Source organism: Melanerpes formicivorus, unplaced genomic scaffold (genome assembly GCF_026170545.1).
Source record: "Melanerpes formicivorus ecotype bairdi unplaced genomic scaffold, bMelFor1.0.p_v2 SCAF_19, whole genome shotgun sequence".
NCBI classification, from domain to species: Eukaryota; Metazoa; Chordata; class Aves; order Piciformes; family Picidae; genus Melanerpes; species Melanerpes formicivorus.
Genome location: NW_027142371.1, coordinates 12947286 through 13018567, shown reverse-complemented (window position 1 = coordinate 13018567; position 71282 = coordinate 12947286). Strand labels below are relative to the sequence as shown.

Sequence of the window (71282 nt, the reverse complement as noted above, 5' to 3'; positions counted from 1 at the left end):
TGGACACAGGACTCAAGGTGTGGCCTAACCAGTGCTGAGCACAGGGCAGAATGACCTCCCTGCTCCTGCTGGCCACACTATTTCTGATCCAGGCCAGGATGCTATTTGCCTTCTTGGCCACCTGGGCACACTACTGGCTCATGGTCAGCTGCTGTCAATCAGTACCCCTAGGTCCCTTTCTGCCTGGCTGTTCTCTAACCACTCTGTCCCCAGCCTGTAGCACTGTATAGCATGCACTGCATAGCATACCCTTTTGTGCCTTCTGTGCACAGAGAGGACCTCCAGGTCAGGTGGAGCTCCCAGCCTTCCCCTGGCAGAGCTTGAGACTTTGCCCTCTTGTTCTGGTGCTGGTTGCCTGGGAGAAGAGGCCAACCCCCACCTGTCTATGACCTCCCTTCAGGTAGGTGTAGAGAGCAATAAGGTCCCACCTTCAACGATAACATCAAAGCACAAGGCTAAAATATAGTGATCACCTTGCAGAATTAGTGAGCAGGATTCAGGCTTCATGTCTTTGATCAGGAAATCAGAGTACAAGCAGCAAATGGTGTTTAAAGAAGTGCTCAGGTGTGAAGACAGAAGCCCACTCTAATGAGGAGTTACTGCAAGGAGAATGGCTATTAGTTGTTAAGAGGGTTTTAAATCCTTGTGTTGATGAGTTGAACACACAGAGGAAGTGCATAAGAAGGTATTTATTCTTGGTATTAATTCTTAAGCTGAATCAATGTATTGCAAAACAACCTAGTTGCTGTTACACACTCGAATGTTCTGCTGAACAAACTGAGCTCCAGCTTGGCTCCCCTTGCTCACCAGCAACGCCATGCTGCTTGGGGCAGGCAAAGAGTGAAATCAGGAAACCTTCAGTCAGCTTCTTCCAGCAAAGAGGACACCCAGCTGCACCACTGCAAGGTGGAGAGGGGCTGGGGGCCGGATGGCAGGGAGAGGCTGGAGCATATGGGTTTGCTGTCACACTGATGATGTGCACAGCACATGCTCCTTTTGTTGAGAGCAAGAAGTGTCCCACTGGAAAGCAGCAGCATTCCTGTCACTAAAGGTTTTTGCTCCTGATACTTACTTCATCCACAACTTCCTGAAGGGTGGTTGTAGCCAGGTGGGGGTTGGTCTCTTCTCCCAGGCAACCAGCACCAGAGCAAGAGGACACAGTCTCAAGCTGCACCAGGGGAAGTTTAGGCTTGAGGTGAGGAGACAGTTCTTCACTGAGAGAGTTGTTAGCCATTGGAATGTGCTGCCCAGGGAGGTGGTGGAGTCACAATCCCTGGAGGTGTTCAAGAGGGGATTGGATGTGGCACTTTGTGCCATGGTTTAGTCCTGAGGTCTGTGGTGACAGGTTGGACTTGATGATCTTTGAGGTCTCTTCCAACCTTGGTGATTCTGTGATCATTCATCTGAGAGGTGTCCAAGAGGGGACTGGATGTGGCACTTGGAGCCATGGTTTAGTTAGTCATGAGGTGTTAGGTAATGGGTTGGACTTGATGAGCTCTGAGGTCTTTTCCAACCTTATTGCTTCTATGATTTCATCAGGGTCCTGACAGGAGCTATTGGGACTACTCCAGGTTTGTTATTTCAGATGGATCTCAAACCCAACCTCTTTTCATTTGTTTTATTTTGCCATAAAGTCACAGGCTTCACCCTGCCAGAAAAAGCTGCTGGTAATGAGGTGTGGGCTGCATCACTGAGTCTGTGGTGGCCTGGTCATCCTGACCTGGGCACCAGGACCTGGGTTGTCCAAGTGCCATAGCACTAATGGAGCATTTTGGAGCTACTCCATTCCTACCCTCAGAGCAGATTTTTCAAGGCAGTCTCCAAAAGGTATCTACTCATGTAATTAATGTGTGGTAATAGCCTCAACTGAGAGGCTCTCATTTCCCCTTAGTGTAACCACATGATGAAAGTCTATTGTGACTGAGCCACTTGTAGGAAACCCTCATCCTTTTTTAAAGCTTTGCTTCTTTCCAGACAGACAGATCCAGAAGATGCATTTGCCCTTCTACAACTGAGCCCTTGCTGTAAACAGCCTTTCCCAAGTGTTATTGGACACAAAACCCACAAAGTCTTTCTGAGGCAAAGGAGAAAACCACCCAACAAGCAAAGAATCATCGAATCACCTGGTTGGAAAAGATCTTATTGCTCTTTATAACTACCTGAAGGGAGGTTGTAGCCAGGTGGGGGTTGGTCTCTTCTCCCAGGCAACCAGCACCAGAACAAGAGGGCAAAGTCTCAAGCTGTGCCAGGGGAAGTTTAGACTTGAGGTGAGGAGAAAGTTCTTCCCAGAAAGAGAGATTTGTCATTGGGATGTTCTGCCCAGGGAGATGGTGGAGTCACCGTCCCTGGAGGCATTAAAAAAAGGCTTGGATGTGGCACTTGGAGCCATGGTTTAGTTGTCAGGAAGTGTTAGGTGATAGGTTGGACTTGATGATCTCTGAGGTGTTTTCCAACCTTGTTGATTCTATGATGCTGTAATTCTATGAATTTCAAGGAAAGGCTGAGAGTCCTGGGGCCGTTTAGCCTGCAGAAGAGCAACCTCTCAATGCTGGTTGATAGCTAAAGGGTGGGGAGCAAGAGGGTGGGGCCAGACTCTTTTCACTGGTAAGAGAGCATGGAGAACAAACTGGAATCTAGGAGGTTCCACCTAACCCTAAGGAAAAACTTTCACTCTGAGGGTGTCAGGGACCTGAAGCAGGGTGCCCAGAGAGGTTGTGGAGTCTCCTTCTGTGGGGAGATGCCAAACCCTCCCTGGACACTGTGAGGCTGGGCAATCTGCTGTGGGTGACCCTGCTTTAGCCGTGGGATTGCACTAGGTGATCCACACAGGTCCTTTCCAACTCCCACCATGCTGGGATTTTGGGATTGTGTCCTTAATCTGTCTCTGCCTCAGTTTCCCCTCTCCAAAACGGTGATGCTTCCTTTCTCTCCTGTTGAACCTCTTTGTCTTCTTCAGACTACAGCCTGGTGAGAGGCAGGGAGCGTTTGTTGTCCGAACACACGGTGCTCTGCCTAGCAGACGCCTGATCTTGCCAAGCACCTCCAACTGCTGCTTTTTTTGGAGCTAAGTAAGGAAGAACTTCAGGCTGAAAGATACTGGAGAGGCAGAAAAAAAAAATCAAGTAAAGCCATGGAGAGATTTCCAAGAAGGAACTTTATCAACTGAGTCCCTTAAATCTCACCAGGAAGAGCATGCTGTAAAGGATAACCTTGAACTGGTGGGAGATGAAGTCATCTTCCAATGTGTTTTGAGCAGCAGTCGTTAGGTGTTCAGGGTGCTAGTAAGTTACAAGGACTGGTGAGATGAGTTCTCTGCCAAGAAGCCACCTGCGAAGAAATAGCAATTTGAAAACCCCTGGATAGCCTTGTGAATATCAAATGAAGCTAGAAACAAGGTTGTGCATCATTTCTGGCCTTTGCAAGGTCTCATTCAGGAGGAGGGAATGAAACTGTGCATATGTTGAAAGCTGTTCTAATAATATTTATCAGAAGGGGGGAGGGGGGGGGGAAGCCTCGCAGGGGAAGGTGCCAGGGCTGACTCCGAACGCGTCGACATCCTACTGCCGACCGTCTCCATCAGGCCTAAAAGATTTGGCAAGAAATTTGGATCAGAGCAATTACCTTGTGGCTATTTGTTAGGGGTTGTCTCAAACACAGCACTCAGAGAAATTGAACTGTCAGAAGCTAATACAGGAATAATAAGAGGCCATTTCATCTCCATTGGACGCCGAGATGAATAGCAGGTAAGTTTGAAGGGGGGGGGAGGGGAAGAGAAGGAATAAATGGAATATGCATTTGGCTTTAGTTTTTGTTAAAGGACTATAACATGAATAATGAATATTTTAAGGGGAGAAGACTGGGCCTTCAATTCCTTTCAATAATGTTAGTGTTGTATGTACTGGTTTGAATAAAATCCATTTCATAAAACACCTACGCAGAGCTCTGCAATGCATTATGGATGGCCCCTCTTGAGAGATCCCTACATTGCTTTCAATTTTGACACACTGATATAGTAATAATAGAAAATGCAGGCATAATATTCTGACTGCATCTTTCTTCCCCCTGCTTCTTCATTGTTTTGAGCCACGCTGGCTGAGCACGGATGTTCCCGAGGCTTCCTCAGGCAGCCCGCAGAGCGCTGTGGTACCTGCAGGAGGTGGTACACGAGGAGGTTGTGGCCTCCTGCATTGTGGGGGGCTGAGCATGGAGGGGAGGGTGGGCCAGGGCTTTTCACCAAAAGGTTCCCAAAGGACAGATCACAGAATCACCAAGGTTGGAGGAAACCTCAAAGATCATCAAGTCCAACCTGCCCACAGACCTCATGACTAAACCATGGCACCAAGTGCCACGTTCAATCCCCTCTTGAATACCTCCAAGGATGGGGACTCCACCACCTCCCTAGGCAGCACATTCCAATGGCTAATGACTCTGTGAAGAGCTTTCTCCTCACCTCCAGCCTAAACTTCCCCTGGCACAGCTTGAGACTGTGTCCTCTTGTTCTGGTGCTGGTTGCCTAGGAGAAGAGACCAACCCCATCCTGGCTACAACCTCCCTTCAGGTAGTGGTAGACAGCAATGAGGTCTCCTCTGAGCCTCCTCTTCTCCAGGCTAAACAACCCCAGCTCCCTCAGCCTCTCCTCACAGGGCTTGTGCTCGAGGCCTCTCCCCAGCCTCATTGCCTTTCTCTGGACACATTCAAGTGTCTCAATGTCCTTCTTAGACTGAGGGGCCCAGAACTGGACACACAGAAAAAGGCTGCTAGAGCTGGAGGAGCTGCCACCAAAACTCACACAAATCATGCAGCCCAAGACATGTCCCTTGGGAGTGATGGAGAAAACTTGAGTGCTTGGACATCAGCTGAAGGAGCTCTTTGTGTGTGGAAGCACAGCAGTAAGAAGGCAGCACAGAGAAAGCCATCAAAGTGCTAAACATAGTGTTGGAAGAGGTTTTTCAATGCTGTGCAAAAGGAACCAGTTAGTGGTGGTGCAAAGTGGTCTGGCAATAACATGGTTCAAGAAAACTCCAGCTTGTTTTACCACAAAATCATAAGATGCATTGGTTTGGAAGGGACTCTTGAAGTTCATCTTGTCCAACCCCCCCCCCCCCCCTATAGTGAGCAGGACATCTTTAACTAGGTCAGGTTGATAAAGGCCCCATCAAGTTTGACCTTGGATGTCTCCAGGGGTGGAGCCTCTAGCATTTCTAGTTTGACTAAAGGCCAACATGAACCTCCACAGTATCTTTACCCTATAACCTGGTCTGCCCATTGCTTCTAGACCCACTAAATCTTCCACAGAGCCCCATGCTGCAGAAAGAAGCTGGTTACCAGGCCAGAAATCAGTTACCTGGCCAGGTGGGGGGGTGCTGAGTACAGGGAGGCATTCACTTCCCTGGTCCTACTGGCCATAGTGTTCCTGATCCAGGCCAGGTTTCTGTTGGCATCTTGGCCACTTGGGCACACACTGGCTCATCTTCAGTTGCTGTCAGCCAGTATCCCCAGGTCTTTCTCTAGTGGGCAGCTTTCCAGCCACTCTGCCCCAAGCCTGGAGCATTCATCAGGTTGTTGTGACCCAAGTGCAGGACCCAGCACTCAGCTTTGTTTAACCTCATGCAGCTGGTCTTGGCCCATCAATCCAGCCTGTCCAGGCCCCTCTGTAGAGCCTTCCTACCCTCAAGAAGACCAACACTCCCTCCCAACTTGGTGGTGCCTGCAAACTGGCTGAGGCTGCATCCAATCCCTTCCTTCAGATCATTGATAAAGCTATCAAAGATACTAATCTCTAAGCACATAGTAGATCATAAATATTCCAAAGGAAAAAAAAGGCTACATACAGTCTGGCAGATCAAAACAGCAAAGATAAGAACCAAAACCAAGTCTGCTTTGTAAATAGGGAATGAAAAACATCCTGGCCACAGCTCCTAAGAGCCACAACACAGAAATCAGGAACAAAATGCACCCACAGCCCCACAGCCCCAGGTGAAGCCCAACCTTCCCCAGAACAATTAGCAATCACAACATCGTGTTCCTTCCCCTTGCACTGCTGTGCCTGAGCCACCCACCAGGCTAAATTGCAGGGTTAAGCTCAGAAGTGAGCATCAGCTGATTAGCTGAGAGCACCCTGAGAGCTGTGCTGCACAGTGGGGAGGCAAGGCTTGAACACAGAGCAGAGAGCACAGCAGCCCTTGGGGCAGAGCTGCTGGCACACTTGTGCACGTACACTCACCCAGAGCCTCGGGGGCACAGCGCTGCTGAAAGAAGCAGGCAGAAAGCCAGTCCAGAGGATGGCCTGGGGAAGCAAAGGTGCTGTCAAATGGAAGAGACCCAGAATCCTCACAGGTTCTACTGGGCAATGCTCAAACAGAATGCAGTTTCCAGTTTAGCAGGAGGGTGAGGTAGGAGCCTGTGCTGGTACCCTTTGCTCAGCCTGCAGTTGTGGTGCCCCTGCTCCAAGCCCTTTTCAACACTAACCCAGCTGTGCTCTGAGCAGAAGGCTGCTGGGCAGCGGAAGCAGAATTAATGCTCTAGGGCAGAACAGTTTAATAAAGTCAAATAGAGCTCCTGGAAGTCCTCCCCCTGTGTAGGACAGAAGTTTTTCCAAGGAAATGGAGCAGTTCTGTAGCATTTGTGAAAGTTATCTCGTGAGGAAAATGCCATTGTCCAGTCAGCTTTCTGCTGAACATCTCTGCCTGGCAGCTGCTGTCTGTCAACTTCTGCTAACATCTCCTCCTCTCCAGGTCTGGGATAGCTTTTGCTGCCTGCCTGCAGTTCACAAGAACTGTCCAACTAGATCTTAGCAGTGCCTCATCCTGTCTCAATGGTCACTAAAGCAAAATGCCTTGGAGGGCTGCCTCTGATCTCTATTTCCTTATTCCTTTCTAACCAGCTTTTCTCCTCTCCCATGTCTTTCAGGGTCTTATGCCTCTCTCTGCTGTGTTGTTCCCCTTTACTGTCATCTCAACCCCCATTTTCAAACCCTTCCATCTCACAGTCCCCCTTGGTATCAATAACTGTATCTATTTCTGCACTGATACTATGGGGAGCTCTGTAGGATTCACAGTATCACAGAATGAATTGGGTTGTAAGGGATCTTAAAGATCATCTAGTTCCAATCCCCTGCCATGGACAGGGACACCTCCCACTAGCCCAGGTTGCTCAAGACCTCATCCAACCTGGTCTTCAACACCACCAGGAAGGGGACATCCACAACTTCCCTGGGCAACCTGTTCCAGTGTCTGTTCCAGTCACCACCTTCACTGGAAAGAACTTCTTCCTACTATCCAGTCTAAATCACAGAATCACCAAGGTTGGAAGAGATCTCAAAGATCATCAAGTCTAACCTGTCACCACAGACCTCAGGACTAAACCATGGCCCCAAGTGCCACATCCAATCCCTTCTTGAACACCTCCAGGGATGGTGACTCCACCACCTCCCTGGGCAGCACATTCCAATGGCTAACAACTCACTCAGTGAAGAACTTTCTCCTCACCTCCAGCCTCTTCCAGCTTAAAGCTACTCTCCCCATATCCTTCTCCAACTTCTGCCTGTAGCACAGGTTTCTGGTGAGAGCAACATGCAGGGACCAGTCAAAAATGGGAAACAAGTTTCATTTCAGGTCTGCACAAGGACACTTCAGAGCCAGCACTGCTTGCCATAATTGCTTGAAGTCCCCATAGAAAGCCCAAGGACTGTGGAGGCCACGGAGGCTTCAGAGCAACGTGACTCATTTTGATGATGAATGCCTTAGTTGCACAGTAACAAACATAATCCTTGAGATATTGTAGGTCTAACCTGCCTTATGCAATGCATTAATAGACCTGTGGCTGCAAGAGACTTTCCTTCCTTTCTTTTCTTTCTGGAGTTGTTGCTGTTGTTAAAGAGCAGAGACTAAATGCAGAGCCAGTCTTTCGATTTGCTGTTTTGCCAGACACTGCTGAAGCTTAATGAATAAATAAGTACAAAATTAAAGTCTCATTACCCACCCCAAAAAGTCCCTGCCATTTGTTAAACCTTTCAGAGGAAGCCAGGCATGGGGGAGGAGTGCCCATTAGAAGGATAAACATATCACAGCTCTGAATGTCAAATCAAATTGAGCAAAAATTAATTAACTGCCTGAGCATTAGAAGGGAGAGCCTGGTTCAGCAGAGACTCTGCTTACCTGTTTGTATTTCCTGGGCTCGGGGGGAAGGCACCAGAGGCTGTGCAGGAATTGCTGTGTGCCAGGTGCAATCCTCACAGCTCACTTCAGTGGAAGAAAACTCTTCCTCATTTCGGAAACCATTTTGCTTCCACCCTGAAGAAATTGCCTGGAAATGGACTGTTCCCTGGTGCCAGGTGCTCTGAGAGCTCGCACACCTTTCAGGCTGGGGGACTTATTAACCCAAAGCTGTCCCTGCAACTCTCGGCCAGATCATTTGAGGGAGTTTTTGGACCAGGCCCCCAGTGCCAGCCGGTTTATGGCTACAGCTCAGCTTACAAATGATGCCCTGAAACTGAACTATCTGTGGCTGAGAGTTAATCCTCTTCAAATCAATAATTCCTGATCCCTGAAGCTGTTGTTTCCATGATGGATGGCTGGCGAGTCGCAGCCAACTTTCCCTTTTCCTCCCCTTTCTGAAACAAGCTTGCTTTTATTTTTCTTTCATTTAACTTTTATTTCCCCATTATTACAGCAGCTGATAAAACAAATGTAATCAACTCCTTTCTGCTCCATAAAATACTTACTGCTAATTACTAGTTATTGGGCATAAGCTTCCCAGCATCTCTGGAAGCTTTGTGGTGACTGGGAATGAACAGCAGTCATTGCTTGTGGGAGAGCCACAATTGACTTGCAAGGGGTTACATATGGCACAGCAAAGAGTTTTCAACTGATATAAGCCAAAGAAACCGATTGAAAGGGCTGCTGCTGATTTCTCAGATATTAATACCCACACACACACACACTTTAACATGTGTTTGAGTATGCAGCTATTCACTGCAGATTGAAATTCAAGCCACTGCAGCCACTAGATGCTTACTGGCCTTTTGCACACAAACCCACTTGATTTGTGTAGACAATCACAGTAATTGCATGGACAAAGAGCTGCTGCCTTGTGCTTTCCTCACAGAAAAGTTGTTTCTGGGCATTGGCAAGTGCTAGCAAGCACTCATTCAAAGTTATGCCTGTGAGGTGTTTCCTGTCTTTCCCCACCCGGATGTCAGCGTTTCTGGAGAGAGGAATTAATGAAGATCAATTAAAAGTGACCCAACTGCAGAACAATCTCATCTTCCTGACTAGGAAAACTCACTCTCTAGTCTTTGTCTAATAGCTACTGTCAGCTGCAGAGGGGGAAGCCAGCCAAGCGGATACTGACACACCAGAAAGTCCTGTCCAAGCAGTGGAAAGCACATTGGTGCATCAGCCCCACCACACAAGTGCAGCACAAGCTCCTGTCTTCTGGGCAGGGCAGGTAACAGTGGGGGTGGCACAGCAGGTCTGTGTCAGGTCTCTGAGCAATCTGCTCTGGTTGCAGATGTCCCTGCTGACTGCAGAGGAGGTGGCTTAGGTGGCCATTGAAGGTCCCTTCCGACCCAAACTATTCTATGAGTCACAGAATCACAGAAACATTGAGGTTGGAAAAGACCCTCAGGATCACCAACTCCAACCCAGAACCCTGATCTGCAAGGTTCACCCCTAAACCATGTCCCCAAGCACCACATCCAAATGACCTTTAAATACATCCAGGGTTAGGGACTCCATCCCTGGGCAGCACATTCCAATTGTTAATGACTCTCTCTATGAGGAATTTTCTCCTCACCTCCAGCCTAAACATCCCCTGCCACAGCTTGAGACTGTGTCCTCTTGTTCTGGTGCTGCTTGCCTGGGAGAAGAGGCCAACCCCCACCTGGCTACAACCTTCTTTCAGGTAGTTGTAGACAGCAATGAGGTCTCCCCTGAGCCTCCTCTTCTCCAGGCTAAGCAACCCCAGATCCCTCAGCCTCTCCTCATAGGGCTTGTGCTTGAGACCCTTCCCCAGCCTCGTTGCCCTTCTCTGGACACATTCAAGAGTCTCAATGTCCTTAAATTGAGGAGCAAAGAACTGGACACAGGACTCAAGGTGTGGCCTAACTAGTGCTGAGTACAGGGGCAGAATGACTTCCCTGATTCCTCCCCACACACACACACACTTCACTCATACAAAGGGTGCTGTGATAGTTCCTTCATTTCATTTCATTTCCCTCTTGACTGTTCCTGTCTTCACACTCAGCTATTCATCCTTTCCTTTTCCATCCAGCCTTTCCTTCCACTCTTTACACAAACCCCTCTGAAAGCAAGCCCTTTTCTTTCCATACCTGTATCAAGTTGTGTGCGGCACTCTTTATTTTTCCTCCTTTTGAAAACACAGTAAATAAACCAGCATCTTAAACAAGACTCAACAGAGCCTGAAAGCACTCTGAGCGTTGGCTGGGAGGGTTTTTTTCCCCCCCCTCTCTTCATTGCATCTATAAAATAATATGTGATATTAACCAAGGTGCAAGTAACCCACTTCAAAAATGTGCTGTGTTTTATAGACTTGCAGCCCCATTAATTCTACTACATAATTCCCCTGAAGGGGAAGCAGAAAATGTTCATTACAAGTAGAACAGAGGAAAATCCATTGCTTTTGATTTGTGGGAACCAACATAAACTGTAGGCAAGTTTTAACTACAGGAAGTGGGTGAGCTATAGAAGAGAGCTGAATCCATGAGGAAGGACATTTACTCCTATTTAACCATGTAGTTCCTGGCCAAAGAGACCTGCAGCTCCTTTGTTGGGATTTGCCTGGAGAAGAGAAGGCTCCAAGGAGACCTAATTGTGGCTTTACAGTATCTGAAGGGGGCTACAAGAAAGCTGGGGAGGGACTTTGTAGGGTGTCAGGGAGTGATAGGACTGGGGGGATGGAACAAAACTAGAAGTGAGTAGATTCAGATTGGATGGTAGGAAGAAGTTCTTCCCCATGAGGGTGGTGAGAGCCTGGCACAGGTTGCCCAGGGAGGTGGTGGAAGCCTCATCCCTGGAGGTTTTGAAGGCCAGGCTGGATGTGGCTGTGTGCAGCCTGCTGTAGTGAGAGGTGCCAGTCTCAAGCTGCACCTGGGGAAGTTCAGGTTCGAGGTGAGGAGAAAGTTCTTCACAGAGAGAGTTGTTAGCCATTGGAATGTGCTGCCCAGGGAGGTGGTGGAGTCCCCATCCCTGGAGGTGTTCAAGAGGGGATTGGATGTGACACTTGGTGCCATGGTTTAGTCCTGAGGTCTGTGGTGACAGGTTGGACTTGATGATCTTTGGGGTCTCTTCCAACCTTGGTGATTCTCTGATTCTCTGTCACTGCCCATGGCAAGGGGTTGGAACTGGCTGATCCTTGAGGTCCCTTCCAACCCTAACAATTCTGTGCTTCTATGTGAAGAAGTGACAGCCCAAGGTCAAGTTTGACTCAAACTCTCTCTTCCTGTGTTTTTTTCCTTCTTCAATAATTGGGTTAATTTTTCTCTGTAGTAATTTTGGTAGGGGAATGGAGCTCCAGGAGGAAGCTCTCCATGTGCTGGGTTATTTTTATTTTCATCTCATTTGGCAAACAGGGTGGTTGTTTTTTTTTTCCCCCCCCTGTAGAAGTGGGAAAGCATTTTTAAAAAGGTCTTTGGGTTTTGTTCCAAATGGCTTATTTATTTATTTATTTATTTATTTAGTTTTTTTCTTGGACTCCTAAAAATAAAACTGGCACAGCTCTTGCAAAGTTTCAAAGGCTTAAATAGGGAAGCAATGCAAACCACGCTTCAGGATCTAAGTTTGGTTAATTGCTGTGGTGGTTTTAGGCTGCACCTTTCGACCTACCACAAGTGCTCTCAGGCAGCCAGAAGCAGTTGCAATTCAGGCTTTGTTTTCTGGTTTGCCACTGGAAAACCAGTTAGCTTCCTTAACCCTTTCTTTCCTTACCCCTGCAAAATATCACAGGATCAAAGGGTTGGAAGGCACCTACAAAGGTCATCAAGTCCAACCTCCCCTGCCAGAGGAGGAGCATGGAATCCAGCACAGGTCACACAGGAATGCATCCAGATGGGTCTTGAAAGTCTCCAGAGAAGGAGACTCCACAACCTCTCTGGGCAGCCTGTTCCAGTGCTCTGTGACCCTCACAGTGAAGAAGTTCCTCATCATGTTGAGGTGGAACCTCCTGTGCTGGAGTTTATACTCATTGCTCCTTGTCCTGTCACAGGATAGAATTAGAATAGAATTAACCAGGTTGGAAGAGACCTTTGAGATCATTGAGTCCAACCTACCATCCAACACCATCTAATCAACTAAACCATGGCACCAAGCACCCCATCCAGTCTCCTCCAGTGATGGTGACTCTGCCACCTCTCTGGGCAGCACATTCCAATGGCCAATCTCTCTTTCTGGGAAGAATTTCTTCCTGACATCCAGCCTAAACCTCCCCTGGTGCAGCTTGAGACTGTGTCCTCTTGTTCTGGTGCTGGTTGTCTGGGAGAAGAGACCAACTCCCACCTGGCTACAACCTCCCTTCAGGGAGTTGTAGACAGCAATGAGGTGTGCCCTGAGCCTCCTGAGCAGAGCCTGTCCTCTCCCTCCTGACCTCCAGCCCTCAGATATTTATAACCATTTATTAAATCCCCTCTCAGTCCTCTCTTCTCCAGACTAAAAAGCCCCAGAACCTTAAACTATATTCTACTCTACTTTGACCTGAATAATTTTTGCCCCATGCTCTTTTTCTCTTTTGCCTATGGCCAATCTCTTATTTTGCCTCTTGGCCACCTCATGACAAAGCCTACAGATTATGAAGACCTCCTTTGGAAGTGCAGATGAACTTTACCTCATTTGAAGAGCGAGCCCAGGATTACCAAGGTCTTAGGTCCAATTTGCAGGCACCAGGTTCTATCCAGAGCTGAAACTCTCTCTTGAGTCCATCTTAAGTCTGACTCATGCCAAAACTTCAGCTGGAAACTGCAGTCCAAAACCTCCCTACAGCTCCAAACACAAGTCAGCCATCAATCTGTGTTGTCTTTATTGTTTCTTATCTGTTCCAGCTTGAGAGAGGCTGTAGAACTTGTGGAGGTGAGGCCAATGAGCAGAGATAGTCCTCAGATTTGCTCCTGTGGGACACTACAGCCTCAGCCAGCATTTCATTTCCTTGTGACTGTCAGCTGAGAGGATGTGTTGGCAGGCAAGAGCTCCCCATGGTTTGAGCTAAAAGATTTCTGTGGTCTGTGAAAACACCTCAAATAGGTGAGGATGTCTGCCCCAAGCTGATTGCTCTTCCCAGGCACTACAGGAGGTAGCTGAGGAGATCTCAGCTGGCAAATCCAATCTGACCAGCTGTCTTTCTCTCCTGCTCTTCACACCAGTTGTCTCAGGCAAGTCCCAATGATGAGGTAGAGCCCAAATCTGGAACTTCTGTTTTTTAAAGAAATCCTTTTCTTTCAGACTTTTCACAAGTTGAACCTCACAGGCTGCCAAAGAGTAGTTAATCACAACAGTTGGGAGTGCCCCTTCTGAGCTCCTGAGTGTTGCACAGACAAGGAATGATCACCTAGTATTTATAACCCATCCTGGGGCTCATAAATCACAACACAATAAATCCTGAGTTAAGAGGACCACAAAAATGTCCAGGAGTTAAGCAACCAAATAATCATCATGAAAATTAATAATGATCTGGTGTAAAGCACTCTTTTGTCACCAGTGGCTTTCCAAGTGCTTGACAAGGCATGTCATTGGAGACTGCAACGTGCTGGAAGGTGTCCAGAGAAGGGCCACAAGGATGAGCAGAGGGCTGGAGCACCTCTCCTATGAGGACAGACTGAAGGAGTTGGGGCTGTTCAGTCTGGAGAAGAGAAGGCTCCAAGGTGACCTCATTGTGGTCTTCCAGGATCTGAAGGGGGCTACAAGAAGGCTGGGGAGGGACTGCTCAGGATCTCAGGTCGTGATAGGACTAGGGGGAATGGAATGAAGCTGGAGGTGGGGAGATTCAGGCTGGATGTGAGGAGGAAATTCTTCACCATGAGAGTGGTGAATCCCTGGAATGGGTTGTCCAGGGAGGTGGTTGAGGCCCCATCCCTGGAGGTGTTTAAGCCCAGGCTGGATGAGGCTCTGGCCAGGCTGATCTAGTGTGGGGTGTCCCTGCCCATGGCAGGGGGGTTAGAACTGGCTGATCCTTGTGGTCCCTTCCAACCCTGACTGATACTATGAGACTATGATACTTGGTCAGCCTCATTTCATCTGAACTGCTTTCCGTGGGGAAACGATGCCTCAATAGACCTGAAAGCTCCCATCCTGTGTTGCCCCTTCTTTTGGTGCCACTAACATGTGGGGAAGTGTCATGCACAAACTAGACTGATTTAAAAATACCTTTGTTTTTCATCCCAGCCATAAGCTGTGTTTGGCATGAAATTCAAATGAAGTGAAATGAGGGGAGGGGGAAGCAGAGAGGAGTTTGTTGTTTGCAACAGGTCTGGCAAATAACTGAGCATTGTTCCAAGCCTGAAGAGAATCCTTCTTAAAGCATTCTTGCCACAAAGTTCTGGAATCAATTCTGTTGGAAAAGATTTTTGAGATCCTCCAGTCCAGCCACCCTTTAACTCTACCCAGTCTGGTGCTCACCCATGTCCCTCAGCACCACATCTCTGGGTCATTGAAACTGCTGCAGGGATAGAGATTCCACTGCCTCTCTGAGGAGCCTGTTCCAGTGTGTGAGAATTTTCATCAGCCAACCATTTCAGCATTCCTTGTCAAAACAGGGCCAGATCAGGGGGAAAAAAAAAAAGTCAACATCTCTGGCATGTCTTTGACCTCCCAGAGACCTTGAATCATCTCAGCTCACTCAAACTGATGCCCTCATGGTGTGTTTGCACCTGAAGGTGTCTAGCAGAAGGGCTGCCCTTTGCCAACTTCCCTTTGCATGCTCCCAATTCTGTTTTGCAAAGGCCAAAGAGATATTGGTGCCTGTTAAGGAAATCAAAGACTCTTAGAAGCCCTTTGTGCCCCAGGGTTATGAATTTATACTTGACAGGCCTTTTGCTGCACGTTCAGTCCTTCCTTGCAGGAACCAGTCCTCTGCTGCCTGCTGCTGCATGTGCAGGGCACAGATAGCTTTTTCTTCCTTCCTTTAAAGACAGTTGTTAATCAGTTGGTGCAACCAGTTGCAGAATACTTTGAGCCAACTGGATTAAAGTGATTATGGGATTATTAAATGGATTAAGCTCTATTGATAACTGGTTGTCAGCCAGAAGAGCTAAAGGCCTAATCAGCTAGAGGGGGGGGAAAAAAGCCCATGCCAGCCATTTACATTGGTGCTTCACCTTGAACTTAGCTGGAACTTCTTCCTGTTTCAGTCCTGTTTCTATAGCAACCAAGGTAATTGACATTAATTAGCATACCTTGTCTGTGGTTATTTTGTGCTAATTTCCTTTTTTAATTGCTTTGGATGATAGTGTGAGGCCACAGGAACAGTTTTGCCCTCTGTTTATCATAAGCTATTGGGGGCATCAGGAGGTATTCCCTCTTCCTCCCAATATAAACATGTGAGGTCCCACATACGTAAATGGGGCCCAGGGTTTGTTCAAGTGGGACTGGAGAAGGCTTCAGGGGATACAGGAGCATCCCTTCACCCTCTAGCTATGAGGAGGTCATTGAGAAGGTAAGCTACACACTTCACAGCAGCTAATGGTGGGAGGACAAGAGCCACAAAGGGTGTGAACTGAAGCAGTAGGTCACAAGGGATATAAAGAGAAAACTTCTCCCTGTGAGGACAGTCAAACATTGGAGCAACTTTCCCAGACAGGTTGTGCAGTCTCAGTCCTTGGAAGTTTTCAAGACCCAGCAGGAAAAAAGCCTGGCCTACCTTTTCTGGCCTCATAGCTGACCTTGCTTTGGGCAGGAGGTTGGATGGGAGACCTCCCGTGGCCTCTTCTCACCTTAATTATTCTGTGGCCTTATGCTCCTGTGGTCCCACAGTTCTTCATTTCTTTCATCAGTTTTGGTAGAACCATAACAACGATCAATGCACAGCGTCTCATTGGGTGTAGCAAGAATCATACCCTGCCTGAAGAACTTCTGCTCTTCAGTGTCCTCAGTGAGCTCACAGGGTGCTCAGAGGAGCTGTGGTTACTTTTGCTACTGCTTTCAGATCTTTCTCCTGTGAATGTGTTCTTGCAGCCCTTCACAAGACATTTGCAACATTCTGGTAGAGATATGGGAAGATGGGAGGTGCTTGGAGCTCAGGCCTATTGCTATAGCTTCAGAGAGAGCATTAGCTCTGCTTGTAAGTCTTCACAAGTATTTCCAGAGCCTGACTTCTCTGCTTACCCTTGTAATTCCATGGATCTTCTTGAAGTGGTTCCTCTGATTCACAACACACACACCTCAGAAACCAGGAGGGAAAGGAGGGCAGAGTAAACAAGAGGTCTCCCAGCCTATTCTCAGTGTCCTGGAGTCATTTCCTTACCTTCAGCCTTGCTTGCAGCTTGCTCTTTACTGTCCACTTCATGCTGCAGAAGAGGCAACACACCCTTAAACTGGACTGCAGGACGATGCCTCCAAAGGAACACCAACCCTGGCTGTAAAACCAGATAGCAGCAATGAATGGATTAGACCTGGCTGATGGGAAGCAGGAGAGAGCAGTGTAAGTTGGGATAATGGGCTGTGCAAAGCTCCTGAACATCTCTTAATGAACAAACCTGAGCATTAAAAAGGATACATTTTGTAATAACAGTTCAGCACCACAGTCAGATTCCCAGTGCCTGAGTGATGGTTTATTAACTCAGACATTGCTGCATGGAGAGCACTTGCAGTCTTTGGCCTCACACTTAATAACTCACTAAGCATGAACGGGTTCAGTAATTCATTCCTTGTCTTGTGTGCAGCTCAAAAACCTCATTGGGTTGAAATTTATGGCTGCTTCTCTCAAGGCTAAGAGCACCTCCTGCAGGCCTGTGACAGCTCTGTGCTTCTGCTGATTTGAGAATAGAATAGAATAGAATAGAATAGAATAGAATAGAATAGAATAGAATAGAATAGAATAGAATAGAATAGACCAGACCAGGTTAGAAGAGACCTTTGAGATCATCGAGTCCAACCTATCATCCGACACCATCTAATCAACTAAACCATGGCACCAAGCACCCCATCCAGTCTCTTCCTAAACACCTCCAGTGATGGTGACTCCACCACCTCCCTGGGAAGGCCAATCTCTCTTTCTATGAAGAACTTCTTCCTAACATCCAGCCTAAACCTCCCCTGGCACAGCCCTGCCCTCCATGGGGGGGACAGCGGTGGCATAGAGAGGAGGATCAACTCAGCTCCTCAGCACCTGCAGCTAAACCCCAGTCTTCTCCTGGTGAATCATATAGCCCATGAGAAGCTGCCTGAGGCAGAAGAAGGAGAACCACAAAGCAGTAAACAGTCATCAGGTTCTGCCTAGAGATGCTGGTGCATTGTGTGTTCAGTGCTGTCACTCGGCACAGGGACACCACAGCCCCAGCTATGAACAGATGTGGGCAGACGAGCAGTGACTCTTGAGAGGGAAATGGAGATCCTCCACTATAAACAGAAGGCAATTAACTCTCCCTGTGATTTTTCATTATTATCATTAATTATTTTTGTGCTGTCCCCTTTCCTCTTTATTAATGATGGGAATGTCAAGTTGAGTGAGAAACTCTTCCCTCCTGCTCCAGATCCTACTGCTGTTTCCTTGCAGTAATCTCCAAAATTGGTGTTTTCAAAGAGACTAAGGAAGTGAGAGTCCCAGAAGGGACATAAACATCCAGTCCCCTTGGGAAAGCCCAGACTAGACTATCTTTGAACATGAAAGCATGGAGTCTCACAAACCTGTGAGGCAGAGATGTACTGGATGGCCAGAAACACAGAGGGAGGGATGTGATTTATTCAAGGTCGTTTGCAAGGTCAGGAGCAGAGCTGGGAAACAGCAGAGGTATCATCCACCTCCCTGTTAGGATTTCAATCACTGAAATATCCTTCCTCTCCCTCACAGGCACAGAGATTCTGATTCTTCACTCATCCAAGCTTGAGAAATGCCAAGAAAGTCCCCAGTGTTGCTTCATGAATGAGAGGAGACTTGAGCACTGTCTACTGCTTAGATTCACCAGGGAGTTCAGTGGGAGATGGATGCCTAAATGCCTTTGTGAATTGAGGCTTGAGTGTCTTCGTTCATTAGTGAAGCAAAGGGGGAAAAAAGAAGCTGTAATTAGAGCAAAAAGAATGCCAGGAAGGCGCTGCATGACTTGTCTCTCATCTTGAAAAAGATTGGCTTCAAGCTCTCTTGGTGCTCAGGGGCATCTGCGAGAGTTTTGTGCATTGCTGTGTGCAGCAGCACCTCTGAGAATGAGGACCAACAGCCCTGCAGCCCTTTGGAGGGTGAATGGTTCAAACTGGAGACCCCATGGGTGAACACATGCATGATAGTGTCCACTGCAAGGTTGACCATTCCATGGCAGGGAATAGGGGACTCCAACCACCAGGTGTGACTGACCCTCAGCTTCTGAAGTCCAGATGTGAAGGACACACATTCAGCCCACAAGATGATACTAATGTGCAAGGGAAGGGTCTGCATAAGGCTGAGCAGCCACGGAATCATAGAATCAATAAGGTTGGAAAAGATTTCAGAGATCATCAAGTGCAACCTGTCACTCAACACCTCCTGACTAACTAAACCACGGCACCAAGTGCCACGTCCAACCCCTTTTTGAACACCTCCAGGGACAGGGACTCCACCACCTCCCTGGGCAGCACATTCCAGTGGCCAACAACTCACTCTGGGAAGAACTTTCTCCTCACCTCAAGCCTAAACTTCCCCTGGCTCAGTTGAAGACTGTATCCTCTTGTTCTGGTGCTGTTTGCCTGGGAGAAGAGACCAACCCCCACCTGGCTACAACCTCCCTTCAGGCAGTTGTGGAGATCAATGAATAAGTGGTCTCTTGTGAGCAGTCTATGGGTGGGAGGAAAGGATACTTTGACTGGAATGGCTCATGATGAGTTCCTCACTTGGTCTATTCTATGGTGACCACTGTCCCTGCTCCACCAGGGACAAATGTAAGCTCAAAGCAACTCCTGCAGGTCCCCATGTCTGTGGCTGGAGCCTAGCTTCATTTCAAGCAAAAAAGTCTTCAAGAGACCCCAGGAGCAGTTCTTTGATGCTCAGTGGGCAGGTCTGGGCTGAGAATGGCTTTCCTCTGAACCTCTGCCATGGTGCAAAAGCCAACCAAACTTTCCAAATCCCAGCCCTGCTTTGCACCAGGAAGGGCACAATGGTAAAAGAGGCACAGGAACAATTCCTCTAAATTTAACTTAATTACTTCATTTGCTCACTGGAACTAATAATACCGAAAGCTAATTCTGCTTCCTGTTACCTTCTGAATAGAACCTGTGAAGTTCTGAGGGAATTTGAATCTGGCTGGTGAGATCTAAATTTAGCTCAAGTACCAAGTGCCAGCCCCTCCCTCTCCAATCCCACTCTCCTCTGACAGCTAACCCTGGTGTTTGTGCACAAATTAGCACCTTCTGCTGTACTCCCTCCTGCCAAGGCAGGTGGGAGTGTTTGGGCACTCAGGGGTTCTCCAGGTACAAGTACAATTCGTGGATGAAACAGATCATTTCATAAATGTTCACCAGGAAAGCATCTGTTTTATAAACTTGTCACCAGGAAAGCCTCTGCAGAGCTTGGAGCCATGGGCTGAGGAATCAGAACAGTGCCTCCGTGTGCCTCCTTGCATTAGCTGGGATTTGTGGACTTCACCATCAAAGACAAATGACTTCACAGACACAGAAGGCTCTGTAGGTGGAGTACACACAGCAAGGCAGATGGGCACTTTCAACTGTCTTCTGGATCCAGTTCTTGCTGCCTCACACCGAGCCAGCGTCTCTCCAGATGAAGCACCGGCAACTTCTCCCATGGAGCCAGCCCATGGCCAGCACCTGGGACTCAGCACAGGCCACATCTCACAGAATCACAGAGTCAGCCAGGTTGGACAAGACCTCCAAGATCATCAAATCCAACCCATTACCTAACCCTATCTAATCACCTAGACCATGGCACTAAATGCCTCATCCAGGCTTTTCTTAAACACTTTTAGGGACACTGAGCCCATCACCTCCCTGGGCAGCCCATTCCAATGGGCACTAACTCTTTCTGTGAAGAACTTTTCTAAGATCAAGCCTAAACCTCCCCTGGCACAGCTTGAGACTGTGTCCTCTTGTTCTGGTGCTGGTTGCCTGGGAGAAGAGACCAACCCCCACCTGGCTGCAAGCACCCTTCAAATAGCTGTGGGCAGCAATAAGGTCTCCCCTGAGCCTCCTCTTCTCCAGGTTAAACAACCCCAGCTCCCTCAGCCTCTCCTCATAGGGCTGTGCTCCAGACCCCTCACCAGCTTGGTTGCCCTTCTCTGGACACATTCAATCATCTCAACATCTTTCTTGAATGGAGGGGCCCAGAACTGGACTGCAGTGCTGTGTGTGAACAGCTAGCATGACAAACCATGGTGAGCCAGCAGAGACAGAGGGCGATGGACAATCATGGGTGCTTTAGACTTCCCTGAGCATTTACACTGAAACAGAAAGCCATCAGCCCTCCTCACAGACTAAAAGATTAACTCCCCCCAAACAAAAATGTTCAGAAATATAGGAGTATAAATACATACCTTCAAGTAGAGTGGGTTGTGGGATTTTTTTCCCCCCCCTTCTTGCCTACACAGTAGATTATAGTTAATTAAACCTCTGCTCACATAAACAGAACAAGAAAGGATGTAAAAGTAATGAGCTGACAACACGGGCTGTATTATGTTGGGCTTCTAAGAGAATTTAATTTGGAGAAGAATTATGCACAGGCTGAAAGACAGTCCATTAAACCCAGCCAACTGCCTGGAAAGAGATAAAACCAAACAAAACAAAAAAAGTCTTCTGCCTCCTGTGAAATAAATAGCTTGGTGCACCTTCCTCTCCCCTCACGGGGGACAGGGCTACAGAGGAGAAGGCAAGAGGCCAGGTGGCCCATGAGCCCCCATCTCAGGGGCAAAGACACTTGGCACCTTCCTCCAAAAGGGAGCTAGGGACTCTGACAATGATGGGGAGAGGGCTTGCAAATGGGACAGGGAGAAAACCAGCTAGGTCTAGATACATGTTGATAATACTCTGGTAAAGCCCTACCCAAGTACTGGATCCTGTGAGCAGCTTCTCTGCGCAGCATCAGGAGCCTGTGCTGAACAGTCGCTGGTCCAGACTCAAGTGTGGTCTGCAAAAGGAGAAAGATAGGGCTGTAATGGTTAGCTATGAAAAACATTTCCTTCTATTATTGTTTTTAATCATAGAAAACAAACCTAGGGTTTGTCAGGGGGTAAACTGAAGCAGTCCCTCTTGTAGAATCACAGAATCATTTTGGTTGAAAATGACCTCTACAATCATTGAGTTTAATCAAACACTGCCTGCTCATCACTAAACAGCACCACATCCACACAGGAAACAAATCCAAGTCCCAGCCAGTCACCTCCAGAGCATGCAGAGAACAGCAGCTGATGATAGCCTGGACAGGAGCTGTCACAGGCACCGCAAGAGGGTAGGAGACAACTGCCCCTTTGGCCCCCTTCTGTCCCACAGACTTCCCATAGGACTTGCCTGCTCACACAGGTTACCACACAGGTATCCCATACCAGCTGCACTGTTCTTCTCCTATTTGCTGCTGGAATCTCCCTCTCCCTGTGTCCCTTACAGGCTGTTAATTCTGTGGGGGGAAAAAAGGTGTAGAGGGACTCAGCTAAAGAAGGTGAGACAGCATGGATGCTGCTACTACCAAAGAGAAGAGCCAGCTTGCTCAGGGGACCCATTTCCCTGTTGTGTCCTCCTTGAGGCACTGATACTCATTCAGCATCACCAATTTTCAGATGAAATGGCTTTTATTCTCCTTTGTTTGGTGGTTGTTGTTGTGGTCTTGGTTGGTTGGGTTTGTGGTGGGTTTTTTTAGTACCAAAGGATGTGGGATTAAAGTGATTTGCACTATCTATAGCTTCCCTCCCCTCCCCCCCAAATTATTTAACCTTGTGCACAGAAAGGTTGTGTCACTTAATCTCTTCCCCACCCAGCCCCTTCCCAGCAGCTGTAAAGAAATAATCCCTTCAAATGCTTCTTTGGAAACATTTTGCTTAAGCCTCAGGGGGATGATGTTGACGAGAGCTGGGAAATTAAGGGATTTGGTTTCTTCAGTGGTGAGGAAAGAAGGGGGGAAAATAATTTTGAGGAGAATGAAACCAGGTTGTTTGTTTTTCTAATTCTCTGAGCAACTAAAAAAAGAAGGGAAAAAAAAGGCAATAACCCCCCCCCCCAAAAAAAAAACAACCCAACACAAACCACAGTTTAATTCAGATTGATTAAATGTTTACACATACCATCTTCTCCAGACACTCTTAAGAGGAAGCATTAAAATGAGTCTGAATCAATCTAAAATAAGTCTGAAAGAACTTACAAAAACACAGTAATTAATGGAAACAAACAACAAAACCCAAGCAATGAAAACCAAACCCCCAAACCCCACAAGAAAAGCAACCCCAAAGCCAACAAGAAAAGCAACCCCAAAGCCAATAACAAAAGCAATCCCAAAGCCAACAAGAAAAGCAGCCCCAAAACCAACAAGAAAAGTAACCCCAAAGCCAACAAGAAAAGCAGCCCCAAAACCAACAAGAAAAGTAACCCCAAAGACAATAACAAAAGCAGCCCCAAAACCAACAAGAAAAGTAACCCCAAAGCCAATAACAAAAGCAGCCCCAAAGCCAACAAGAAAAGCAGCCCCAAAACCAACAAGAAAAGTAACCCCAAAGCCAATAACAAAAGCAGCCCCAAAGCCAATAACAAAAGCAGCCCCAAACCCAACAAGAAAAGCAACCCCAAAGCCAACAAGAAAAGCAACCCCAAAGCCAATAACAAAAGCAATCCCAAAGCCAACAAGAAAAGCAGCCCCAAAACCAACAAGAAAAGTAACCCCAAAGACAATAACAAAAGCAGCCCCAAAACCAACAAGAAAAGTAACCCCAAAGCCAATAACAAAAGCAGCCCCAAAGCCAACAAGAAAAGCAGCCCCAAAACCAACAAGAAAAGTAACCCCAAAGCCAATAACAAAAGCAGCCCCAAACCCAACAAGAAAAGCAACCCCAAAGACAACAAGAAAAGTAACCCCAAAACCAATAACAAGAGCAACCCCAAACCCAACAAGAAAAGCAACCCCAAAGACAACAAGAAAAGTAACCCCAAAACCAATAACAAGAGCAACCCCAAAGCCAACAAGAAAAGTAACCCCAAAGCCAATAACAAAAGCAACCCCAAACCCAACAAGAAAAGCAACCCCAAAGCCAATGAGAAAAGTAACCCCAAAGCCAATAACAAAAGTAACCCCAAAGCCAATAACAAAAGCAACCCCAAACCCAACAAGAAAAGTAATCCCAAATCATAGAGTCATAGAATCAACAAGGTTGGAAAAGACCTCAAAGATCATCAAGTCCAGCCTGTCACCCAAGACCTTGTGACTACCCAACCATGGTACCAAGTGCCACGTCCAATCCTCTCTTGAACACCTCCAGGGATGGTGACACCACTGCCTCCCTGGGCAGCACATTCCAATGGCTAACAGCTCTATCTGGGAAGAACTTTCTCCTCACCTCAAACCTAAACTTCCACTGGCAAAGCTTGAGACAAAACAAAGCAAAAAACAACCACAACCCCCCCAAAGAACACGACACCACAAGCAAGAGTTACTGAGCAGCCTGGTCTACTTGTGAGCAGGCCCTGCCCGTGATATGGAATGGGTTGTCCAGGGAGGTGGTTGAGGACCCATCCCTGGAGGTGTTTAAGCCCAGGCTGGATGAGGCTCTGGCTAGCCTGATCTAGTGTGGGGTGTCCCTGCCCATGTCAGGGGGGTTGGAACTAGCTGATCCTTGTGGTCCCTTCCAACCCTGACTGATACTACGATAGGCAGATTGGAGTAGATGACCTCTAAGGTCCCTTCCAACCTAAGCCATCCTAGGATTCTATGAATTTCATTTTAGGAGCCTTGAGGGGATTTACCATGAGAAGCTTTCTGTTGTTCAGCCCAGTACTGGCTCTGAAGAGGCTCACTGAGCCCAGGGTGGGTACTTTAGGTGCAGTGAAAGAAGTGAAAGCCTGGAGTTGCTTCCTTTTGTCCCTGCTGCTTTACTCAGCACTTTCTCCTTTCCCTGTGTTTTTGGGAAGACTTCAGGAGGACTTACACCATGCACGAGCTAAGGGCTGTGCATCAACCCTTAGAAAGCAAGGGACAATCCACAAAGAAAAAGAGAGAGAACATTTCAATTTGAGTTGCTTCTGCCAGCTGCCTGAGGGAAAGGATCAAGGGAGAGCCTGGTCCGGATTTGCACAAAGGAGAAGTTCTATCTGCCGCCTCACACATCCCTCGGCTGCTGTTTGCTGCCCGTTTGGGTGGGCAGTGCTGATTGCTATTGCAGCAGCATTATCTCCCTGCCTCCAAAGGGATGAAATCTGGCAGAGCCCATTTGGTTTGTGTATTGCCCATAATCCTCTGGTTTCTGAGAATCACAAAGGTCCTTAAAATAAATACCAAACCCCAGCAAAACAAAACTGTCAGCGTTCAGCTGGGGCTTCTTGGGGCAGTTGGGCACTGGCTCAGCAAAGCATTTACAGCACAGGCACAGAAGGCTCTGACCAGCTCTCATCAGCTCGTTGCACCAGCAGCTGCACACTGGAGCTTTGTGGGCATGGTGCTACTGCTGCAGCCAGCCAGCAGTGTGGGCTTTGCTAGATCACTCAGCTGTACCCCTGGTGATGTGCTTGGGCATTTAGGACTCTGCCTTGCAGGAGATCAGCAGTCTGACATGGTCATCAGAGGGTTGTGCTCCCCACCACACAGGCTCTAAGCAAGGCTGTGGTGGCTGCAGCAGCAGCAAGATGATGATGATCATGTTCCCAAGCATAGCTGTGTGAAGGACTGAGACTTTGCTAAGGAACACACAGCATGTGTCCAAGGGGATTTCTCTTCTTCTGGGCACACTCTACCACTCAGTCACAGCAGCCCTGGAGATGGAGAGATTCTGAAGCAGTGGATGTCAGAATTACAGAATCCCTGCATGGTGGTGGTTTGAAAGGACCTCTGGAGATCTTCTAGTCCAAACCCCCCTACTAAAGCAGGGTCACCCACAGCAGCTTGCCCAGGATTGCAATGACTATGAGGGTTTGGAATCCTTCCAGAGAAGGAGACTCCACAACCTCTCTGGGAAGCCTGGTCCAGGGTTGCAGCACCTCACTGGGTCCCAGTTTGTGTCCCTTACTCCCTGTCCTGTCACCGGGTGCCACTGAAGAGTTTGACCCCCATCCTCTTGCTCCCCACCTTTTAGATACCCATCAGTATTGAGATCCTCTCTGAGAAGAGGCTGAATGATCACTCGGTGAGCCTCCACCACTGAAGGAGCAGAACTGAGAGATGCAGATGCTGTGTGGGATTGAAGTCTGGTGCACTCTTCTTGAGGCTCCAGAGGTGGCTAATAGACTATTTCCAGTGAGACAGAGAGCAAGCGTCTGAGATGAGTTTGCCAGGCCAGAGCCATGATGAGGTTCACACAACAGCTGGCACTTGCAGTCTCTCTGGAAGCTGAGCTATGACAAGGCTGAGCAGCTCCTTGACATGACCCGGCAAATCTACTCTGCTTCATATAAGCAGTGGTATAGGAAGAAGCTGGCTTAGTTCCCCAGCCTTGAAAGTACTCACTCATAGCCAGGATCTCTTCTAACCATTTCATTCATCCATTCCTTAGCCAGCCTCCTTCCATCTCAGAAGAGCATCTCCATAAATCCTTTCCTGTGTTCTGTCTCCATTTATGACATGAGTCAACTCTCTCTAACAGCTCCCTTTTTTTTTTTACAGTCTTAGCTTAAAAATAAGCTCAGGCTTTTTGTACAGCTGGCTGTGCTGAAGGAACAGAGCTGCGGAGATGACTTGATGTTTGAATACAGCCTTGGCTCTTCAGCCACCAGGGAGGGAACACACGTGGCTGCACACCTCTACCAAAGTTACCCTGAAAACAAGCACTTGTCTGCACCAGGGGAGGTTTAGGTTGGACATGAGAAGGAACTTCTTCACTGAAAGGGTTCTCAAACAGTGGAACAGGCTGCCCAGGAATCCCCATCCCTGGAGGTGTTTCAGAGAGACAGAGCTGTGGTGCTGAGGGATGTGTTTTAGCAGCAGTCTTGGTGGAGTTCTATAATGGATGGACTGCAAGATCTTTAAGGCCTTGTCCATCCCAAATGATTCTCTGATTCTTTGACTCTATTTCAATAAAATCAATGCTCAGGGAGACTGTGTAAAAAGAATGCAGCCCATGCTGCTGGTGCACACTGGAAACCAGTTGGAGGCTCTTACCAATAAACATCGATTTGCAGTTGGCCTCCAAGAGTGATCTGAATCCTCCCATGTCCTTTGTTTCCATGCAGAGCCTCCAGGCCCTCCAGGATTGCTTCCAAGGCACCAGCTGAAGTTGTTGTACACCCTGTTAGATCTTTGGCTTGCCAGGCTGTTGTCTTGTTGTTATTAGCGGGGGGATTAGAAGTTTAAGGCCTCAGAGGTGTCAGCAGGTGGAGAGCATGGCACTGGCTGTGAAAATGACAAAAATCAATAGCTAATCCAGTGCAGTCAGTCAACCTTTTCAAAGCCTCATCCCTATTGATTTCCAAGTGCTGCTCTTCCTGTCCCTTGACGTAATCAGTCTGTTTGCTCAGCAGACACACCCGCTCCCTTCCACTCTCCCCCCACACACACACTTTTGGGGGGCTCTTCACACTTAGAAATGGATTACTTAGATCCCACCAGCTTTTCATCTCTCTAGCTGCTGTCAGAGGGATGATGAAAGGGGAGGCAGACTGGGCAACCATCTCCTACAAATCAAGGGAGAGCTGACCCGTGGTGTGATGGATGTCTCCGGAAAGGAGCAGGCAGGCTTTGACGTGGGAGGAAGGGAGGACATCTGGTCAGGTTAGATAGTTACAATCCGAGCAGAGAATGCAGGAAAAAGAAAATTATTCCTTCCATCTCCTCTCCCCATCACTTTGAAGATACATCAGAGTCACCATGCTGATAGAAAAGTCTCTGAGGAGCCCTTGGGCAGTTGAGGGTCACCTGCCCTGTCCGCTCCTCCCCGCAGGTGCCACCTCTGACTGACTGCACCCCGACGTGGGGCACAAGACGTGGCACAGGAGCAAGTCCAGCCCAGCCCTTGGCAGTGACTCTGCCCAGCAGCTTCTCCCTTCTAGAAGCAGCCACTGGTTGTGCAAACCTGCCCTGAACTTCAGAAAGTGCCTCATTGAGCAGAGACTGAGCTGGGGAGTCAAACCCCTGTGCAGAAGCAGCTCTGGTCTAATTCAAACCAGGACTGCTGTCCTAGCAGAGGAAGACAGGGCACTCAGAAAGGGCTGCAGCAGCCAACAGAAGCTACAGCTCAGAGAAAGGATTCTAGCCCTGGTGGGAAGAAATCCCTGGAACCCACCTTGCACACTGAGCACAGGAGGGGACCAGAAAGGGACAGTGGATTAGCTGGGACTTCACAGCAGCTTTGCCTCTGCCCACTCCCCAGCCCTGGAGGCAGACCAGGGCAGCAGTGCTGTTTGAGCTTTGGAGGATATTGTCCTTAAGAAGAATTGTTGATTCACCACTCCCCACTGACCTGGCACTGTTAGTCTAGGGAGATAAGGAAGCATAATTTGCTGTAATGTTTTGCTCCCTAGGCTGCTTCCCTGTGCCTCAAACACGGCAGACAAATTCTGTCTGTCAAATCCAGTTACATTTTATTCCATCTCCTGTAGCTGGGATCAGAGGGCAGACATTTATCAGGCAAGCAACAGAATCACCAAATTGCATTCCTAAAACAGCTGAACAAAAAAGCCCCTCTGCAACTCAGCTCCGTGGAAGGGGAGACCAAAACACCCAGCATGTTTCACTGTAAACTACATTGAAGCATCTGCTGTCACGAAACCCACCAGAACAATGCCAGCCCAACAACAGCTGTGGAAGAGCAAGATATTCTCAGCAGAGGTCCACTTATTAACCACACTCTTAGTGATGTTTCTTCTCTCAGAAATTGTGCCATCCACCAACGTGCACAATCCACAGGTTTCAAGAGCAAAGCCACCTCTGTGCTGCTGCTCCAGTTTGCCCCAGGCTAGCAGGGAAGAACAGCTCTGGGCTCCTCAGCAGGGGTGTGTTACTTTCCCACCTGCAGATGGGACAGCCTGGCAGCAGAGGTTACCACTAGTCCCATTCCTACCTAGTTAGTGGTAATAGCCTTGCCTGAAGTCCTCTGGTACAAAAAGAAGGAGAAAAAAAATCAGCTTTGCAGAGCCATACAGCAAGATCTGCTGGCTACTGTGTACTTATTTTAATGAGAATTCAGTGAGTAAGCCTCACAGCATCTTCAGCTGGCATGACCCAGCACACAAAGAGAAGGAATTAGGCTGAAACAACGTCTGCTGTCAGGGCATGGTTGGCAAACTTCTGCTGAAGAGTTTTTCCTCTAATGATGTTTCTCTCCAGGACCTTGCTGAGTTAGTCCCTGTCCCAGGCAGCAGCATAACAGATGAACTTAAACAAAGAAGTCTTCTTGAGGAGACCATAACCAGGGGACCATGCTGCCATGCTGTGGGGTTTGTGCAGTTTTACTTCCAGACTACTCACACCAGGTCCAGGCTCCTGATACCTTGGGGTGTCACTCCCCCTGGTCCCCATCCCAGGCTGCTGGCTGCATGTACCCCTGCAGTAGGCTCTTTCCAACAGCCACTCTCAATGCTTTCACCAGACATGACACTTTCAGATAGTTCTCTGTATTTTTCTACATACCAAAACTCAGCTCTTTCAACACAAAGAATGTTGAATTAGCCAAGAAGAAGGATGGCTGAAAGGGACAGAGAGGTGTATCTGCACATGTTCTGTTCCTGAGGGCTGGGAGCTCACTCAGGAGCTCACTGTGGACTAAGCTGTGCATGAAGTCCCACACTGCCCCAGCAACCAGCACCTTTGTTCCTCCCCAGCTCTGCTTCTGCCTGCCGTGGCTGACAGCCTCCCTCTCCACTTCTTTCTTCAGGCTATGATCTGCAAGGTTTAGGATCCCACTTTGATCTTGAGCTTAGCCTTGGGAAGATGATGCTTTGCCAGCCAGGGGGGATAGGCAGAAGCATTCCCCAATTAATAACTCCCTGCTTTGTTCTTCTGGGGGCTTGTAGACTTGCTGCTCTGGCTTGCCTCTTAACATCCCTTTTGATCTCCCTCCCACACAAGCAAGATGTGTGAACAATACCCATTGGAAATAAAAGTGTTTCCTCTAACTGTGAGGAAAACAATGAATGCTGACACTAGAGCTACCTTCTCCTTGGGCCAGGTCGCTTCTACTCACCTGCCTGTCTCAGAAGGCTCACTCCCTGTGGCTTTGCATGGTTGGACAGAGTCCAGCTGTCATCAGAGTGTGCCTCAGAGCAGCTCCTTCCTCCCTACGGACCAGATGAAGAGAGCAGGTCGTTAGCAAAGGTGCCCAAGATGGCCAGGTGAGGTAGGCAATGTGATCTCCTCCCAGGGGGGCTCCTGAAGGGGCCACTTTTCAGCTGGGATGCCAAAGCAGAGTCCTGGCTCCCAGCAATAAATAAAAATCCCATTTTTAATATTCTGCAAGGGGAAAGTTCTTATCCCAAGGGCAATGACTACGTTTTCCTATGAGTGGAGCTGTTAACCTTGCTGCACTGACTACATTTGAGCCTAAATTATTGCTAAAAAGAACGATTTTTTTTTTGTTAATGTGATGATGACCTTTTCCAGGAAAGCTCAGGGCTCTGTGGATGCTGCACAGTGCTCAGTCTCTAGAGGAGCAGCAGTGCTGATTTGACCACACTGAAAAATAGCTAACTCCATAGTGTAATAGGACAAAATGCTCCTGTAAATATAGATTCCCCAATCTGTATTTAGGCACACAGGATCACAGAGGGCTAGGGATTGGAGGGGACCTCTGGAGAGCATAGAATCACAGAATTGTCAGGGCTGGAAGGGACCTCAAGGCTCAGCCAGTTCCAACCCTCCTGCTATGGGCAGGGGCACCTCACACTACAGCAGGTTGCTCACAGCCACATCCAGCCTGGCTGCAAAAACCTCCAGGGATGAGGCTTCCACCACCTCCCTGGGCAACCTGTGCCAGGCTCTCACCACCCTCATGGGGAAGGATTTCTTCCTAACATCCAATCTGAATCTACACACTTCTAGTTTTGTTCCATTCCCCCCAGTCCTATCACTCCCTGACACCCTACAAAGTCCCTCCCCAGCTTTCTTGTAGCCCCCTTCAGATACTGGGAGGCCACAATTAGGTCTCCTCAGAGCCTTCTCTTCTCCAGACTGAACAGCCCCAACTCCCTCAGTCTGTCCTCACAGCAGAGCAGCTCCAGCCCTCTGCTCATCCTCGTGGCCCTTCTCTGGACACATTCCAGCACCTCCAGATCCTTCCTGTAATAGATGCTCCAGAACTGGACACAGTACTCCAGGTGTGGTCTCACCAGAGTGGAGTAGAGGGGGGGAATCACCTCCCTCAAGCTGCTGGCTGTGCTTCTCTTGCTGCAGCCCAGGATGTGATTGGTTCTCTGGGCTGCAAGTGCACACTGCTGGCTCATGTTGAGCTTCTCCTCCACCAGCACCCCCGTGGTCCTTTTCTCCAGGACTACTCTCAAGATCATCAAGTCCAACCCCCCCTGCCAGAGCAGGTGGCACAGGACAGTGTTTAGAGTGCACCTGAATAGCGGCTGATGCATTTCCAAGCCCATTTTAGCCGCCTCAGGTTTGCCAATTCAACCTTAGGCTTCCAGTGGACCCAAGTTAAAGGGATGAGATTAGTTTACCATTCCACAAATGCTAAACAAGGAATTACTCCTCCATGCATTTATTAAACATTTAACCAGCATCTGTACCTGCAAGTGACATGTTAGGAGGTAGTTTGAAGGGGTTCATTTGGGATTCAGATTGCAAAGCTGTTAATTGACATTTAATAGTTTTGTAATTGATCTCTGTCATCTTGCATTGGGGGGAAATGCTAAAGCCTACTTCAGCACAACATAATGTAATATTAACCACAGCATCGAGGCACACACTTATTGCAGCTACAGAAAGCTAAACTCAGCTGCACAAGAGGCAATTTGCTGGCTCAAAGCTGTATTAATCTTCAGGATTTTGTTTCAAGCCACCCACAGAATTTTGGGAGGCAAAGGCTTCACGTGGTGATTAAGAAAATGAGCTCATATGCAGTAAGAAAGGGGGGCACACAGTTAGAAACACAGAGTTGTTTGGGTTGGAAAAGACCTCTAAGAACATCAAGTCCAACTGCCCTCCCAAGACCAGCATGGCCACCCAGCTGTGCCCCAAAGTGCCATGTCTATGTTTTGTGAGCAGCTCCAGGGACGATGGCTCCAGCACCTCCCTGGGCAGCCTGTTCCAATGCCTGGCCTCTCTTGCAGCAAAGAAACTCTTCCTAACCTTCAACCTAAACCCCTGGTACCATGTCAGGTCATGTCCTCTCATTCTATCACCTGATACTAGGGAGAAGAGACCAACCCACATCTCAGACCAACCTCCTTTCAGGGAGCTGTAGAGAGCCATGAGATCTCCCCTCAGCCTTCTTTTCTCCACACTAAAGACTCCCAGGTCCCTCAGCTTCTCCTCATCAGCCCTGTTTTCCAGACCCTTCCCCAGCTTTGCTGCCCTTCTCTGGACATGCTCCAGTCCCTCAGTGGCCTTCACATAGTGAGGGCCCCAAAACTGACCCCCATATTCAAGGTGTGGCCTCACCAGCGCTGAGTGCAGAGTCACAACCACATCCCTGCTCCTACTGGCCACACTATTCCTGGTCTAGGCCAGGAGTCTGCTGGCTTTGTTGGCCACCTGAGCACACTGCTGGCTCACGTTCAGATGGCTGCCAACCAGCCAGATGTATTATCATGCACATGCACCCAGCTCATTGCTGGGTTTAGTAATTAAGTATACATCAGTTTATTTACAGGAGCCTGGGCACTGCCTTTTGTGAGTGGTGATGTGCCTGAAATAGCTCTGTTTATTATTATCATTGCCTGCTGCTTATACATTTATAGCTCTCTTTGGTGACCCAGAACTAACCAGACTGTAGCTGAAGGCTTGTCTGGGTATTTCAGAGCAAACAGATGTGGATTTAGTCCATGCAGAACGTTTCTGGTACCTTAGAGCAGGACACTGAAATGTAACATGAGGTTGGCTTTTATAGCAAGGAGACATTGTTTGTTGTTTTTATGACCACCCAGCAGGCTTCAGGCTGTCAGGGGCATGGCAACCCAGAGGAGATGGAGAGCTCTTCCCACTCTACCACAAAAATAGAAAAGAGGAAGCATTAAGAGCAGTAATCAGCTCTAAACATCACTGCTTGCATCACAGCGAGCTGAGCAGGCAGGCAAGGCACTGCATGAGCCAGGATGTGATGCATGCATGAGCCAGGATGTGGTGTATGCATCTACAGCCTTCTCCCTTCAAGCCAAGTCCCTGAGGTGAGTGTGAGGTCGCCTGCAGGGGGGCAAGAATCTGCCTTGTGCAGAGCACTGACTCAACAAGGAGGGCCTGAAATAACTTCACTGCCTTAGCATCCTCCAGAGCTTTAACATCAAAGGAGACAGGGCTTAATTCAGCCAAAGGTGCACGAGCTGGATGGCTGCTCTGGGGCTGGAACCTTGCTCTGGGGCTGGAACCTGCCTCAGCCTCACTGATTACTCCACCTGATACCATAAGATGCACCAAAGAGTCAGAGGCATCACCCTTTGCCCACATCCAACCATCTTTGGAGGCTCTTCATTAATTAACTCTCTGTCCTGAGCTACAGTCTCATGATGCAGTTTTCTTCCCAGTGTAAGTAATCAGTCTCTGATGACTCCTCTGGCCCTGAAAAATGAGCAGCCACTCCTGATCACGTAGATTTTTAATCTGAAAAGCCATTCAGAATGCAGTTTCTCAGGGATTGGTTTTTTTTTAAGGGATACTGTCAAATGCAATCTGTCCCAACTGCTTTGGACTCTGTTTTTGTGTGCATGCTGTGAAATTCCCATTATCTGCCAAAAGAAATACTGCTAGAGAGGTTGTTAGAGGTTAGTAAAGAGCTAGAAGTGCTTGGTTTCCCATCTGCCTTCTGTTGGTATTTAGCTGATTAGCTGGTAGAGAAAACATTTCACATATCTGAGGCTTGGTTTTGATATGAACACGTTCAAGGTACCAGCGCTGGAACAGGCTAGCTTGAAAGGCTCTGAAGTCTCCATCTCTGGAGGCCTTCAAAACCTGCCTGGATGTGTTCCTGGGTGATTTACTTCAGGTGATCCTGCTCTAGCAGGGGAGGTTGGACAAGATGACAATAGAATAGAAACAGAAACAGACACAGAATAGAATAGAATAGACCAGACCTCTGAGATCACCAAGTCCAACCCATCACCCAACACCATCTAATAACTAAACCATGGCACCAAGCACCCCATCCAGTCTCTTCCTAAACACCTCCAGGGATGGTGACTCCACCACCTCCCTGGGCAGAACATTCCAATGGCCAATCTCTCTTTCTGGGAAGAATGTCTTCCTAACATCCAGCCTAAACCTCCCCTGGCACAGCTTGAGACTGTGTCCTCTTGTTCTGGTGCCTGGGAGAAGAGACCAACCCCCACCTGGCTCCAACCTCCCTTCAGGGAGTTGGAGAGAGCAAGAAGGTCTCCCCTGAGCCTCCTCTTCTCCAGGCTAAACAACCCCAGCTCCCTCAGCCTCTCCTCATAGGGTAAGGGATGCACAGGGAGATATTTGGGTTACAAGCCAGCTGGAAAGTTCTGAATGTGAGGCAAAACTGATTGCTCTGTTTGACCTGAGTTGATCTGCAAGCTCTCATGGTAGCCTGGACCATGGAGCTCACACACAAACCCCTCCCCAGCCTCGTTGCCCTGCTTTGGACACATTCAAGAGTCTCAATATCCTTCTTAAATTGAGGAGCCCAGAACTGGACACAGGACTCAAGGTGTGACCTAACCAGTGCTGAGTCCAGGGGCAGACACATTCAGAGGTTCCTTTTAACCCCTACCATGCTGTGACTCACTGTGATTTAGAGCTGCCTCAGCCTGGTTCCTGTGCCTCTGAAATGGATGCATTCAGCCTGCCACTCTCACACAACCCACCTGAGCAGCCAGCTCCCAGAAACAAACACAGAAGTGCTTTACCCACCGATGGGCATTTGCTCATTTTCAAGAGCTGCTGAACTTGTCAAAATATTGACAGAGGCTGCTAAGTCCCAGGAGTGGCCTGGGGAGTGCTAGAAGAATCCAAACTTAATTATCATTTGTGTTGCTTTGTTCTTGGGTTGTTTAATTTTTCTGAGGTAGGAAACTCGCCTGTGCAGATCTAGGCACGGGGAAGGATTTCTGTGCAAACAAATTATTGCAATTAACTTCTCCCACAGCACCACTGTAAATGAGCAGTGACCCAGAAACAGCACAAGAGCACAGGCAGGCAGTCAGGATCCCTCTTTTCTCGGCAGTGCTCCTGGAGGAAACTACATAGGATGATCAGAGGCCGAGAACGTTGGACTGGATGAACTTTGAGGTCTTTTCCAACCTTGTTGATTCCATGATTCTATGATTAAGGTGAGGGATTTGGGGCTTTTTAGCCTAGAAGAGAGGGGAGTGAGAGGGGATCTCCTCAATGGGGATCAATAGTTAAAGAGTGGGTGGCAGAAGAATAACAGAATAATAAACCAGCTTGGAAGAGACCTTCAAGATCATCCTGTCCAACCCATCAACCAATCCAACCCACCTAAACAACTAACCCATGGCACCAAGCACCCCATCAAGTCTCCTCCTCAACACCTCCAGTGATGGTGACTCCACCACCTCCTCAGGCAGCCCATTCCAATGGGCAATCACTCTCCCTGGGTAAAACTTCCTCCTAACCTCCAGCCTAAACCTCCCCTGGTGCAGCCTGAGACTGTCCCCTCTTGTTCTGGTGCTGGTTGCCTGGGAGAAGAGGCCAACCTCTGTCTGTCTACAACCTCCCCTAAGGTAGTTGTAGAGAGCAATAAGGTCTCCCCTGAGCCTCCTCTTCTCCAGGCTAAGCAACCCCAGCTCCCTCAGTCTCTCTTCATAGGGCTTGTGTTCCAAGCCCCTCACCAACTTTGTTGCCCTTCTCTGGACATGTTCCAGCAAGTCAACCTCCTTCTTAAACTGAGGGGCCCAGAACTGGACACAGTACTCGAGGTGTGGCCTAACCAGTGCAGTGTACTGGGGCAGAATGACCTCCCTGCTCCTGCTGGCCATATTATTCCTGATGCAGGCCAGGATGCCATTGGCCCTCTTGGCTGCCTGGGCACACTGCAGGCTCATGCTCAATAAGAATAAGAATGAGAATCTGTCAGGGTAAGAATAATCTGAACCCCATTTCCTCCACTGACCACTGGTTAAGCAAATGGCACAGAACTGTAGCAGCAGGGCACGTTTTGCAGAGGGGATCGTTAACCACTTGACTGAAATGAAAACTCATGGAAGTTCCTTTGAATACCAAATGCCTTCTCATTGCCTCACCCAATGCCTGTGATGTTGCACTCCCCCCCACCCCCCCATCCAAGTGAGGAGCTTTCCAGAACAGGTTCACTCAGCTAATTTTTGCTACCTCCCTCTTTCAGCTGTGACCAAAGTGACTGGAGATGAACAAGACACAGAGATTGATTTTTTTTCCCCCCTCTTTTTCCCCCTGACATGATTTGAAATGGAGACAAGCAGGCTGGCAGAAGCTAACCATTCGCTGAGGCTTCACCCTCATTAAACACCAGTGGAGGTGGCTGCAGTGCTGCCTTCTGAGCGCGCCACGGATTTTCATGAGGTGCGCAGGTTAAACGTAAATAATTATCAGTTCCCAGCTTCACATCCAGTCAGGAGAGGTGCCAGGAGCTGGTGTGTTTATCTTCAGATCTGTTGGGAAATTTCCCAAGAGCATGAGCTCTCAGACATTTAGTCAAAACATCTACTGAGAACTGTCTCCAGAACAGTCAGCAGCTCCTTGATTGACATATTTCTCATCAACAAGTTGGCTTTGTTTACACGTCTCTGAGAAATACATAGGCAATGATGAGGGAAAAAAAAAACCCATACAACCAGACTTTTCTGTTCTTAGACTTTTCTTCTCCTGGCAAGACAGGGGTTTATTTCAGGAACTGCTACCAGCCCAGATTTGTAGCATTAACCAGCTGGGCTATGCCGAAATGGCCATGCAGAACAGCTTGCAAATACTCCTTGAGGAGTTTTCCAGCAGCAATGATCTGAAGCAGGATCAGCAGAAGGAAAAGAATGCTACTAGGATGTATTTTTTCTCCCCTTTCATCCCACCTCTGCTGTCTGGACTGAGCATGGGTTTGCCACTGCTGTCAATCACACTTGATCTGATTCTGTTGATTCTGTCTTCCCCACAAAACACAGACACACAAGAATCCTGATAGCTGTCAGATCCAATTTCATGTGCCTTAATTGCTTACAATTGTTTCTTATCAGACTGACCTGCCCTAATCCTCTCCTTCCTCATCAATTTTATCACTCCTAAAATGCTGCCAGAGGTTGCTCAGGCTCTGACAACGCTGCTGAGACAAAACCATCACCTGCAGCATCTCCAGGAATTCAGTTTGTCCATCTCAGAAGTACCTGTAATACTGCCTTACCTCTCCAGCTTGTTGCAGAGTTCATTTGTGGACACACTGGATGATTTTCCTCATGGATCACATGGCAGGCCTTCATCCATCTATGTTTTCTTGCAGCACCTCTCAGTGCGGTACCTAAATAGGAAGAAATGAAACAGCTAGAGGGGAGAATTCTGTGATTCTTTTCTTACCACATTAACTCAACCTGTGGGACCCAAGCCAGTCTAAGGAGAATACAGTGGGTACTGTCATGAGCTCTAACCCTGAAACACTTTTCAATGAGGTGAGCTACCTCCTGCCTACTACCTTCCTCGGATTCGGTTTTGCCAGGGTCACGGTTTAAAAGATACACAAAAGAAAGCCTCATGATTGGAAATAGACAAGGGGAAGAGTACAGCTGTGGGAATCCAGACACAGGGGGTCAGCAGATGGCAAAAAACAGGAGAGCAGAACAATATTTTGGGGAAATATTGAAAGCTGAGGGAAGGAAGCAGAGAGAACACAAAGCAAGCCCTCCTCCTCAGCCTGCAAGTACGCAGCGAGCAGATGCCTTCTGCTGGCATGGCAGCTCCTCAGGGAAGGTGCTGTCTGCTCTGCTGGGACAGCTGGAAATGCCCTAGAAGAACTGGAAACTATGACATCAAACAAACGCCTTCCAGAGAGATAAGGTGAGGCAACTTAATCAATCTTATCTGGTCCTCCCTCTGCGAGCACACTGACATTCTTTTGCCCCACACCAGATGGGTTTCCAGCTGCTGCACATCTCCCAGGTGAGAAGCCTTGAATCTGAGCTGGTGGCTTGCATCCCAGAGGAAGGAAGCATTGCTTTGTCAACCCTCACTCCCCAGAGCAGCGCCATGTGTCAATCTAACACTGAGAGAACCAGAAACCAGTCAGTCAATTTGCCTCATTGCCCTTGGCCGACTCCGGGTGGACATCACCACAGCCTGAGCAACCTGCTTGGCTCAAGCAAGAGCTCTCAGGTGCCTGTCCCTCAAAAGAAATCAATAAAACCTCAGAGTCAATAACTGTGAACTGCTACAGGAGAGTCTACCACATCATCCAGCAATTAGGAAGATTTCTGTTTCCAAATCCACAGCTAGTGAGAGCTCTTGAGAAAAAAAGGCAACCCCACAAAAACAGTTGTTTTGGAACAGAGAGAGGGACAAGCTGTTCCAGTCATCATTTTATCACTGACCTGTGAAGGGAAATCAGGGAATCAGCCAGTAGTTCAGCCAACTCTGGTGCCAGCTTCTCAGAAAGGAAATGTCATGTATAGCAACTTGGGTTTTCTATTGCAGCAATTAAAGTACATAGGAGGCCACAACAGAATCGATACAAAACTGGTAAATCCCTAATGAATGACAGCAGAATACTGATCTCCTTGCCTAAGGAAACCTCTGCCTGAATGCCACCACAGGGGGAGGCAGCAGAAGGCTTTTCTGGCTTATATTTGCAGGCTGTGCTGTTTTTCATCTTTGATGTATGTATGGATCACCAGCCTCATGCTTCTTGTTTATTGGATTTGAGATTCCTCTGAGGAAATGACGTGCCTGTGTGACCTTCCAAGGCTTGAGATATCCCTGAGGAGAGTGCATATAGCGGGGCTGCTGCTGGTGAAAGCCTCCTGGAGGCTCACTAGGGAGTCAAAGAGGCAGTATTCAGAGAGCTATGGGGCTGCCCATAAAGGGGGGTGGGAGTGGGTTGTGTGTTCCTGCTCTTGCTCCAGGCTTTGGGATCCCACAATCCGCTATTTATATCAGTATGGCACCCACATCTTCCAACTCACCCATCTGGGATGACTGGCAAGGGACTTATGATGTGGCCCAGACATAGACATCAACTTCTGGTCTCTTCTCCCAGGCAAGCAGCACCAGAACAAGAGGACACAGTCTCAAGCTGTGCCAGGGGAGGTTTAAATTGGATGTTAGGAAGAAGTTCTTCCCAGCAAGAGAGATTGACCATTGGAATGTGCTGCCCAGGGAGGTGGTGGAGTCACCATCACTGGAGATGTTTAGAAAGAGACTGGATGGGGTGCTTGGTGCCATGGTTTAGTTGATTAGATGGTGTTGGATGATAGGTAGGGCTCGATGATCTCAAAGATCTTTTCCAACCTGGTTAATCCTATCCTATCCTATCCTATCCTATCCTATCCTATCCTATCCTATCCTATCCTATCCTATCCTATCCTATCCTACCCTACCCTCACAACAAGAATAAGCAATTTTTAAAACAAAAGGATGTTTTCAGCCAGTGAGAAATGCCTCTAGGTAAGACCTTTGTTGTCTTGAAGCACACTGAAGGTTTAGAAAGCCCTCCCACTTCACCCTTCTCCATGGGGGCTGTCTCTGTGGTGTCAAAGGCGGGAGGGTGATTAAGCTCTGAGGGGATTTGAGACCAAGGCTTGTGAGGAGAGAATGAAGGAGCTGAGATTGTTTAGCCTGAAGGAGAGGCTGAGAGGAGACCTCATTGCCCTCTACAGCTACCTGAAGAAAGGTTGGGGTGAGGTCTATGTTGGCCAAATAACTAATGACAGAACAAGAGGTAATGGCCTCAACCTGCACCAGGGGAGCTTTAGGATGAATATTAGGAAGAATTTCTATACTGCAAGAGTGGTCAGGGGTTGGAACAGGCTGCCCAGGGAGGTGGTGGAGTCACCAGCTGTTCAAGAAATGAGTAGATGTGGTAATTGGAACATGGACTAGTGTTGCTGGAAGTGTTGGGTAGAGGATGGTACTCGATGATCTTGGAGGTATTCTCCAAGGTTCTGTGATTCTCTCTTGTACTTTCCAAGCCACTCTTGCATGGTCCCATTTTTGCCCCCTGCACTTAGCTTCAAATCACTTCTTATCTTCTTTTCAAAACACCCAGGCTGAGTCCCCTTCACCCTTCTGTTACCCGGAGGAATCCCCACAGCTATGAGAGCACACAAAGCTTCTCCCCTCCCCATTTCTAGCTCTTTTACCTAGGTAGAGACCACCTCTTGCCTGCAGCAGCTTCCTGCCTGCCCAGTACAGCATGATCTCAGTACCCAGGTCACATCCAGTGCTCATAAATAATTGCAGCTCAGCCCTACAACCTTCACAGATGTAACCTCATCTGTTGCCTTTCTTTTTTCTTCTTCCCCTTTTTTTTCCCCTCCCTGTTTTATTTTCCACCTGCTCTTACATCAAAACTGTGTCCAAATGCCTCTTTAAGCAGAACCAGCAAGTGCTTTTGATTGCAGCCAGGACCTTTGCTCATGCCCTGCATGGAGCTGTCTTTGTGCCTGGCAGGTTGGGTTTTTTGGGGGTTTTTCTTATTAGAATTCCAGAACCACAGAAACATTTTGGTTGGAATAGGACTTTAAGATCATCCATCCCAGCCATTCTCTGTCAAGTCTGGTGCTAAACCATGGCCCTCAGCACCATATCTCTGACTCTTTTAAACCCTTCTAGGTATGGGGATTCAACTGATGCCCTGGGGAGCCTGCTCCAGTGTTTAAGAACCCCTTCAGTGAAGAAGTTTCTTCTAATATCCAACCTAAACCTCCCCTGGTGCAACTTGAGGCTGTTTCCTGTAATCCTAGCACTTGTTACTAGGGAGAAACCACCCCCAATCTGGCTCTAACCTCCTTTTCTCCAGGCTGAACACCCCCACTTCCCTCAGCTGCTCCTCATCAGACCTGTTCTCCAGAGCCTTCCCCAGCTTTGTTGCTTTCTCTGGACACCTCAATGTCTTTCTTAGGTACTCAAGAGGCATCTGGACCTGGTGCTCAGGGACATGGTTTAGTGTTGACCCATCAGTGCTGGGTCAGAGGTTGGACTGGATGATCTCTGAAGGTCTCATCCCACAAGATGTATTCTTGTGTCCCCAAAACCAAACTCAGTACTCAAGATGTAGCCTCATCAGGACTGAGTACAGAGGACATCACTGCCCCCTTCCTGCTGGCCACACTATGTCTGACACAGGCCAGGATGCTGTTGTCCTTCTTGGCCACCTGAGCACACTGCTGCTGCTTTTTTATCCTTCTTTTCTGTCAGCCAAGTTGTTTTCTAGCGCTGGAACAGCTTGGTCTGCTGTACTAAACACTCATTGTGTCCATCACATGCTTATCCTATTTCAGCAGGGAGAAATCAATGGGAATTGATTTGAGAATGTCCAATCTTATCAAGTATCATGTTGGGCACTGGGACAAATGCCAAACTGATGGTGTAACATAGATTTAAACAAGGCATGCAGCCCCAGGTATGACAACCTTGTTTAAAAAGGATCCTTGGGCTCCGAGGTGTTGAGCAGGTTCATTCCTCTCCGCGCCATTTGCCATGCTAAAAGCAGAGTGGAAGCACACTCCATAGTCCTAGCAGGAGATTATGTAGGGAAGAGGGAAACTGTTCCATTTAGCAACCCAAATGCTGCCAGCAAATGCTATTTCAGCAATTACCTACGTTTAGTAATTATGCTAATGCTGATTCTCAATAGGCTGTTATTTGCTCAGCATGTTCTTCACACTCTATCTCTCTACCTGCCTAACCCTTTATTTTCTCTCTAGCTATTACTGGTTGTTTGTCAAGTTAAGTGATGTTTGCAGCACCAAGTGTTGTCAAGGTACTGTTGCTTTAGCTGGATTCCTATTTTCCCCCAATGTTGGTTGCTGTGATTTTCTGCTCGTGGCTGCTGCAAGGCTTTGGGGACTTGGATTCCTCTGCTCACAAGAGACCTTGGGTGCTGCAGGTGCTATTGGTGCTTTAGGCTGAGGAATGAGTGAACAGCTCCCGGGATCTGTAACCACGTTTGACAAAGTACAATGGGCATCAATTCCTGAGTGCTGAACTGACACACATGGAGATCCTGCGTGCTCCTGTATTGCTGGATCAGCTCTTCAGCTTCAGCCACTGTGCCCTTGGCAAATGGCAAGGGTGAATAAACCACAGAAAGACCCACAGGAGTTTGACACTAGAAGAGGAGAATCTAGCCTGGATACAAGGAAGAAATGGTTTACACTGAGTGTCGTGAAACACTGCCCAGGTTTCCCAGAGAGGTGGTGGAGTCTCCATCCCTGGAACTACTCCAGGCCAGGTTGTTTGGGGTTCTAACAACCTGATTTAGTTGAATATCCCCAAATCACAGAGTACATTGGGTTGGAAGAGACCCTCAAAGGTCATCATGTCCAATGCCCCTGCAGTCAGCAGGGACATCTCCAACCAGATCAGGCTGCTCAAAACCCCATCAAATCTGGCCTTGAATGTCTCGAGGGATGAGGCCTCCACAACATCTCTGGGCAGCCTATTCCAGTATTTCAACACTCTCATAGCAAAGAACTTCCTCCTAATGTCCAACCTAAATCTGCCCTGCTCTACTTTCAAGCCATTGTCCCTCATCCTATCACCACAGCTCCTCTAAACAGTCCCTCCCCAGCCTTCCTGTAGGCTCCCTTTGGGTATCGAAACACAGCTATAAAGTGTCCCTGGAGCCTTCTCCTCTCCAGGCTGAACAGCCCCAATCCTTTCAGCCTGTCCTCACAGGAGAGGTGCTCCAGCCCTCTGCTTATCTTTGTGGCCGTCCTCAGGTCTTTTCCAACCAAATCAATTCTGTGACTGTGAATCTGTGACATGGCTTTGGGGAGCTTGACTTCACATTGCAGCCTCTCCAAGACACACAGCAGCCTCCAACACCAAGCCCTGCCTCATGCATGCTCCTAAAAGTAATGTGCTCTGCATTTGGCATCAGAGGGACCTCAACAGCCTGGACAGATGGGCAGAGTCCAAGGGCAGGAGGTTGAACACATCCAAGTGCCGGGTTCTGCACATTGGCCACAACAACCCCATGCAGAGCTACAGGCTGGGGTCAGAGCGGCTGAGAGCAGCCAGGCAGAGAGGGACCTGGGGGTGCTGGTTGATGGTAGGCTGAACATGAGCCTGCAGTGTGCCCAAGTAGCCCACAGGGCCAATGGCATCCTGGCCTGCATCAAGAACAGTGTGGCCAGCAGGAGCAGGGAGGTCATTCTGCCCCTGTACACTGCGCTGGTTAGGCCACACCCAGAGTCCTGTGTCCAGTTCTGGGCCCCTCAGTTTAGGAAGGAGGTTGACTTGCTGGAACGAGTCCAGAGAAGGGCAACAAAGTTGGTGAGGGGCTTGGAACACAGCCCTGTGAGGAGAGACTGAGGGAGCTGGGGCTGCTTAGCCTGGAGAGGAGGAAGCTCAGAGGAGACCTTAATTGCTCTCTACAACTCCCTGAAGGGAGGTTGTAGACAGGCAGATGTTGGTCTCTTCTCCCAGGCAACCAGCACCAGAACAAGAGGACACAGTCTCAGGCTGTGGCAGGGGAGTTTAGGCTGGATGTTAGGAAGAAGAGTGTGATTGCCCATTGGAATGTGCTGCCCGGGGAGGTGGTGGAGTCACCATCATTGGAGGTGTTCAGGAGGGGACTTGATGGGGTGCTTGGTGCCATGGGTTAGCTGTTTGGGTGGGTTGGATTGGTTGATGGGTTGGACACGATGATCTTGAAGGTCTCTTCCAAGCTGGCTTGTTCTATTCTATTCTAAGTACCAGTTGTACCTTCCCTAAACTTCATGGACTCCAACTTTCCTGCCTTATTGATTTTCATTTTTCTAGTAATTTTCTACCCTGTTCCTGCACTTCGGGGAACAGATCAGAAGCTCTCCTGTGACTAATTTAGCTTCCATTAGCTTTTTATCAACCTATTTGTAAATTAATTGTTACGACTCACTTAGAAGGAAGAAATTGAGATTCTCCACACTCTGCACGGTGTGAAATCCAGCCCAGGAAGAGGAGCAGAGCTCCCAGGCAGTGCTGTGTGATGGCTGCAGCCAGCCAGCTTGTTTAAACACCCAGATAAGCAAGGTGCAGCCCGGGCTGGCTTGGCAGACGTGTTCATTAACTGAGATGTGGGAGCTTTGAACTGAAGAAAGAAACAATTAAGCTCTAATTGTATCTTCTTTAAGGGGGCATTTTGAACAGCTAACCCTTTTGTAAGGTGGTTTGTTGGGTTTTTTCCACACATATCACATCATCCTATGGATAAACAGCCCTTTATCTCACTTGACTTATGTGGTTTTTCTTCCCTTGTGAAATGCTGGATCTGATTTAAGGAATGGAATGGAATGGAATGGAGTAGAATGGAGTAGAATAGAATGGAGTAGAATAGAATGGAGTAGAATAGAATGGAGTAGAATAGAATGGAGTAGAATAGAATAGACCAGACCAGACCAGGTTGGAAAAGACCTTTGAGATCATCAATTCCATCCTATCACCCAACACTATCTTATCAATCAAACTATGACACAAAGTGCCTCATCCAGTTTCCTCCTAAACACCTCCCTGGGCAGCACAGTCCAATGGGCAATCGCTCTTTCTGGGAAGAATTTCTTCCTAGCATCCAGCCTAAACCTTCCCTGGCACAGCTTGAGACTGTGCCCTCCTGTTCTGGTGCTGCTTGCCTGGGAGAAGAGACCAACCCCCACCTGGCTACAACCTCCCTTCAGGTAGGGGTAGAGAGCAGTGAGATCTGCCCTGAGCCTCCTCTTCTCCAGGCTAAGCAACCCCAGCTCCCTCAGCCTCTCCTCACAGGGCTGTGCTCCAAACCTCTCCCCAGCCTCGTTGCCCTTCTCTAATGCAACACCCAGCACACAGTGACTCAGATCTCAATAGATCTTCCTTGTTGCTTCTTTCCTTTTGGAAAGCCTTCGTCAATGAAACCCTTGAAGCTGTTATAAATGACCAATACAGAGTAGTGCTCTTTAACTGTGCAATCAGAGATGATTTACTGAATGCATTTCAGGGTGATTGCAGCATGTGTTAAGGGATTGTTCGGGTTGAAGAGGAGAGAGTTGCTAGGGTTTGTTTGTCTCCTCCCAAAGGACAATGCACAGCAGCAGGGACACCAGGTCTATAAGACACTATTATTAGGGAATATGGAGTATCCATTAAAGGACAGAAAAGCCAATATGTCAGGTATTTGGAAACTTTCCACTCACTGCAGGACCAGCACAAAGCACAGCCCACAGTGATAGATCACGCTGACCTATTTCCTGGACTGGGGACCGAATCCTGTGTTCTATTTACACACTCATTATTTTCACCAGATGCATCTGCAGATGCAGTTATCTGCTTTGCACATTCAGTGGAAGCTCAGTTTAAGTGCTGAAATGTGCATCTGTCTTGTATTAAGCACAAGTTCTTCCTGCACCATATGTTATTTGTTTGTCCCAGGGACAGCTGTCGCCCCCGAGCACGTGTGCCATATATTCAGGATAACAAGGAGGAGCAACAAAATCCACTGAGCAGTGCTGGATCCTCACTGCTCTATGTTAGGTTTACTCCATCTTACTTTGGCATTTGAAGCAAATTGAAGAACTTTCAATTAACCTTTTACTCACCCTGTGAGAGCTGATGATCCAAAACAGGGGGGAGTGGCTGGCACGATGGAGTTCTGCTGCCGTTCAGTGAGACCTGGGCAAGCTGGTGAGCTGGGTGGAGAGAAACTTCCATGAAATCAGGCAATAGTAAATGTAAAGCCCTCCATCTTGAGAGGAATAACCCTCCTGCTGGGTTGATCTGCTGGAAGGCAGCTCTGAGAAGGACCTGGTGGATGACAAGTTCACCATGAGCCAACAATATGCACTTGTGGCCAATAAGGCAAACGGTGTCCAGCAGTGCATTAACAAGAGTGTGACCAGAAGGTCAAGGGACGTTCTCCTTCCCCTCTACTTTGCCCTAGTGAGACCATACCTGAAGTACTGGGTCCAGTTCTGGGCTCCCCAGTTTAAGAAAGGCAGGGAACTGCTGGAGAGAGTCCAGTGAAGACTGTGAGCATGCTGAGTGGCCTGGAGCATCTCTGTGAGGAGGAAAGGCTGAGAAACCTGGGGCTGTTTAGCTTGGAGAAGAGCAGCCTGAGAGACTCTTTTCAGTGGTGCCCAGTGACAGGACAAAGGGCAACAGGCACAAACTGGAGCTCAGGAGGTTCCATCTGAACAGGGGAGGAAAAAAGTGTTTTGCTGTGAGGGTGCTGGAGCCCTGGAGCAGGCTACCCAGAGAGGCTGGGGACTCTCCTTTGCTGGAGAGATTCCATACTCACCTGGATGTTGTGATCCTGGGCAAGCTGCTGCGGGTGCCCCTGCTTTAGCAGGGGGGGATGGACTAGGTGATCTCCAGAGGTTCCCTCCAACCCCCACACTGCTGGGATTCTGTCATTCTGTGATCTTGGACCAGGAGGTGATCTGCACCAGCTTCTGCAGCACTCAGACCACGAGCTCGCTGTATTCAGTTCCTCTCTGCTGATTCTTGACTCCATGTATCTAAATCAGCTCTGGAACATTATATGATTGAACCTTCTTTTAGCTTAATCAGTTCCAAATATTTATTTCTCTTTGTAATCTGGAAGCCTTTCTGTGCCTACTTATCAGCTGATCTGAAGCCAAGATCAGGCTCTCAGCAGTAAATATCTCACAAATGAGCCTGTGAAGAAAAAAAAAAAGAAGGAAAAAGGGAAATTCAGTGTGAGGATTAGAGATCATTATAGCAGCACAGAATTTGCAGGAGCTTGAAAACATAGGGGAGGGCTGATTCACAGGAGAAATATAATTTGTGACCAGGGGCAATCAGCAAGGGTTTAGCCAAACTGGAAATTACCTCTTGGTGCTCCTCTGTTATCGTTCCTAGAAGCCCAATTATAGTAATACAATAGGCTGTTGAACTCTTGTCTTGTAGCACCAGGCCTTAGGAATGGCTTAATCCATCCAGCACTTCGTAATGAACTCATTATGCTAAGGTGTGCCAAGGGGTTTGCTCTTGTTCAAGGGACAGTGTTGAACAAGTATATGCTTGGGAAGAAAAAGAAGCCCTCATGGGTAAGCCAATACAATCCTTTGGGGGAGCCTCAGGAAGAGGATTTAGCATCATAGAATCGTAGACTCAAGAAGGTTGGAAAAGACCTCAGAGAGCATCAAGTCCAACCTGTCACCCAACACCACATGACTCATTAAAGCATGGCTTCAAGTGCCATGTCCAATCCCCTCTTGAACACCTCCAGGGATGGTGACTCCACCACCTCCCTGGGCAGCACATTCCAATGGCCAGTTTCTCTTGCTGGGAAGAACTTTCTCCTCATCTCAAACCTAAACCTCCCCTGGCACAGCTTGAGACTGTGTTCTCTTGTTCTGCTGCTGGTTGCCTGGGAGGAGAGACCAACCCCCACCTGGCTACAACCTCCCTTCAGGTAGTTGTGGAGAGCAATAAGGTCTGCCCTGAGCCTCCTCTTCTCCAGTCTAAACACTCCCAGCTCCCTCAGCCTCTCCTCATAGGGCAAGGGATGCACAGGGAGATATTTGGGTTACAAACCAGCTGGAATGTTCTGGGTGTGAGGCAAAACTGATTGCTCTGTTTGACCCGAGCTGATCTGCAAGCTCTCATGATAGCCTGGACTATGGAGCTCACACACAACATATTAATCTCTCTGGGCCTTTTAAACATTTATCTGAGCTTCAGCCAGCTAGGCACTACAGCTGTTCAGAGAAGATTTCCCTTTTTCCCCCCCTTTCTTCCTGTTGTTCTTTTTCTCTTCACTTTTTGCTCAAAAATACCACATCCTGCATGTCTACCAGAGTGCCTCAAAGGAGATCAATTGCTCCAAGCTCCTAATTTTTCTCCCCAACACCAATGAGTTGTTATGCTCTGTTTCCAGGAGCACCATTGTCTCTTGAGTCAAGTGGTGCATGATGAGAATCTGCAGGATCCACAGGGGAATTCAGCTTGTGAAGCCATCACCGGGAGGCTGGTGGACATGAAGCTGTGGCCCTGTATCAGCTCTGGTCCACACTGCTCTGCCTCTATGCAGTCTTTGATTATGAGCTGAGGGTCATATTTTTCTTCAAGGAAAACTGATATATCTATATCATCTCTATCTCTATCTATATCTTCATTCTTCTATCACAGATCTTCATATGCCAAATTGAAGATAATTGCCCAAAAAATGACCCACACCACCCATCTTGGTCTCTCATAGTTAGAACCTGCCTTACACCCTGTGGCTCTCTCCTATTTCCTTTCCTTGAGTTTGACAGGAGAGTTTTTGGCTCAGAATCACACAGTCCCAGCTTGGTGGAGGGTTGGAAGGGACTTCATGGGATCATCTAGTCCAACCCCCCTGCTAAAGCAGGTGTGCCTAGATCAATCTGCACAGAAACATGTTCAGTGGGTTTTGAAAGTCTTCAGAGAAGGAGACTCCAGAGCCTCTCTGAGCAGCAGATTTCACATCAGGTCCTTTCCCTAGCTGTGCTGTCTCATAGTTCTCATTAATTTTCTCTTCCTCAGACAAAAGGATTCCTGTGGCTCAAAAATGCTATGTTTGAGCCTTCACACCTTTGCTCCTGGGAGGAATTGTTACAACCTCCTGCCCACCAGTACTGTTAGATTTCCAAAGCAGTTCCAATCAGTGAAAATCCCTCAGCTTTGGTCCACAGCCTCAGCATCTTTTCTTTCACCCTCCAGAAACAGCCAGCAGAGTTGCTGCAGGATGGAGAGCTGTCCTCAGTCAGCCTCTTCCTTGCCCTCACCCTCTGCTCTGCTTTCAAACATCTTGGGGGTTGTTTTCTTTTGTTTTGTGGAAAACAAAAAAGCTTCTTTGCCTGCTGCTGGATGGCAGCAGAACAGATGCTGCAGAATTATGTTTCAAATCTATTGTTACTTGCAGGCAAAACTCAATATTCAGGGGCATGGTTGGGTCAGAATTCTTCCTTCATGGCCTTTGGGTATTCATTAAGCACACACAGCTCTGGTGTTTATCCCATTTCAGTGATGTGAGATTACTTTCAATAATAGCTACAATTCAGCAAGTGAACACACACCAAAGCTTACAGCTAAGCTCTAACTCCATGGATTTAAGAGGTTAAAAAAAAAAGAAGAAGAAGAAAAGAAGTGGGGACTTTATTCTACTTGGCAGGTGGGAGTTTCAGCACAGAGGTCCTCATTCTGGAAAGCATTCAGCCTGTGGGAGTTCACAACCCAATGCAGTGTCTATTTATTTTCAACTGGAAAAGTTCTTTGTTTGAGGAAGCCCATATGTCAAACTCATGGTTAGGGTTTGTTCAGGATGTTCAGAGAAACACAGGATGGTTGGAAGAGACCTCTGGGATCATCTACTCTAACTCCCCTGCTAAAGTGGGGTCACCCACAGCAGCTTGCCCAGGATCACAGCGTCCAGGTGGGATTGGAATCTCCACAAAAGGAGAGTTCTCAACCTCTCAGGGCAGCCTGCTCCAGTCACCCTCTCAGCACAGTTTTTTCTCTTGTGCAGATGTAACCTGAGGGCTCCAGTTTCTGTCCACTGCCCCTTGTCTTGTCACTGGGCACCCCTGAAAAGAGTCCGGCCCCATCCTCTCGCTCCCCACCCTTTAACTGTGAGTATTGAGCAGGTCCCCCTCTGGGGCTGCTCTTCTCCAGGCTTAAACAGCCCCAGGGGGCTCAGCCTTTCCTCCTCACAGAGATGCTGAAGCCCCCTCAGCATCTTTGCATCCCCAGCTGGACCCTATCCAGTAATATCCTGTTTTGTAACTCAAAATCCTTCTGAAGTGAACTCACATTTCTAGCTTTAGAAAACAGGTACAGAGAAGGTGAGATGATTAACACATTCAAAGCATTCAATCCTCTTCTCCAAGTCAAATCAATAGTGTTTTGAAGCTGCAAAATCTCCTTGTACTGCACCTCTGAATTTCCCATACTGGAGTGGGTGTCTAGACACCCCTATGATTAATACTTTCATGACCACCCAGCCAGATGGATGCCTGATGGAAGACAGAAACATAATACCCATGTAAATAAAAATGGCCTTGCCAAGGCAGTGAGATCTCCTGGCCTGCCAGAAAACAACAAAGCTGGGGGCGATGGAGGGGGAGTAATTGTCATCTGAATGTTCCCAGAGATGAAGCTCAGGGAGAATACTGAACATCCAGAAAGTTGTGGGAGGTTTTGTTATGCACCCAGAGCACTGTTTGCTTGTAATTGAAGATGTGACTCTTCTTCAGAGGGGATGGCTGAAGGAACACCTCTGAAGCAAATATGCTGCTCACCTGGGCAGAGGTAATGAGGCACCAAAGAATCTGCTCTTCAGTGTAACTTCAAGCTGCTTGGCCAGTCTGCTGGCAACTGGTCAGGCATTGGAACAGGCTGCCCAGGAAGGTGGTGGAGTCACCAGGCCTGGAGGTCTTCAGAAAACATCTAGACACAGCACCTGGGGACATGGTTTAGTTGGATCGGACTTGATTGTCTTACAGGTCTTTTCTAACCCTAATGATTCTATAACTCTGTGATTCTATGATATTTATCTTTTACTACTTTGGGTCTGCTCCGGTCCCTGGCCTGGACTTAGTGCTCTTCAGCTCAGTGGTACCTGTGTGTGTATGTTAACCTTCCAGGGTGAAATTAGGCTTTTCTTTACTTTCTTTCTCTTTTTCCCCCAGCAATTCAACACAGCTGAGATCTTTTCACTGGACTGTGAGTAGTCTGAGTAAGGATCCTGCCTGTCATCTTCAAAAGTTCACTTCATTAATCTCACAAGAGATATGAGGCTCAGCCCTGGATGAGTTATTCATAAGCAGACAGGGCTGGACTGAATGTGAAACTCAGCAAGAGCTCCAGGAACAAAGGCAGCGCAGAGGAATCCTGGTCAGCCTGCTGTGGGTGCCCCTGCTTTAGCAGGGTGGGGTAGGACTAGATGATTTCCAGAGGTCCCTTTCAACCCCACCACTCTATGACTTTGTGAGTCAATGACTCTATGATCCTGTGGTCCTGATTTTACAAGCCTGCCCCTGGGCTAAAGCGGGCATGAGACTGCCGATGGACCTCGGCGTTTAACAGCAACCATGAGAGATGAGCAGCTCCACCACAACAAAGGCAACCTGACTGCAGACAGGGTAAAAAATATCAACTCACCTTCTGCTCTGCTTACCATGCCAGCTTTTATGGCCTGCCAGTTCCATTTTCCAACAAGATTTCTGCTCTCTTGTTTGGGGATACAACCATGCTGCCCATAGGAGGAAGGCAGAAGGCTGTTGTGCTTCCTCCAAAGAGCTCATTAAAGTTTAGCTGTGACAGGATGCCTTCAAGACACTTGCTGGCAGCAGGACAGGTTGCACTGTGACAGTCAGTTGCCACACCAAGTATTATTGTTTCACATGCCTGGGGCTCCCTATCCTGAGCCACACCTGCCTGTTTTACCATCCCAAATTAAACACTCAGCAACGTGCCCTCGTGGCCAAGAAGACCAATGGCATTCTGGGGTGCACTCAGAAGAGTGTGGGAGGGTCTCCTTCCATTGCACTCATGCCCTGGTGAGGCCATACCTGTAGTACTGGGGACTCTTCTGGGCTCCTGAGTTCAAGGGGGACAGGGAACTGCTGGGGAGAGTCCAAGCAGAGGGCTACAAAGATGATTAAGGGACTGCAGCATTTCTCTCACTAGGAGACTGAGACACCTGAGGCTGTTTAGCCTGGAGAGAGGGAATGTTATCACTGCACATCAATAGGTAAGGAGGTCATGAGTATAGGACTGGGCCCTTTCTTGGTGGCCACTGATAGGACACGGGGTAATGAATCATAAAATCAATAAGGTTGGAAAAGACCTCAAAGATCATCAAGTCCAACCCTGCTACCCAACACCTCATGACAACTAAACTATGGCTTCAATTGCCACATCCAAACTCTTTTTGAACAGCTCCAGGGATGACAACTCCACCACCTCCCTGGGCAGCACATTCCAATGGCTAACAAATCTCTCTGGGAAGAACTTTCTCCTCACCTCCAGCCTAAACTTCCCCTGGCACACTTTGACGCTGGGCACAAACTAGAACACAGAAGGTTTTGCTGGGACTTAAGGAGAAACTTCTTTACTTTGAGGTTGCCAGAGCACTGGACCAGGCTGCCCAGAGAGGTTGTGGAGTCTCCTTCAATGAAGACCTTCAAAACTCCACCTGGACAAGTTCTTGTACAACCTGATCTAGGTGTAGCTGTATTAGCCAGGGGGGTTAGACTCAATGGTCTCCAAAGGCCCCTTCCAACCCCTACCATTTTATCACTTTATGTGTCTATGTGTGCAAAGCTTAACACCATATAGCTCCAAACCATAAAGGAATCATTGGAGGCTACAGCAGTATAAATAATACATAAATCATTCACAACAATCAATAGCTCTGTTCCTCAAATGCTTCACTTCCAATGAATAATTTCACCAGTTCAAGTTGTCAGGGGGGGCAGCAGGCAAAAAAAGCAAGCTGCAAGTGGCTCTGAATAACCTCCCAAACTACAGCTTCCCACAGCTCTTTCACCTGTGGCAGCTTTCAGGGGGCTTTAAAGAAAAAAAACAGATGAAGAATACAGGGAATCCACAGGCAAAGTGAATCTCCCTGCACCAGAGTCAGGAATGGCCAAATCATGGGGAAAATGAATTGGCAAGGATTAAAAGATTGCCCCAACACTGAAGAGAAGGAGATGCAAACAGCAGAGAAAGGGATGGGCAACAGGAGAGTTATACAGCAGTAGATCCTTGTGCCTCTTGATGGTTGATGAGTTCCCACAGCTTCAGCAGGGGACTATGAGAGATGGAGACTGACAAGTGAGATTTTGGGGTTGGGCCTTTGAGCTTTGTTTTCCCTCAGTCTTGTATCTGATACTGTGTGAAACCCTTTAAATGATCAAGCTGGACAAACAAATCAACCCTTCAGCTGGACAAGCCATAGTCAACACGAATTGTGTTGCATCCTGTGCTGCCACGAAGGCATCTCATGGACACCCACCTCAATGGGAGCTGGAAGGTCCAGCCTGTGGGGTCTGCCTGCAGTCTCATCTGCAAAGCAAGCAGGCTTCAGCTTTTGTGGTGTTCTTATGGTTAAAGTCCTTTGACTGCTCTTAGGGGCACTGCTCCTCATCTGACCCTGCTGGTGGAGCAGACACCTTGACTCTCTGGCTATTTGCACTGTTACTGAAGTTAAGCTAGATCCCAGCTCTGACAACTCACCATCCTGCTGCACACAGGAGGAGGTTCTGTGTTTGGATTGTGGAGAACAGCAGACTGCAGTGCAGTCTTGTCTGGGAACCCCTGATCTGGAAGGATCAGGGAGCAGTGGTACAGTTAACTCTAATATGAATCAACTTGCAGAGCCCCACTTTTTGACCTTGCCAACACACAAATGCCCCCTAGACACTGAACAGTTAAGCCCTGCAGCTGCTCTGGGTGGTGGGGAGATAAGTAGATGCATTTCCCTCTACCAAGAGAGCCCAAGACACTCACAGTTTGAAGTCATTTGGTGAAGGTCACACTGCAAGCCTGTGGCAGACAGACACACAGCCCCCACCCTCTCCCCCCCACCAGCTAAAGGTGGCTTTTCTGCTGCCCTTAAACTTTGATCTGTGTCAGCAAAGCATGACATCCTCCTCCCCAGAACATCACTGATTGCTTCTAAGGCAGATCATACTTACTCAGAAGTACCTCACTTGACCAGATGCATTTTGTTGCTTTGTGGGTCTGGTTCTGTTTCCCTGGAAAAGCAGCGTTGGCCAAGGCAAAGCATTTCTGGAAGGGGGAGATAGCACAAAAATATCTTTTATGAGTTGCAAAAGTCCTTTCTGATGCTCCTGCTGCTGGACACGACCTTTTTAGAAGAATTGCTAAGGATCTGGCAACTGCAGTTTGTTTCAAAGGCTTTCATTTATCTGCCTTTGCCTCCACCTGCCAGCACGGTGACACCTGCTCAGCTCTGGGAGCCTCTGACACTTCCCATTGACTAAGTGTCACCGCTGCTGCAGTCACTCCAGAGGCACTGCTGACAGGCATCCTTTAGCCACAGATAGACTGCAGATATAGCATCAGCAGGGAACCTCTTTTGCAACCCTGAAGAAGTTTCTCTGGTGGTTTGGAGTCGCAGTGCTCGCACAAGCAGGTTTCTCATTCAGCAAGGCATCATCTACAGCACAAGCAGAATGGGATTCCAGAGAGCAGGCACTGGCAGCCTGCTCTGATATATCCATGGCTAAATTAAACCTAGCTACTGGCCTTCTCCCCAGCATGGTATAACCTCAGATATGCTAACACCAGCACCTCCACCATGCACCTTCCTATGTTTCCTCCTGGGTATCCTGGGGGAACCCAAGCAGTCATTCTGCTCTACAGGAAGGATCTGGAGGTGCTGGAAGGTGTCCAGAGAAGGGCCACAAGGATGAGCAGAGGGCTGGAGCTGCTCTGCTGTGAGGACAGACTGAGGGAGTTGGGGCTGTTCAGTCTGGAGAACAGAAGGCTCTAAGAAGACCTAATTGTGGCCTTCCAGTATCTGAAGAGGGCTACAGGAAAGCTGGGGAGTGACTTCTGAGGATGTCAGGGAGTGATAGGACTGGGGGGAATGGAACAAAACTAGAAATGGGTAGATTCAGATTGGAAGAAGTTCTTCCCCAGGAGGGTGGTGAGAGACTGGCACAGGTTGCCCAGGGAGGTGGTGGAAGCCTCATGCCTGGAGGTGTTTGCAGCCAGGCTGGATGTGGCTGTGAGCAACCTGCTGTAGTGTGAGGTGTCCCTGGCCATGGCAGGGTGGTTAGAACTGGCTGATCCTTGAGGTCCTTTCCAACCCTAACAAGTCAATGATTCCTTAGCTGCAATAGTTACATCTGAAGCTGTTGGGATGGTGTGGTGGGTTCAGGAATTACATCCCAACAGAGAAGGGATTTAATAAACATCTATAAGCATCTGAGGGCTGGGGGGCAAAAGGGAGGGGACAGCCTCTGCTCAGTTGCACCCTGGGATAGGATAAGGGGCAATGGATATCAACTCCAGCACAGGAGGTTCCAGCTCAACATGAGGAGGAAATTCTTCACTGTGAGGGTCACAGAGCACTGGAGCAGGCTGCCCAGGGAGGTTGTGGAGTCTCCTTCTCTGGAGACTTTCAGGACCCATCTGGATGCATTCCTGTGAGACCTGTGCTGGATTCTATGGCCCTGCTCTGGCAGGGGGGCTGGACTTGATGACCTTCAGAGGTCCCTTCCAACTAACATCCTGTGATCCGAGCAGACAGAGCAGACCACCAGAAAGCAAGACTTCATCCAAGTCACACCATGATGCAAAGGCCCTGCGTGGACCCAGCATGAGCTCCTGCCTTCCACTAACCTTTTGTAACCACTTCTCCCCTTTTCTTTTTTGATGCAATTGTGTCAGTGTAATAGCCTTCTGTCAGGCTGCTGCCATCCATCCATCATACATGAGCAGCCTATTCTGATGGGAGGTACATTTAATCTTCCCTGACACCCATAATTTTCACGTTACCCCTTTATTGAGGCAATTAAATCTTCTTCCAACCTGCTCTTTTGAATTTCCATTTTTAGTACTAGTTTTTTTTGCAGCAGCAGCCCTGGCTCCTCCACAGTTGCAGGCTTTAATTCATGTGTATGCTCAGCTCATGTGGCACCCTCAGCACAGGGTTTATTTCTGTCAACTACAGCTCCCTGCAGAATTTAGATGGCAGCCCCAGCCCAGGCTCACTTTGCCTGGCTGCCATGAGAGACATGGGAACACCTGCCCCCAGGAAATGGGATGCTCCCTTCTGACTTTGATAGTTTGCTTATGGCTTACAAACCCCAAATCTACCATGATTGTAGCTATCAGGAAGAGTGTGGCCAGCAGGAGCAGGGAGGTCATTCTGCCCTGTACTCAGCACTGGTTAGGCCACACCTTGAGTCCTGTGTCCAGTTCTGGGCTCCTCAATTTAAGAAAGACATTGAAACTCTTGAAGGTGTCCAGAGAAGGGCAATGAGGCTGGGGAGGGGTCTGGAGCACAGCCCTGTGAGGAGAGGCTGAGGGAGCTGGGGTTGCTTAGCCTGGAGAAGAGGAGGCTCAGGGGAGACCTTCTTGCTCTCTACAACTACCTGGAGGGAGGTTGTAGCCAGGAGGGGGTTGGTCTCTTCTCCCAGGCAACCAACACCAGAACAAGAGGTCTCAAGCTGTGCCAGGTGAGGTTTAGGCTGGAGGTGAGGAGAAAGAGTAATTTGCCACTGGGATGTGCTGCCCAGGGAGGTGGTGGAGTCACCATCCCTGGAAACATTCAAAAAGGGATTGGACATGGCACTTGGAGCCATGGTTTAGTTAGTCAGGAGGTGTTGGGTGATAGGTTGGACTTGATGATCTCTGAGGTCTTTTCCAACCTTATTGACTCTATGATTCTATTCTCATTACAGGCATGCAAAGGCCTAATCCAGTGAGCATGAAAAACACAGACAAGGGAGAAAAAAAACCTAATGAAGTACTCAACAGAGCATGCAGCTCTCCTGCCTGCTGTTTCCTGGCCTTCAGAACCATTCAGAGTTCATAGCAGAACAGGTCAGGGAATGCTTTTTCCTGCATGATTTAAATAATGAAAAAGCTATTGTCAAAGTTAATTTATCTTTCCTGAAGAGGCCAAATGCAACAGTTTGGACCTCAGCAGTGGAAGGCACCTGGCTACACCTCTTTCACTGTACTCAGAGAATTCCAGCATGGTGGGGGTTGGGAGGGACCCCCAGAGATTATCCAGCCCAACCCCTCTGCTAAAGCAGGGTCACCCACAGCTGATCTGGGCAGCCTGCTCCAGGGCTCTGGCACCCTCACAACAAAGAAGTTTTTCCTCATGTTTAGGTGGAACTTCCTTTGATCCAATTTGTGCCCATTGGCCCTTGTCCTATCTCTGGGCACCAGTGGAGAGGAATCTGGCCTCATCCTCTTGCCCCTTGCCCATTAGATGTTGATGAGAATTAGGAAGTTCCCCTCATAGCAGCCCTGAGAAGCTGAACATGAGCACAGGTCTGCCAAAAATGCTGAACTGTTCAGAGAAGCTCCACAAACCCCCTTTTACTCCCCACCTGCCCCCATAGGTTGTGCTAAACCTCAGCTTTAGAAACCCTTGGCACCGTGGCTCTGCCACCCACCCCTACCCCACCGGCTCAGCAGCAGCAGCAGCATTGCTGTCTGCAGGTCCCCAGCCCCACCATCCATCAGGCTGCTATTACCACTGTAAACACCACATTTGTCAGGGGCTAATGCTTCTCACAATCAGGGTGTGATGGATTAGTCTTCATCTGAAAGCAAGGGTCAGACTTCACGAGGATTAGATCAGAGCTATCGTCCCATGAGTGCTCCTGGTCATGGTGAAGTCCTAATCCAGCAGTTATTTTTCCATCTGTGAGACAGTGAACAAATCCCTCAGGGAATCATTCTGAAGTCACTTTCAAATCTGGGTGTGAGAAACATGACTGAAAAAACAACAACAAACCGACCCATGACTATGTCACATTTACACAATGATGCCCCTGGATCCCAAAGCTGTGGGTAAGAATCCCCACAAGTCATAGTAAGGCTGCAAGAGTGGGACCAGCCAAACTGATTTCTCCTCTCTCCTCTCCTCTCTTCTCCTCTCTCCTCTTCTCCTCTCTCCTCTCCTCTCCTCCTCTCCCCTCCCCTCTCTTCTCCTCTCCCCTCCCCTCTCTTCTCCTCTCCCCTCCCCTCTCTTCTCCTCTCCCCTCCCCTCTCTTCTCCTCTCCCCTCCCCTCCCCTCTCTTCTCCCCTCCTCTCCCCTCTCTTCTCCTCTCCTCTCCCCTCTCTTCTCCTCTCCTCTCCCCTCTCTTCTCCTCTCCTCTCCCCTCTCTTCTCCTCTCCTCTCCCCTCTCTTCTCCTCTCCTCTCCCCTCTCTTCTCCTCTCCTCTCCCCTCTCTTCTCCTCTCCTCTCCCCTCTCTTCTCCTCTCCTCTCCCCTCTCTTCTCCTCTCCTCTCCCCTCTCTTCTCCTCTCCTCTCCCCTCTCTTCTCCTCTCCTCTCCCCTCTCTTCTCCTCTCCTCTCCCCTCTCTTCTCCTCTCCTCTCCCCTCTCTTCTCCTCTCCTCTCCCCTCTCTTCTCCTCTCCTCTCCCCTCTCTTCTCCTCTCCTCTCCCCTCTCTTCTCCTCTCCTCTCCCCTCTCTTCTCCTCTCCTCTCCCCTCTCTTCTCCTCTCCTCTCCCCTCTCTTCTCCTCTCCTCTCCCCTCTCTTCTCCTCTCCTCTCCCCTCTCTTCTCCTCTCCTCTCCCCTCTCTTCTCCTCTCCTCTCCCCTCTCTTCTCCTCTCCTCTCCCCTCTCTTCTCCTCTCCTCTCCCCTCTCTTCTCCTCTCCTCTCCCCTCTCTTCTCCTCTCCTCTCCCCTCTCTTCTCCTCTCCTCTCCCCTCTCTTCTCCTCTCCTCTCCCCTCTCTTCTCCTCTCCTCTCCCCTCTCTTCTCCTCTCCTCTCCCCTCTCTTCTCCTCTCCTCTCCCCTCTCTTCTCCTCTCCTCTCCCCTCTCTTCTCCTCTCCTCTCCCCTCTCTTCTCCTCTCCTCTCCCCTCTCTTCTCCTCTCCTCTCCCCTCTCTTCTCCTCTCCTCTCCCCTCTCTTCTCCTCTCCTCTCCCCTCTCTTCTCCTCTCCTCTCCCCTCTCTTCTCCTCTCCTCTCCCCTCTCTTCTCCTCTCCTCTCCCCTCTGATCCTGAAACAACACACAGGGACCTAGGAACAAAGGGGGGAACTTGCAGACCTTGTTTTTGCCACATGATAGGGCAGAGCTCCCCAGGCAGCACCCAGTGACACAGCTGCCTGCAGGAGGAAAGTCCTCCTCATCTACATGCAGTGTCCTGTGCTGAGAGAGAACAAAGAATCAGAGAATCATAGGGCTTGGAAGGGAACTCTGGACATCAAGTGCAACCTCCCCCCCTGCCAGAGCAGCACCACACAGGAACACATCCAGGTGGGTTTGGAATTCCTCCAGAGAGGGAGAGTCCACAGCCTCTCTGGGCAGCCTGCTCCAGGGCTCTGACACCTTCACAGGAAAGAAGTTTTTCCTCATGCTGCAGTGGAACCTCCTGGGTTCCAGCTTGTATCCATTGTCCTCTCACAGTACACCATTAAAAAGAGATTGACTCCTTTTTGCCATCTACCCTTCAAGTATTTGTAACCATGAATAGTTGTTTAAAGTTTCTCTCCCTCTGTTCCTGCCTCCAGCACCAGGTGAAGCAGGCAGTGGGGTGTAGTGTGTGCTCCCCTCTCCAAGGCTGGCCTCAGCACCGCGGGTTCCAGGGCAGAGTTCATGGGCAAGGCTGATTTACTATGCAATTGATCTCCTACAGAGAGGCAAACATAACTAACAGATGAGGTTTGGTGGGGTTATCATCATTCTGGGGTGAATAAAGCCTTGGAGAGCCTCCCCTCAATCCCAAGAGCCTCTCCCAGGCCAGTCACTAGCCCAGGCAAGCTCTTGTCTTCGACTCTTATCTTTGAAATGCAAAATCTTGCTTACAAAATGGACTTAGCTGAAAGCAAATTTGTGCCACCCACAGCACATTTCCTATGTTCTCTGCTTTGATTTTATTTACAGGGCTCTCCTGGCATCTCCACTTAGGTCTATAGCTCTCTCTGTTTTCTGGGATGGCAGCTTAGCAGATTTGTCATCCAAATTGATGTGACCACTGACTCCTCAGCTTCCCTCTAGATTTTGTTTACCCTCAACCCTCCCTGATAGCTCTGGGTGCCTTGCCAAGTTGCTGAACAAGCTACCAGTCATGGGTACTTCACTAAGAGCACACAGCTTCGCAAACTAAATGAAAAACAAAGTTACAAGAAAGTAAATCAGGACAGACAGAGCAGAATTAATTCTTTCATAACTCAATTGTCTCAGTCCTTCACATCCATTACCTTCATGTCATGCATCTCTGTTACAAAGAAGTGGTGCTGGGGGCCATTCCATTATGCAGTTTTGGATGCACAAGTGCATCCCCAGCAAGGAGCTCCTGAGGAGCCAGAAGAACCTCAGGGACCAGCCTGGGGCTCTCAGCTAGGCAAGGAGAGACCAGGAGGACTTTGCAGATCATATTGAGGACTAAATTGCTCTGATCCTCCTTGAGCTGCTGGCTGCTGGGCTTAGGGAACAGTGTACAAGGGGACAAAAGGACAGCATCTGCTGGGTGGCTTGCAACCAGCCCCACAGTGGTCCCAGCCTGTGCCGGCAGCTTGAATCCCACCTGGCCTGGCTGAGGAAGTGGAGGGAATGTGGAAGCCAACAGGCAGCACAAATTGTTTTGGCCTCCCCACCAGGGATAGTGTGCCAGGCTTTCTGCCATGGAGGGGGGATCAGGGATCCCCAGGGGTGCTTGGACAAAGCTGCTTTGACAGACCATGGGCAGTGCTGTGGCTTCCATCCCTGCCCAGAGGCAGAGCCAGCCTCATGCTTGGCCAAGCAAGGGCAATGCCAGCAGCAGCCAAAATGGCCTGGACTTGCTGCCTGCAGCACCTGTGCCAGAGCCCACAAAAGCCTGACTGGCTCCTGCTGCTCACTGGCATGTTCAGGATGGGGTTTATGGGGGGAGCATCCATTCTGGGGTGGAGAGCAGCTTTGCTGCCTGCCACAACCCTCCTTTTGCTTGGCAGCAGCAGCAGGAGATGCAATTCTCATTCTGCAGAGCTGTCCCCACCCAGCTCTGCCCTGGGAGACCTCTCATCCTTGCAGGGATTCAGCTTCATCTGCACTGCTGAGAAGTGCACAGGATAGGAACTGACCTGGCATGGTTGCTGCTCCTCTCAACACGCCCAAAGATGTGAAGGCTTTGGAGAGCCTCTTGCTGTTAGTGCATAACCTGCAGAGTCCCACATGGTTCACCTGCTGCCACTCCTGTCACATGTTGGGTGCTATATTGATGCATCACATCATCCCACACCTGGGAAACAGCCAGACTGGACCTTTTCACCCTTATCCACAATTAGTGACAGCAGGCTTTAGGTATTTTGGGTGAAACTGGGCTGGTGGTGTTTAGGAGGCTGTCGTCACTTAGGCATTGGTATTGTCATCCCCTACATCATCTTGCCATAGGTTAGCTTTCAATTAACATGAATTTTGTCTTTTCTCTCCTAATTGGGGAAGGTGAAGAGGTAAGCAATCAGCAGGATAGGTCTATGCAAGGTAGCTTCAACCACAACCTCCCTGAGCAAGCTACAAGCCACTAAACCACTGCTGGCACTTCCTGCTGTGTGCTGTGACCACGAGGAACATGATGAGCTACATTAATTCCTAGTGCCCCTCTACATTTTTGAATGAGAGCTGCTACTTGAAGCCAGGATTCACTCCCTCCCACCAGTCAGGACAGCTGGCAATGTGCTGCTGTGGTCACCTTCCCAGGCTGCAGAGCCACACAGCTTCTGAACTTTGGGTGGGATTTTGGCACTAGACAATCGAAGTGGTGAAAGTAAACACTGGAAGAGAGTGAGGTTAAAATCCTTTCTCACCTTCTCTTCTATTCCCCATTTATTTGTTTATTGGTTTGCTTTGTTGCACTTTCTGCTCATGGGGGGTGGAGATCCCTCCAGTCCTCGACTGCCATATGTGGGATGGTTCTCCTGTTAAATGACAGAGTCGTAGAATGCATTGAGTTGGAAGGGATCTCTAAAGCTCACCTACCCCAAGCCCCCTGCAATCAGCAGAGAGATCTGCAACTAGCTCAGGTTGCTTATAGAATCAATAAGGTCGGAAAAGACCTCCAAGATCATCGAGTCCAACCTGTCACCCAACACCTCATGGCTACTAAACCATGGCACCAAGCTCAAAGCACCATCAAGCCTGATCTTGAATGTCTCCAGGGCTGGGGCCTCCACCACCTTCCACCCATTCCAGTGTTCCACCACCTTCACAGTAAAGACCTTCCTCCTAACACCCAATCTAAATCTGCCCTGCTCTAGTTTCAAACCACTGTCCCTTGTCCTGGTGCTACATGCCTTTGTAAATGGTCCCTTTCCAGCTTTGTGAATAGTCCCTTTCCCCTTTGCCATGGATTCCTTTTTGTGTGAAGCTCTCCACAGCATCAGAAACTAACACACACAGACTTCTGGGTCTGTTCATGGAGGAAAAACCCTGGTGAGAAGGCAAGTAAGAGCTGGTGGTGTTGTGGAGTCTGAGCTCCCTCCTGAAAGCACACTGGTCACGATGGAGGGAGGGATGGATGTGTAGGAACCAGCCTGGAGAACTGCTGTGGCAAGTCAGAGACAGGATGCCATCCATTAGAGGGGACACAGTAGATGTGGAGCAATTTGTTTCTTCCAAGTGAAGCTGTGATTTTGCTCCTGCCCTTAAGCACTATTTCAAGGTGAAAGAGTGAGACAAAGCAGGAATTTGTGAGAAGAATCAAAACCAGTCCCAAGCTCTCTTGGTTTCAGGGTTTATGGTACAAATGGTTGAAAAGAGCAGTGCACTGTGCATCTGCTCATGACATGGTCATGTAGAACCTGCTTCTCTATCCTGAAGGCAATGCAGACTGTACCTCTGCTGAGTATTTTTGGTCACCCTAGTTTCCTTTGCAGGACTAGTCCACAGTTCCCTGACCATCCAGGCAAGCCCCACGTCCACAGCAGCATCCCTACCAAGCCTGTCCTTGATGCAAGCCTTGATAAAGGGCAGAATTTAAGCCTTTATTAGAATAAACCAGCTGCAGTCAGAACCAAATAAAAGGATGGGTTTCTCCCCACCTCTTTTTGCCTCTTGAAATTACCTTCCAGCTCAGTCCCAGGCTGAGTAATTCAAAGCTGATGGGAAATGGAAGTCGTGGTCCATGGAGAGTTAATGGCTACCTAAGAGCAGCAAAGAACAAGGCAGGGGAAAATTTATCCTCCCCTCACCCCTAAATCCACCTGAGTTGAGAAGTGCAATCAATCATCAGGTGTGGTGGCAGTTTCTTTTCTGCCACAAGCTTATCATCCTATTTTATCTGTCTCATCATCTTGTGGGCCTACAGAATGGCGATAAGTAGACAGCTCCAGAAAGCCTCAAGATGACATTAAAGAGAAAAATGTCTCCATCTCCCTGCTTGTCTATGCACACTGATGCCACTCCAGAGCCCCCCTGCACCACCAGCCTGACATAAAATAAAACCCCAGACAACTCCCAGAAGCCTGAGGCTCAGCAGTGGAGCAATGACACCAGGCACTGTCTCGAGGGAGCTGACCCAGCGACCTGCCCAGAGCTGTTTCCTCCAGTGGCTCCCCCAGGGGAGACCACCCCCAGCTCTTCCTGCTCACAGATGACTGTACCCACCCTCTGCTTTTCATAGTTTCATAGTTTCATAGTTTCATTCAGGGTTGGAAGGGACCACAAGGATCATCTAGTTCCAACCCCCCTGCCATGAGCAGGGACACCCCACACTAGATCAGGCTGGACAGAGCCTCATCCAGCCTGCTCTTAAACACCCCCAGGGACGGGGCCTCGACCACCTCCCTGGACAACCCATTCCAGGGTTTCACCACTCTCATGGTGAAGAACCTCCTCCTCACATCCAGCCTGAATCTCCCCACCTCCAGCTTCATTCCATTCCCCCTAGTCCTATCACTACCTGATATCCTGAGAAGTCCTTCCCCAGCCTTCCTGTAGGCCCCCTTCAGATACTGGAAGGCGACAATTAGGTCACCTCGGAGCCTTCTCTTCTGCAGACTGAACAGCCCCAACTCCTTCAGTCTGTCCTCATAGGAGAGGTGCTCCAGCCCTCTGATCATCCTCGTGGCCCTTCTCTGGACACGTTCCAGCACCTCCACATCCCTCTTGTAATAGGGGCTCCAGAACTGGACACAGTACTCCAGGTGGGGTCTCACCAGGGCTGAGTAGAGGGGGAGGATCACCTCCCTTGACCTGCTAGCCACACTTCTCCTGATGCAGCCCAGGATCTGATTGGCTTTGCGGGCTGCAAGTGCACACTGAGAGCTCATGTTGAGCTTTTTGTCCACCAGCACCCCCAAGTCTCTCTCCTCAGGGCTATCCTCCAGCCAGTCACTGCCCAGCCTGTATTTGTGCCTGGGATTGCCTCGACCCAGATGCAGGACCCTGCACTTGCTCTTATTGAACTTCATGAGGTTGGCCTGTGCCCACCTCTCCAGCCTGTCAAGGTCCCTCTGGATGGCCTCCCTTCCCTCCAGCGTGTCTGCTGCACCACACAGCTTGGTGTCATCAGCAAACTTGCTGAGGGTGCACTCAATGCCACTGTCCATGTCCCCCACAAAGATGTTGAATAAGATAGGTCCCAGGACTGATCCCTGAGGGACTCCACTTGTCACTGGCCTCCACTGGGACATGGAGCCATTGACAGCCACTCTTTGGCTGCGGCCATCAAGCCAGTTCCTTATCCATCTAGTGGTCCACCAATCAAACCCATGTGTCACCAGTTTGGACACCAGGATGTGGTGTGGGACAGTGTCAAAGGCTTTGCTCAGGTCCAGGTAAACGACATCAGTTGCTCGCCCCTCATCTATTAATTTTGTCACCTGCTCATAGAAGGCCACCAGGTTGGTCAGGCAGGATTTGCCCTTGGCAAAGCCATGCTGACTGTTCCCAATCACCTCTTCACTATTCTTTTGAGCGAGTAGTGACTCCAGGAGGATCTGTTCCATGATCTTTCCAGGCACAGAGGTGAGACTGACTGGCCTGTAGTTCCCTGGTTCCTCCTTCTTGCCCTTTTTGAAGATGGGGGCAATGTTTCCCCTTTTCCAGTCTGTGGGGACTTCACCAGACTGCCAGGACTTTTGAAATATAATAGAGAGGGGTTTAGCAACCTCATCTGCCAGTTCTCTCAGTACCCGTGGGTGTAACCCGTCGGGTCCCATGGACTTGAACACTTTCAGGTTCTTCAGATGATCACGAACCTGATCTGCACTTACAATGGGCAGTTCTTCCTCCCCGTCCCTGGCTTTGACTTCCATAACATCAGGAGTGTGGCTAGAGGCCCTTGCAGTGAAGACTGAGGTAAAGAAGTTATTAAGTACCTCAGCCTTTTCCTCATCACAGGTGACCATGTCACCATTTTCCTTTCTGAGGGGGCCCACACCTTCCCTAGTCTTCTTCTTCCCATTAATATACCTGTAAAAGTTCTTAGTATTCCCTTTAATCTCCCTGGCTAGATTCAGCTCAAACTCTGCTTTGGCTTTCCTAACCAGGACTCTTGCTGCTCGGGCAGCTTCCTTGTATTCCCCCTGTTCTACCTGTCCTTCCCTCCACTTCCTGTAGAGTTTCCTTTTAAGTAATAGTGTGTCCAGTAGCTCCTTGCCCATCCAGGCAGGCCTCCTAGCATTCTTACCTGCTTTTCTCTTTGTTGGTACACAGAGCTCCTGGACACAGAGGAGGTGGTCCTTGAATACTGACCAGCTGTCCTGGGTCCCTCTTCCCTCCAGGGCTTTGTCCCAGGACACTTTGGCTAGCAGATCCCTGAAGCGATCAAAATCTGCACGCCTAAAGTCTAGGGTCATGAGCTTGGAATACTTCCTCCTGATTGCCCTGAGGATGTTAAATTCAACTGCTTCATGGTCACTGCAGCCAAGGCCGTCTATGAGCCTCACATTGCTTACCAGCCCTTCCCTGTTGGTGAGAACAAGGTCCAGCATAGCACCATTTCTTGTTGGTTCCTCCACCATTTGGAGGAGGAAGTTGTCTTCTATGCAGTCCAGGAACATCCTGGATTGCTGGTGCCTTGCTGTGTTGTCCCTCCAGCAGATGTCCGGGTGGTTGAAATCACCCATGAGGACCAGGGCTTGTGACCTGGAAGCTGCTTCTATTTGCCTATGGAGGGCCTCATCTGCTTGGATCTGCTGGTCAGGTGGCCTGTAGGAGACCCCCACAGTAATATCTTCTTCCCCTGTCCTGCCTTTAATTTTGACCCATACACTCTCAACTAGCTCATCATCCCTCCCCAGTTGGAGCTCCAATGATTCCAACTGGCTATTGACATAGAGGGCAACACCTCCTCCTCTCCTTCCCTGCCTATCCTTCCTAAAGAGTTTATATCCATCTATGCCTACATCCCAGTCATGGGATTCATCCCACCAAGTTTCAGTAACAGCCACTATGTCGTGGCATCCCAGCAGCACAGTGGCCCTTAACTCATCCTGTTTATTGCCCAAGCTGCGCGCATTCGCATAGAAGCACTTCAGCTGGGCTGGCCCTGTCCTCCTCTTGTGCCAAATCCCCTCGGTTTCCACAGAATGTCCTGGTGGATCATTCGTGGCTTGCCTCAGGGTAGCAAGTTGAGAGCCCTTACCAGCTCTCCTTCTCTCTACTGCTGGTGAGCTGCCCCTCTGTTTGTCACCAGCCAGCAGGAGACTATTAACCCCATCCCCCTTCAAATCTAGTTTAAAGCCCTATCAATGAGCCCTGACAATTCCTGCCCCAGGATTCTTATCCCACTCTGGGACAAGTGTGTCCCATGAGTTGTTTTCAGCTCAGGTGCCTTGAAAACCAGTCCGTGATTGTGGAACCCAAAGCCCTGTCGATGGCACCAGCCCCTGAGCCATGAATTGATCTGTCGGCCCTTCCTCAGTGTGTCCTCATCCATTGCTGACGTTAGAGGGATGGCAGAGAACACGACTTGAGCCCCTGATCCCTTTAGCATTTGCCCTAAGGTTCTGAAGTCTTTCTTAATAGATTGTGAGCCTCTCATTGTTACATCGTCACTGCCCACCTGAAAGACCAGCAGTGGGTAGTAGTCCGAAGGACTCACGAGGTTGGGAATTCTATCTACAACATCTTTTACTTGGGCACCAGGGAGGCAGCTGACCGCTCTATGAAATGGGTCTGGTCTGCATATTGGGCCCTCTGTTCCCCTCAGTAGGGAGTCTCCTATGACGATGACCCTGCGAGGTTTCTTTTCTGGGTAAGTTTTGATGGCTGGCCTGAGGCAACCTGTCATTGGTGCAGCTTCTGACCTTCTTGGGTCCTCGACCTTACCAATGACCTGTTCCTCCTGCAGAGCCTCATACCTGTTCTGTAACTGCACTGGAGGCAGCGTGCTGCTCACAGGAGCAGACTTCCTTTGTTTGCATTTCTTCCGTCGGGCAGAGACCTGTTCCCATTGGCCCTGCTCATGGGGGTTACTACAGGGAGGAACATGCTGCTGGGGAAGAAGAGCTGGACAGAAGGATGTCACATCCCCTTTAGCCTCTTGCTTTCTTGCTCTGGCCTCAGTTTTTGTCACATCTGCTCTAAGGCTTGCCTTTTTCAGAGATGCAGGGAGAGTCACAGAGGTGGAGAGCAAGTGTCACAAGCCCTATGAGGAGAGGCTGAGGGAGCTGGGATTGCTTAGCCGGGAGAAGAGGAGGCTCAGGGGTGACATCATTGCCCTCTACAACTACCTGAAAGGTGATTGTAGGCAGGAGGGGGTTGGTCTCTTCTCCCAGGCAACCAGCACCAGAACAAGGGGACGTAGTCTCAAGCTGTGCCAGGGGAAGTTTAGGCTGGGAGTGAGGAGAAAGTTCTTCCCAGAGAGAGTTGTTAGCCATTGGAATGTGCTGCCCAGGGAGGTGGTGGAGTCACTGTCCCTGGAGGTGTTCAAGAGGAGATTGGACGTGGCACTTGGTGCCATGGTCTAGTCATGGGGTCTGTGTTGATAGGTTGGACTCGATGATCCTCGAGGTCCTTTCCAACCTAAGTGATACTGTGATACTGTGTCCATGGGCCCCACACACTGGCCCTAGCACCACCCCAATTTCCATCTGTTTTTAACTCAGGGATCTTTTTGAGACTGATGTGCCTTGTGAATTTAGCAACCAGCAGCCTCTGTTCTCTGCTGTACAGAGACAAAAACTCTCTCTGTCCAAGCCAACTTGCTACAGCCACACTAAATCTCTCACACTGGTCCCAGTTCCAGCCCTTTCATCCCTGTTTGTCACTGCCACCAGCAAAGTCAGAAGCAAGGTGCTTCTCCTGGGGATTATAATGTATTTGGAGCTGTGACCTTATATTAGTTAATCAGACCTGCAAGCCTGTAACTCTTCCTGAGTTATTTCTGTTGTCTCCATTGCTGCCACGCTCATCTGTCCCTCAGGATCTAGCAAATACCTCTGCAAAAGCCTCCCCAGCTGCAAATGTGCCACGATGGCACAATGCAGGGAGGGGGAAGAAGGGCACAGAGGGACTGATTTGACTGAGGCTGCACAGGAAATATAACATGCAGCATAAAACTGAAGACTACAAAGTCTCACTTTAACAGGGAGGCAGCAAGCCTTGGGAAAAGGCAACGTGGGGTACCTGAAACCCACAGTATAGAATAGAATAAAGCGGGTTGGAAGAGACCTTCGAGATCATCACGTCCAACCTATCATCCAACACCACCTAATCAACTAAACCATGGCACCAAGCACCCTATTAAGTCTCCTCCTAAACACCTCCAGTGATGGTGACTCCACCACCTCCCCAGGCAGCACATTCCAATGGGCAATCACTCTCTCTGTGTAGAATTTCTTCCTAACATCCAGCCTAAACCTCCCCTGGAACAGTTTGAGACTGTGTCCTCTTGTTCTGGTGCTGGTTGCCTGGGAGAAGAGACCAACCTCTGTCTACAACCTCCCTTCAGGTAATTGCAGAGAGCAAGAAGGTCTCCCCTGAGCCTCCTTTTCTCCAGGCTAAGCAACCCCAGCTCCCTCAGCCTCTCCTCACAGGGCTGTGCTCCAAACCCCTCCCCAGCTTTGTTGCCCTTCTCTGGACACCTTCCAGCAACTCAACATCTTTCCTAAACTGAGGGGCCCAGAACTGGACACAGGACTCGAGGTGTGGCCTAACCAGTGCAGTGTACAGGGGCAGAATGACCTCCCTGCTCCTGCTGGCCACACTGTTCCTGATCGAGGCCAGGATGCCATTGGCCTTCTTGGCCTCCTGGTCACGCTGCAGGCTCATGTTCAGCCTACTATCAACCAGTACCCTCAGGTCCCTCTCTGCCTGGCTGCTCTCCAGCCACTCTGACCCCAGCCTGTAGCACCACATGGGGTTGTTGTGCAGAACCTGGCACTTGGATGTGTTCAATCTCCTGCCGTTGGATTCAGTGTCCTCATGCTAACTGCACTACCACTTGTAATAGGCAGAATAGCACATTTCTGTCTGAGAGCCCCTAGCCTGACAGCACAGAGGCAACCTAGACCAGAAAAGCAGGACAGGAGGCATTTGACAAGCAAGAAACTGAGAATGTGGAAGGCCTTATGAAGGTCAAGATGAAGGTCCCGTGAGCAGACGTAGGAAGAGGAGGAGGAAAAGCAAAAGCTTACAAAGCATTTCCTACTGCTGTTTTCTGCCACTTGTGAGAGTTTTCAGTCTCCAGGAGCCTGTTGGAAAGAAGTTCTCAGCTCTGCCTCTGCTGCTGCAAATAGCTTTCTAAAAATACCAGAACCCAGCAATTATCACTGGAATTATTGGATATTTATTGTCTTTCAAGTGCTTCTGTAGACACAAGGCAAATGGAAACGTCAGCCAAGCCCTAAACCACTTCTTTGTGCACTCAGGATGAGTAGAGCAAAGGGAAATCTCTGTCCCTGGCTGTACCACTTCCACTGACCAAGCTCAGGAGGAGCAAAGCAATCTCCACAGATTTGCTTGCTCCAGATTTTTCTCTCCCCTGCTGAATCCAGCCTTACAGAACTTTAAAACTCTGAACAGTTTTGGTCCTACACACACAGAGCATCATCACAACACCACCACATGAACTTTCCATGCAGGGTTTTGTACCTCAGTGCTGGCCACAGAGCCAAAGTTACAGTAGGGCCAAGCCTTGCAGCAGGGGAGCTCTGCTCTTAAATCTTACCCAGAGGTTGTGCCTCTTTCCACATCACAGCGATGCTGAATGCCCCTCCAAGCACCAGTCTTGTCCTAATCAGGGCTTCTCAGCCCCTCCAAGCACCCAGTCTTGTCCTAATCAGGGCTTCTCAGCCCCTCCAAAGCACCCAGTCTTGTCCTAATCAGGGCTTCTCAGCCCCTCCAAGCACCCAGTCTTGTCCTAATCAGGGCTTCTCAGCCCCTCCAAGCACCCAGTCTTGTCCTAATCAGGGCTTCTCAGCCCCTCCAAAGCACCCAGTCTTGTCCTAATCAGGGCTTCTCAGCCCTTCCAAGCACCCAGTCTTGCCCTAATCAGGGCTTCTCAGCCCCTCCAAGCACCCAGTCTTGTCCTAATCAGGGCTTCTCAGCCCCTCCAAGCACCCAGTCTTGTCCTAATCAGGGCTTCTCAGCACAAGTGTCCCATCAAGGCAGGAAAGAAATCCCATATGTTCCAGCATGAAAATCCAGTCCCCATAGCCAGGTAATGGTGAGGTTTTACAGTCAGTGATGCCAGGGCACAAGCTGGTAGGAGCAGGAAGGTGCCTTAGAGCCCAGCTCTAAGGAGTCACCCAAGGGCAGACAGAGACAGAGGACAGGAATGCCCCATGGACTCACCTGGGCTGGTTGTTTTCCCCATGGTCTGCAGCAACATCCCCTCCAATATTATTTGAAGCTGAAAAAGACAGAGATTAAGTGGGGTGGGAGGCAACATCCTGAGCTGGACTTGAACCCTTCCTAGAGATAAGGGTCAAAGGACATGGGTTTAAAACTCCTGGGTGGGACCCAGAGGGAGGTTCAGTTTTGTGAGGGGTGACTCACTTTCATCTCTACCAGAGCCAGAAACACCAAAACAAGACAAAAACTCCAGTTTAATCTGCCTTCTATCTTGTGTTTTGCTGACAGCTCCAGAGGGGACCTTAGGAGCAGAGCAGCAGAGATATTGCTGGTGCAGCTGTGAGCATAATGGCTTTTTCAGTTTATTTGGAAAACAAAACAGAGCTCTTCTCTCTTGACCTGAAACTTTCTCCCCCACCCCACTCTAATGAGAGATAAGGAGCAAATACTCACCCCTCAGTCAGCTGCAACAGCCTGCTTTGACCCCAAATGCAAACTTCCAGCTTGTTTCCTGTGGTACCCAACCATTTCTTAGTTCATGCCACATTCAAACCAAGAAATATTAGAATGGAATAAACCAGGTTGGAAGAGACCTTCAAGATCATCAAGTCCAAACCATCATCCAACACCACCTAATCAACTAAACCATGCAACCAAGAACCCTATCAAGTCTCCTCCTAAACACCTCCAATGATGGTGACTGCACCACCTCCCCAGGCAGCACATTCCAATGGGCAATCACTCTATGAAGAATTTCTCCCTAACATCCAGCCTAAACCTCCCCTGGTGCAGCTTAAGACTGCTCTTGTCCTGGTGCTGGTTGCCTGGGAGAAGAGATCAACGTTCACCTATCTACAACCTCCCTTCAGGTAGTTGCAGAGAGCAAGAAGGTCTCCTCTGAGCCTCCTCTTCTCCAGGCTAAGCAACCCCAGCTCCCTCAGCCTCTCCTCACAGGACTGTGTTCCAAACCCCTCACCAACTTCGTTGCCCTTCTCTGGACTCGTTCCAGCAAGTCAACATCCTTCCTAAACTGAGGAGCCCAGAACTGGACACAGGACTCAAGGTGTGGCCTAACCAGTGCAGTGTACAGGGGCAGAATGACCTCCCTGCTCCTGCTGGCCACACTGGTCCTGATACAGCTCAGGATGCTGTTAGCCCTCTTGGCCGCCTGGGCACACTGGAGGCTCATGTTCAGCCTACCATCAACCAGTACCCCCAGGTCCCTCTCTGCCTGGCTGCTCTCCAGCCACTCTGACCCCAGCTTGCAGCACTGCATTTTCCCAGCAGGGAGTTTAGCATTTAGCTAAACAGTTTTTCTTACCTTCTTGCCC

The 71282-nt window shown here is 49.0% G+C and overlaps 1 long non-coding RNA gene across 2 annotated transcripts; it reads right to left on the bottom strand.

The window, feature by feature from the left end:
• Nucleotides 1-16220: 16220 nt before the first annotated feature.
• On the bottom strand, nucleotides 16221-70001 carry LOC137446977 (uncharacterized). Of its 2 annotated transcripts, none has more exons than XR_010988768.1 (12): nucleotides 69952-70001; nucleotides 53211-53304; nucleotides 45821-46200; nucleotides 45475-45712; nucleotides 45123-45212; nucleotides 36767-36880; nucleotides 29441-29534; nucleotides 26422-26652; nucleotides 22409-22480; nucleotides 21642-21747; nucleotides 21177-21261; nucleotides 16221-16576 (listed from the first exon to the last, which is right to left on the bottom strand). It is a non-coding gene; the product is annotated as an uncharacterized lncRNA (long non-coding RNA). The 2 variants fall into 2 exon arrangements; XR_010988769.1 differs by having other exon boundaries at nucleotides 21677-21747.
• Nucleotides 70002-71282: the final 1281 nt, after the last annotated feature.